The sequence below is a fragment of the Xyrauchen texanus genome, chromosome 5 (genome assembly GCF_025860055.1).
Source record: "Xyrauchen texanus isolate HMW12.3.18 chromosome 5, RBS_HiC_50CHRs, whole genome shotgun sequence".
NCBI lineage: Eukaryota > Metazoa > Chordata > Actinopteri > Cypriniformes > Catostomidae > Xyrauchen > Xyrauchen texanus.
Genome location: NC_068280.1, coordinates 25242914 through 25315002, shown reverse-complemented (window position 1 = coordinate 25315002; position 72089 = coordinate 25242914). Strand labels below are relative to the sequence as shown.

The window sequence follows — 72089 nt, the reverse complement described above, 5'->3', positions numbered from 1 at the left end:
TGGCCCTTGGAAGAAATCCCCTGGCTTTTGGCCACAACAACAACGGTCTCATGAGCAGAAGGTCCAGAGGGATCACCGTGGACGCGGTCGCCCTGAGACCTGGAAATCTTTGATACTGATAACAGTGCAACCTTGACCTAGCCTGACTTTGCTCAGGGTGATCTGAATGGACTCAATCCTAGCGGGAGACAGTTGTGCCCGCATTGTGATTGAACTCCATACGATGCCCCGATAGAGAGTGTTCTGAGTGGGAGAGCGGAAGCTTTTGAGCCTCAACCCCAGAGAAACAGATGAGCTTAGACGATGTCCTTGTGCTGAACTGCCAGTTCCTGGAACTGCGCTAGGATCAGCCAGTCGTCTACATAATTCAGAATGCAGATGCCCCGGAGTCGCAAGGAGCCAGCGCTACATCATGCATTGTGAATGTGCGGGTAAAAAGGGCTAGGCCGAGTGAAAGAACCTGACCCTGGAAGACTTTGCCCCCGGAAGCGAACCTCAGGAACTTTCCATGTTGTGGCAGAACTTCTAAATGAAGTATAGAAGTGCGTCATAAGATCGATGGTGACCAAGCCAAACGTGTTGTAGGGCTTGAGACACGACCGTCTTGACAGGCATCATCTTGGACTTGAACACCCATGGGCAGTTCACGCTTTAAGATCTAAGCCAGACGCCACCCCTCACCCTCCATGGGAAATGGGAAGTATTTAGTGTAACAACCTAACTCTCTGTCTGGAAGGGGAACACATACCATGGGCCCTTTAACCAGGAGATTTCGTTTTTTTTTTTACATAAAAAAATCCGGTTTACGGTAGTGAGAGCATGCCGTTGAAACATGGAAAAGCGGCGAGTGAATTAAATCCTGACGCCCTTATAAGACCCACAGAAAAGAATATATCTGGCAGAAGTTTCCACGCTGCCAGGATCTCTGAGATGGGTATTATATTTTAACACTTCCTGTTGAGGGGTTGTCGAGTGTTTCGCGTCCTGAATAAAATGCAGGAACAGCGAAAACACCCAATTTTGACGGAAGCCTCTGCAACCCGAAACAGCAAGAGGTGGCGGGAATGGAGGGGCTTCGAGGGGGTACCGGGAGGGGTGAAGTGAAGCATGCGCCCCGTCCCGAGGGGAGCTACCCCCTAATGTAGGTGCAAGACCATCAGGGTTTTCTCTTACTAGGAATTATAGTCCTTAGGTCTTGCTTCGGGGGCTGGCGAGGGCGGCGAGACTGTACCCAATCCCTGGGAGGAGGAGCACGACTCGCCACGGTTTGCTTTTGAGCCTCCCTTCAGACAGGACCGAGGCGGGTCTGAGGCTTGCTCGTCAAGCGCAGAACCCACACTCAGGTTGTCCAGGAGGTTGGCCTGGTACGCCTGTAAAACAGCATAGTGTGCAGTGCAGCACCAGCCTGACCTGCTGCTTGATAAGCCCTTCCCACTAAAGTGGAGGTTGTCCTACAAGGCTTTGAGGGAGAGAGGGCTTCTTAAGTGACGATGCCGAGCCCGGCGAGAGAAAGCCCACAAGCGTCTCTCCGACCGGTGGCATCACTGAATACCCCCGTGCCTCAGCACCCACGATAGTCGAATATAATGATGTCGAGGGTATGTGAACATGGGAAGAAAATAAATATATATATATGAGCAAAAAAGCTCTTCATGGAGATTATCAAAGAAGGGAAGGGACTCATGAGGCGTTCCCTTTCTTAGACTGGAAGATAAAATCTATCCCCTAATTTGGAGGGTTTGGGGTCTCTTTTTCGCGTGACCAGTCCAATCTGGCAACCGCACGAGTAACAACATTGAGCAATTCCTCCGTAGATTTTTTTTATTGCGGACGGAAAGCTCGGAGGCAGGAAGAGAATCAAGATCATGTGAAGGACCAGCTGGGTTTGGGGAGAGAGCGAGAGAAAGGGATCAACCCGTCTTTTTTTTCGTGAGTGCTGACTCCCTGAAGCAAGCGAGGCGAGCGCGAAGCACTGTGCCTGTTAAAGGAAATCGCAGAGCTCGCACCCGCCCTGCTGCAACGCGAGAGCAGCATGCTCTTACCCCCAAACAAACAGAGCAAAAACTGATGCAGTGTTTGCGGCTTTCAGTCATTCTCTCTTTTTCTTTTTTTTTAGAAAAATAAAAAATAAATATATATATATATATATATATATATATATATATATATATATATATATATATATATATAATATTTTCTATACAGAAGAGAAAAGAGAACAACGTTCACTGCACACTGCCTAACCAATTCTAACTCCTAACAGAGGAAAGAAAGTTTTGATAGGGTTTTTAAAAAACACTGAAACAGAATCGCTCTGAAAAAAGATTTTCTGGCTTCCGGTTCCGGCGACTGAGTGAATGGCAGCATAGTCCATCGTCTCCTCCGACGATTTAATTAAAACTCCACTAAATCTTGAGAAAAATATAAATATTCTTTTAAAGCAGTATATAATAGTGGGACAACAATGGAAACAAGAGAGAAGAGCAGGAAAACTAGCACAGAGGTCCTAGAAACCGAAGGTAGACAGCAAGAAGGCGCCGGCGCGACACGTGCGTCAACACAAAATCAAGATGCTAATCGTGAGCAAAATCACCCGGTTAATATGCAAATCAATCTGGAACGAATCTTGGAGGAGATTCAAAACTTTCGCAAAGAGAATAATCGTCAGCTGGATGAAATTAAGATCGAATTAAACAAGACAAATCAAAGAATCGGCCACGCAGAAGATCGCATTGAAGAAATTGAAACGCGAATGCAAAACGTGGAAGAGACAATGCAAAAAATGATAAAAATGCAGTCGCATCTGGAAAGTAAGCAGACTGACCAAGAAGGTAGATCAAGAAGAGATAATATAAGGATATACAACGTGCCAGAGGGCGCAGAGAGAAATCTCATGACTGACTACGTCGAACAACTCCTGCGAGACACTTTGGATTTTCCTCCGGAGACAGAACTGCATGTGGAGAGAGCACACCGTGCACTTGCACCCAAACCGGGAGTGAACGCGAGACCCAGGTCGATTGTAGTGAAATTCCTCAGGTACAAAATGAAAGAAGAAGTGATCCGGAAGGCGTGGATGAAAAAGGATATTTTTGTGGGTCAACAAAAAATCTACTTCGATCATGATTATCCTCCTGCGGTTCTTCAGAAAAGGAAGGAATACACGGAGGTGAAAAAAGAAAAGAAGATTCGATTCCAGACCCCTTATCCGGCAAGATTACGTGTGTTCTATGAGGATGGGACCCACATCTACCACACAGCTGAAGAAGCGTATCTGGATATGGAGGAAAGAGGGTTCAACGTGGAGAAAACATCGCTGACTGAATCACTCATTGAACAACTCGAGCGCACGTCTTGGGAGACTGTTTCACAACGAAAGGCAAGAGGTAAAAAGACTCCGAGACCGACAGACATCAGGGAACGTCTACAGGCATATAGAAGATAATGTGAGGCTGCATAAGCACTCTACAATAAAAAATTAATGAAGAAAAATACTGGAGGTTATTCATGTTTTTGGACCTTAAATCGGATAGACTTTGATTTAATCTCTCTCTTAGTATTATGGAATAACAGCACGTCGGACACGTGAGTTATGTTCTCCTATATCTCATGTAAAGACGGTGAACTGGAGGGCCCTGATCACCACTGTGGAAGAGAAGGTTCCCCCTCCATGCTGGACGCCACTACCAACCTGTTACAGGGTCGTTTGTTCGAGACCCCTATCTTGGAAGCACATTTTGTTTGTCAGGTTTTTTATTTTCTCTTTACTTGTTCGTATATTGGTTCTCCAGGGACTGTGCCTCTACTATCCTTTAGATTTCAGTGTTATATTGAACTGACATGACAAATAACGAAGTAATTTATTTTAATGTGAATGGTTTGCTTAACCCAATCAAAAGGAAACAAATCTTAAGCAAAATGAAAAAAGAAAATGCTCATATTGTATATCTACAAGAGACACATCTGGGTAATATTGAGCATGAAAAATTGAAAAGAATGGGATTCACTCAGATCTATTACTCATCGTATCATACAGGGCATAGGAGAGGAGTTATTATTTTGATATCCCATAAGGTTATTTTTGAAAAGAAATACGAGTATGCTGATAAAGAGGGTCGATTTATTTTTGTTCATGGAATGATGAATGGAACATGTGTTACTTTATTTAACATTTATGCCCCACCTGGTAGTAATGTTACCCTTTTTCAAGAAGTATTTCAGATTATGTCCTCTGAAACACAAGGTATATTGATCTGTGGAGGTGATTTAAATGTACATTTACAACCTGAGCTTGACTCCTCAAACAAAAAAACAAAATTTTCTAAACCCATTCTTCGGAAAATTAACACATTGATGAATGATATTGGCATAATTGATGTATGGAGAGACCTATATCCAAATACTAAGGACTATACACATTTTTCCCCCCCACATAATGTCTACACCAGGATAGATTATTACCTTATGTTTAATAGAGATAGGACCAGAGTGACAAGCTGCGATATTGGAACGATAGATATCAGTGATCATGCCCCAATCTACTTAACATTAAAACTAGATAACAAACCTAAGGATACCTTGTGGAAATTTAACTTGAATATTCTTAATGATCCCTCTTTTAAAATATATATAAAAAATGAAATCCATTCTTACTTAGAAATTAATGATAATGAAGAGGTCACAACCCCCATATTGTGGGATGCTGCAAAAGCAGTATTAAGAGGTAAAGTTATAGCACTAGCCTCACTTAGAAAGAAAATTCGACAACAGGAGTTAAAAAAATTACAACATCAATTACATTTATTAGAAAAAGAACATAAGGACAAGCAAACCCCAAAAATACTAGAACAAATGAAAAAAATAAGAAACGAAATTAATATGCTGTATACTCAAGAAATAGAGAAAAAAATTATGTTTTCTAGGCAAAAATATTACGAAAATGGATCTAAATTTATGAAAATATTAGCATGGAAATTAAGAAAACAACAAGCAGATCAAACAATATACAAAGTCAGGGATCCTATTACCAATACAGTTCAAACCAAACAAGAGAACATTCAAGATGTTTTTGAAAGGTTTTATAAAAAATTATATTCGAAAATGCCCGAAGATAGACACCAGGAGATTGATAGTTTTTTAGATGCATTAAAGTTACCTACCCTTACTGATGATCAAAATAAAACACTGATATCAGAAATAACCGCAAATGAAGTAAAAGGGGCTATTACTAAATTAAAATCTAATAAATCCCCAGGACCGGATGGATTTACTGGGGAGTGGTATAGAGCATTCCAAAAGGAACTAATACCTATCTTGGTCCGTACTTTTAATTGGGTTTTAAAGAATGCGATAACTCCCCCATCTTGGAAGGATGCAGTTATATCTATTATTCCAAAAGAAGGCAAAGATAAGTTAGAATGTGGATCGTATAGACCTCTATCGATATTAAATGTTGATTATAGACTGTTCACATCAATTATGGCCAGAAGAATGGAAGAATTCCTGCCCAACCTAATAAATCAAGATCAATCAGGTTTTATTCGCCAGCGCCAGACACAGGACAATATTAGGCGTACATTGCAAGTTATGAATCATATCAGGAAAAATAAATTAAAATCAATAATTCTAAGTTTAGATGCTGAAAAAGCCTTTGATTCAGTTAGCTGGACCTATCTTTATAAGGTTCTACGCAAATTTGGCTTTCATGAAGTTATAATTAAAAGTATACAGGCACTTTATGATACACCAACTGCAAAGATAAAGATTAATGGGTATTTATCAAAGTCATTTACATTGGAAAGAGGCACTAGGCAAGGATGTCCATGGTCCCCTCAATTATTTGCACTATACTTGGAACCCTTAGTACAAAGCATTAGACAGGATAAAACAATCCAAGGCATCAGTATAAAAGGAGTGGAACACAAAATAGCCTGCTATGCAGATGATATACTGATTTATCTTGGAGATCCAACCAAATCTTTACCCCAACTCATGGAAAAATTTCAGAATTCTGGCTCTCTCTCCGGATACAAATTAAATATTGATAAAACAGAAATAATTTCATATAATTATAATCCCCCTGTAAATATTAAAAATACATATTTGTTAAAATGGCATACAAAATCATTTAAATATTTAGGTATCCATTTGACGAAAAACAGAGAAAAATTACAAAGAAAGAATTTTGATCCACTAAATGTAAAAATCAAAGAAGATTTAGCCAAATGGAATCTAATTCCCTTTTTTAGTTTTAGTTCAAGGATTGAAGCAATTAAAATGAATGTATTGCCAAAATATCTTTACTTATTCCAATGTCTACCTGTAGAAATTACTGGAAAACAATTCACAGAATGGGATAAAATGCTTTCACGTTTTATTTGGCAAGGGAAAAAGCCCAGAGTACGCTTTAAAACATTGCAGCTCCCAAAGGATAAAGGAGGGTGGGCTCTTCCCTCATTAAAAGATTATTATACAGCAGCGCAAATTAGGACTGGTATATTGGTGTGACCCACATTATAACGCTCCTTGGAAGGATATGGAAATTTGTACTACAAAGAATATTCCTGTACAAACAATATTAGCAGATAATAATTTGCGACAATATATCGATAAGCTAGAGGACCCATGGACAAAGCTTACTTTAAATGTTTGGGCAACGGCGATAAAAGAATTTAATTTGTTGGAATACTCTTCCATCTTTAAATGGATTGCTTATGATTCAGACTTCACTCCAAATCAATCTGATTTAGATTGTGGACAAATAAGGGAATAACTTCTTTTTGCACAATCATTGAGAAAGGTGAAATTTTAAGCTTTCAAGTATTAAAGAAAATGTTTTTATTAGAAAATCAAGATTTCTATAGATACCTTCAGGTTCGAAGTTATTATGATAAAAAAATAAAAGGAAGATACAAAGACAATTTGAATCCACTGATAGACTTGCTTAAGAAGGCATACACATCAGGTACTAGATATAAGATAGTTTCTCAGATATACAAGAGTTTAATAAATATGAAAAAACACTCTACAAGTTACATCAAAGAGAAGTGGTTGAAAGAAAGTGGAATAATTTTCACTGATGAAGAGTGGTCGACTGTATGGATATTTCAGTGGAAATCAACTAGGTCACTAAATTGGAAGGAGTACTGCTGGAAAAACATTGTTAGATATTTTATAACACCAATGCAAACGGCCAAATACAGTAATAACTCTCCAAAATGTTGGCGAAACTGTGGATACAATGAAGCAAACCATTACCATATATTTTGGGAATGTCTACATATTCAAGAATATTGGAAAGAAATACAGGATGCTCTTGAACATATTTTTAGAGGAGACATGCCTCTAGAATGCAAATTACTGTATTTTGGTTGTGTATGTTCAGATATTGTAGCAGCAGATAATAAATACCTGATGGGCGTGCTTTTAGCAGCCAGTAAGAAGGCAATCACACGCAAATGGTTAAAACAAGAGAGACCAACACTAGATGACTGGATAGATGTGACCATTGACATTTATATGATGGAAAAGATAACTTTTGTTGTTAATTTGAAGAAAGATGTTTTTCTGGAAAAATGGAGGAAATGGGTTGAATATGTATCAGAAAGAAGGTCAGATTTTGCTGCTATACTTAAATAATGAAGATTAATATATAATGTATATGTTAATAATATATGTCTGCATGTATGTTAATAATAATTTTCACAAGTCACTTGAGATTATAATAATAAGTCATTTGAGGTTGTTAAGGATGGAATCTAACTAGGACACATGTTCTCTCCCTGGATGTATATAGTTACCCCCTTTTATTTATTTATTTTTTTCAATTTTTATTTATTTTTTTTTTTTCTTTTGGTGCCCTTCTTATTTGTATTTATTTTCTGTTGTAAAAGAAAAAAAGTTATACTTTGAAACAATTAAACAAACCTGGAGTACAATATATATTTAAAACGCATTAGGTAAATGTACATACCTGTATTTGTAAAGACACTTTGTGATTGCATTGAGCACTATATGTAACCTGAAATGATTGTACATGATTGTATATGATTGTACTCAAATGAATGATCAAAATAAACACAAAATAACAAAAAAAAGAAAATACAAAAAAAAAGAAAAAAGATTTTCTGACGACACCTGGTGACGTATCCATTTATAACCTGGCCACAGGTGCATCTAATGATTACATCAGCCGAGGCTATAAATTCCGGTCAATGTTCATTGACGTGTTACACACATTATTCGGCTCGGTCACAACTAGGATTGTTCCCCATAGCGCTTAGCAGCGCAGCATCATGGTGAAGCTTTTTGTAAAGGGAACATTAATTCCTTAATCAGAAAGTAACCACGAAAAATACTACGTCTTTTTTGTTGACAATATTCTCCAAACAGGTGCTGTAGTTCTTGATCTCCTGGAGAAAATGAATTAAATTTGGCTTGGACCCTAACCATTTCTTCTTATGTATGTGGAACTTCCCCAAAATAATAAACATTTTCACAAGAAAAATAAAATTATTATTTTCTTTGAATTAATACAGTGCATCTGGAAAGTATTCACTGCGCTTCACTTTTTCCACATTTTGTTATGTTACAGCCTTAATCAATTTTGGAATATATTCATTATTTTCCTCAAAATTCTACAAACAATACCCCATAATGACAACTTGAAAGAAGTTTGTTTGAAATGTTTGCAAATTTATTAAAAATAAGAAAATCGCATGTACGTAAGTATTCACAGCCTTTGCCATGACACTCAAAATTGAGCTCAGGTGCATCCTGTTTCCACTGATCATCCTTGAGATGTTTCTACAGCTTGAGGAATTGTCTGTAGACCTCTGAGACAGGATTGTATCAATGCACAGATCTAGGAAAGGGTACAGAAGCATTTCTGCAGCATTGAAGGTCCCAATGAGCACAGTGGCCTCCATCATCCGTAAATGGAAGAAGTTTGGAACCACCAGGACTCCTCCTAGAGCTGGCCGCACGGCCAAACTGAGCACTCAGGGGAGAAGGGCTTGCATGGGAGCCAACCGGCCAGCCATCGGGGAAGGCATCCTTTTCCATTCCTATTCTTTCATGGGGAAAAGACCCTGCGGAGACTACGACCTGCCTAGACTGGGGGGAGGTAACCTTTGGCGAATACACACAGGGGTTGTCAAGCATAGTGCAGTGGTAGATCCTGCCTGGCAAGGGAGGAGTTGCTACAGACACGGCGACCAGGGGGCAGCGAGGATTGCCCCAGGGAGACGCGGGTCCTGCCAGCGGGGGGACCGTACCGTGGAAAATACATCAAAGTGGGAACAATGCCTGTGGAGCCCAAGCCCAACACGAAGCACTCGACTCGTGGTGAGTCTGGTGGCAAATTCCTCCGCTGAATCTGCGGCCAGAGGGCTAGGGAGAAAGAGCATCCAGGAAGCATGAGCTTGCTGGCTCACCTGGGAAAGAAGGCACACTGGATCAGCTTGGTGAACGGCACAAGGTGCAAGTGGAACACCCGGTTGGTTGTTCTGTATTACCAAGTTCTACTGGCTCAGACCTGTCAAACCACGGGACAGGACCGACTCAACCCCGAGGTTGTAGAATATAGCAAAGGTGTTGTGTGTTGCCCATACCGCTGCTCTGCAGATGTCTGCTAGGGAGGTGCCATGGGCAAGTGCCCACAAGGATGCCACACTTCTCATAGAGTGTGCTCGAACTCGCAAGGGGGGGCACAGCCTGGGTGTGATAAGCTAGGGGATAGCATCAACGACCCAATGAGCTAACCTCTGTTTGGAGACGGCGTTCCCTTTCCCCCGTCTGCCAAAGCAGACAAAGAGCTGCTCAGAGCATCTAGAGCCCTGCGTGCAGTCCACATGGGTATGCAAAGCCCGTACCGGACACAGCAACGAAGAGGCTGGGTCTGCCTCCTCCCGGGGCAGCTTTCAATTGCAGGTTCATGACCTAAACCCTGAAGGGGTGTCGTAGGAACCTTGGGCATGTAGCCTGGTCATGGTCTTAGGATGAGGTGAGCATCTGCCGGACCGAACTCCAGGCAAGTGTCGCTGACAGAGAGCACTTTCAGGTCCCCAACCCTCTTTATGGAAGCAATGACTGAACTGCACATCTCTGTGGGTTTTCAGATCTGGAAGAACACCAATTTGCGAACAGACACCACTTGAGGGCGTAAAGCTACCTGGTAGAGGGAGCTCTGGGTTGGTTGATTGTGTCTACGACTGCAGGTGGTAGACCACTTAAGTCTTCTGCGTCCCATCCAGGGGTCAGACGTGGAGATTCCAGAGGTCTGGGCGCAGGTGCCAGAGGGTGCCCCGTCCCTGAGAAAGGAGGTCCTTCCTCAGGGAAATTTGCCAGGGAGGCGCTGTTGCGAGGAGCGTGAGATCCGAGAACCAGGTCTGGGTAGGCCAATAAGGAGCCATCAAGGTGACCTAATCCTCATCTTCCCTGACCTTGCACAGCACCAGTGCAAGAATGCCCACTGGGAGAAATGCGTACTTGTGCAAACCCCGGGGCCAGCTGTGTGCCAGCGCATCTGTGCCAAGAGGGGCCTCCGTTAGGGAGTACCAGTGCAGGCAGTGGGAGTTGTCTTGGGAGGCAAAGACATCTATCTGTGCCCTGCCGAAGCGGCCCCAAATCAGCTGGACCACCTGGGGGTGGAGCCTTCACTCTCTGCTGAGTGAGACCTGTAACGACATAGCGCATCCGCCGTCGTGTTGCGGTCGCCAGGAATATTAGTGGCGAGCAGTGACCTGAGTCGCTGCTGACTCCAAATGAGGAGATGGTGGGCGAGTTGTGACATGTGACAGGAGCGTATGCCGCCATGGCGATTTATGTACGCTACCATGGCGGTGCTGTCTGAATGATTAAGACGTGCTTGCCCTGAATCAGCGGGAGAAACCTCCGCAGGGCAAGGAGTCCAGCCAACGCAGGCGGGTCCTTATCAAGGAGCCAGTGGCTGCGGGCCCATAACACACGGCACCCCAACCCCAGATGTGTCTGTGGTGACCACGACACATCTGGACACCTGCTGTAGGGAAACATCTGTCCGCAGAAGAGGTCTGCCCAAGGGTTGAAAGTCTGATGGCAGGAAGGGGTGATAAACACATGGTGTGTGCCGCGGCACCATGCCCATCTCTGGACTCGAGTCTGAAGACAGTGCAGGAGCGGTCTCATATGCATCAACCCGAGCAGCACGACCGCGGCCGAGGATGCCATATGCCCCAGGAGCCTCTGGAACTGTTTGAGAGGAACCGGTTGTGAGGCGTGCTGACTTTGAGACTGAGCATAACTCCAAACCAAGAAACGAGATGCTCTGTACTGGAGAGAGCTTGCTTTTTTTCTCAGTTGATCTGAAGCCCTAAGAGGCTGAGGTGCGCGAGCACCTATTCCCTGTGGGCACATACTAACTCTCTCGCTAGGACGAGCCAGTTGTTGAGGTAGTGGTGTATGCGGATGCCCACTTCCCGTAGTGGGGCAAGGGCTGCCTCTGCGACTTTGTACTGATATGCCTGGCCGTCGAACACTAACCGTAAAAAGGTTCGGTGTCGAGGCAGAATTTAAACATGGAAGTACACGTCCTTCAGGTCTCCTGCCGCAAACCAATCTTGATGCCGAATGCAGGTTAGAATTTGCCTCTGCGTGAGCATTTTGGACGGGAGTCTGTGTGAAGTCCGGTTGAGAACTCAAAAGTCTAAGATTGGCCATAACCCACCTTCTTTTTTGGGTACGATGAAGTAAGAATATAATTCATATATTTAAAAAGCATGTTATAGAACAGCGTTTCTCAACGGGGGCGGTACCGCCCCCTAGGGGGCGTTGTGAACGAGGCAGCAGAGAGCAATAGTATCCAGCTGCAGACCCGCAGCACCACCAGTTTCAGAACCCCAGCGCCAGAACCTGAAGTGAGGGGCGGAGCTTACGTTCTAAACCGAGTAGCTCCACCTAACGTTTTGGAGCGTAGTTTGCTTTTATTACAAACGAAACATACTTTATACGTATGTTATAATGATACATTAAGGTACAATACAATAAGCATTTTAAAACATTGATCTTGTGTAATATAATTGTATATAGTTATCCGTTTCATTGTATTATGAGAGTTACTTCCTGATCATGATGGTGAAAAATAATGCTTGAAACTTATGGGCATTTTATATAAAATATACTTTAATTCACAAGAACATGTGCAGCATGCATTTTTCTTTATGTAAAATAAAACATGTCAAAAAACTAAAAAAATATATACAACAAATGACCAATTCACCCCTAGGCCCATTTTATCATGACAATCCTGTATAAATTAAACTTAAAATGTATCAAATGAGGAATTCACTCTCAGGCCCATTTTGTCCTTACATTTGTCCATTTTGTCCTTGGAATGGAGCCATTTCACAGCTTCTTTCATGTGCCGGATTATTGGGAGCTCCTTCATTACAGAATATTAAAGGAAAATATGACTTTATAAATGTGACATATAAATGTATTATATGTTAAGAGAGATATATATATATATATATATACACACCGCCTCACTGCTGCTAAGCGTAGCTTGTTCTTCACATGGAAGGGACTCTTGTAGGGTTTCTGCACTGGAATATATATATCTTGGTTAATTTAAAATTGATCAGAAGAGGGTGCAAATGTAACGGTGGGCTGGAGTAAATGTCCAGTATCTACCTTTCAGAGAAAACCCCAAAGTTCCCCAGAAGAATAAGAGCCCACCATCTCCGTATGTTTGGAAAGTCACACTGGAAGACAAAAATAGAGAAATCTTGATATTTCAACTGCTACAACATCATAAAGGTCAATTACTTGAACTGGTAATTACTTACAGATGTAAAATCAAAGGGTGCTCCCAAGACAAGATGTAGAGCATACTGGAAAACAGCAAAAATTAAGGAACATTATCTCTGTAAACGTCAAATTAAAAACATTCTTCCTTGTTCCGTATTTAACAACTTAAAAAAATTACAATAAAAACACCACCACACCAATCATTGGTTTAATTATATCAAAACAATGTCTCACCATCAACATGAAGACTCCACAGTCTAAACCACCAATCTGTTGGGGGATATCCTAAAAAATTATTAAGGGTTTGACACTTCAGCAGTCCCAACTTTAGCAGACTTCTTTATCACCGCAAGGACCATTTAAACACGCAAAAATGTATCGAACCATCCGTAGAATTTTTTTTTTAATACAATAAAGTATGACAACATATTCAAGCTTCAATAAGATGATAAAGTTATGCACAAATTAAATATTTAGCAGATAAACGCTGAACTTAATATATGCGATAATTTTTCACCACATGATGTCAAAAACGTTAGACAACGTTACACATCTCACCATGCTCTCCGCCATGCTTGTCTCATTGTCAATAACTCCGCCCCTCACTTCAGGTTCTGGCGCTGGGGTTCTGAAACTGGTGGTGCTGCGGGTCTGCAGCTGGATATATCTCGCAGAGAGGGGGCGCTCAGGCACAAATGGGGGGAGTTACTCAGAGGTACTCAACAGGCGGCCTGCACAAAAATCTTTTCAGCTCTTCTCCTTAGCCTATGTCTTCGTCTTGCTCGGATTACTGCTGCCACTTCACCAGGAGGATATGCCAGGAGAGCCGCTTCCTAAGTTACACATGCTTTTAAGAGGCGGAGAATTTTCAGCGCAAAATAGAGGCGCGCTTTCACCGGCTTTTTCTGTACATAACGCGGAATACATAATTAGGCGCATAATTAGTGCTCAGGGCTCACGCTAATGACCGTAATTAATAAAAAAAAAAGTGGCTGTTTTTGACGTCGTTTTTTCTTCGGTTCAGTTCAGGTGGCCGAGCTGTTGTCGTCTTTGTTCGTCATTTGAAATCAAATGACCGTTTGTAGGCAATTCAAATTTGAAGCCTAGTATATATTGCCTAATTGAGTGCGCGAACGACCGCTGCTTTTTCATTGGCCATTTAGGTTAGTTACGTTATTGTTCACGTGATTGGTTCATCTTAAAAAATGTGTGTGTGAGCCTGAATTTGTTTGAATTTCTAAATACATTTGCAATACCTTTCAAACAATCCATGTGTTTTTGCATTTTTTCCAAACACAATATTACTCAACTTGAGGCTTTTACATGTAGTTTAAATACAATAAGAAACTTCTGTTTCAGTTTTTTTTTTTTTACCAAAAACTCAGGCTTCAGGTATCAGTGCTGCAATTGTTTGGCTGTAATAGTATTTCTGAAGTGTTTTTTTTTTTTTTTTTTTTTTAGTGGGGCGTTAAGAGGATCATGTAGAGGTCAGGGGGGCGTTTGTTCAAAAAAGGTTGAGAACCACTGTTATAGAAGAAGATAAGGAAATTATTTTAGAAATACATTTTTGATCAAATAAATAAATATATAAAAAGATTTAAGAGTAAAAACTAAAAACAGGAAAAAATAAAGAATAAATTAAGAGCTACCATTGTCCAGGAAGTTTAAAATTCCCTGAGAAATATGAGAAATTTTTTACAATATTAAATTAAACACTATAAGTCTTGATATATAATATAAGAACCCATGATTACATGTTTTGTTTTTTGATGTGTTTAAATATATCTGGAGAACAATTTACATGTGAGTGCAAATTTATTGGTGTAAACTTGATCAACCAACTAAAATAAGACAGGTAGCATTTATTATTTTTGCTAGGGAATGTCTGAATGGAGAGATTAAGTGAAACCTGATAGTGCCCTTAATAGATACAGATCTTGCGCTCTGCAAGGAGAGTGAGCAGGAGGGGATATACCCTGTACTAAAAAATCTTGTCTCTCTTGATGTCTCCACTCAAACAAAGGGGCACCCCGAATTTAGAAAATATAGATAGCAGATTCTTTTAAGATGAGATATTTTTCTTTTATTTCTTGTTTTATATATACAGTGTAGGCATTGGTTGATCATGGGTACACTGAGAGCTGCCACTGAAACTAGAATGAAAGAAAATACATTTAAGAATGAGTTAGATAATTTCATGTTCTCTACTTTTCAAATTTGCTTAGAGAAGTTTTTTCTTGGGTTTGTTCTGTGACCAGATAAAATTGAAATAAGTCCCAATATGTGGTGTATTTGATTGTAAAAACATTGATAATGCTAAGGGAAAACTGGTAATTGGTACTAGGTGAAAACCATGGAGAAACATTATGATTAAATTGAATATCAGAAGTAACTTCATGTTCATGTGTCTATTCTGTGTGTGCCGTTGATGCTAACTATGTTTTACCCTTTCTGTTGTCAGCATTGTGTAAGTCGTTTCAATAATTCTTTCTGGAACCAGTATCTCACCATTGCAGATTGCTGGGCCAGATGATTTATTGAAGATGCTTATATTGCAGGAGAGAGTCCGGAGAAAATAAAAAAGACTGAGAAATACAGTATGTGGGCTGTTATATGACTGGCCATCCTACTATCATGAATGCTGGTAATCATTACTGAATTGACATTTCAATTGTGGATTACATTTCTCTGGATAAGTTGATTTCAGTCACATATGACTAACTGGATGTTTGATTCTCCAACTGCCATCCATGGGTTCAATACCCATGTCTAAATTGTTCTGAGGGTCTAAATTTAAATCCAGCATCTCATCGCTAATTTGTTGATGTGAAGGTTAAATATTAAAATTGAATGGCAATGTAAGAGTTACATATTGGATTGGTTACTCCCCTAAATTTTCCAAAGACTACCCTCACTTTAAAGAAAAAGATTAATGAGTGCTACAAGGAGTTAATTAAGTGTCTATTTCTAGTAAGCTATTTCTATTTTGAGATAAATCCATGAAAATAAAACTTTAGAGGTATACAGATTCTGCACATTGACATCTGTCTCTGCTATTTAACTAAATGATTTGTCAGGAAATGCTGATAAGTATAAGAGGATAATAACTGAAAAATCATATTGTTAAATGATGAAAACATTAGGATATTGAAGAATAAGACTCGTGAGAAATTAAAGGGATTTAATGTGATTTACTGATCAATTATTGCAAAACACAAGAGATTTGTCTGAACTTCCAATGTGCCTCTTTACTATTTTATTTTGTTTAAAATCTTTAATTTCTTTTCTGTTAGTTTAAAAAGGTGATTTAGGTTGGTTTATTAGACATAATGAAAGTTCCTTCTCCTGAGTGTCACACTTGAGGAATGGGAAGACAAGAGGTGCGGATCCAAATGCGGTTTTTATTTAACATATAATAAATAAAAGGGTAAACACAAAGCAAAGTCCACTATGGGAAAAACAGGCAACTGAAAACACAATGAAACTGATCAAACACGAGGGAATAAACACTGGAGCAAATAAGAAGTCCACGAGGGGAAAAGTAAACCAACACAAACTAACACAGAGCGGAACACGAGACGACAGGGCATCCACGACGGGCTGGGAAAACCTGGAGAAAGCACGAGAGGTTACACATAGGCATAAACATGAAACGGTAACGATCGACAACGGAGAGAGGAAATGACGGGGTTAAGTAGACAGACACAGTGATAACAAAATAAGCGACAGGTGCGGACAATAACGCTGTGACAGCGGTGATGAGGAGTGAGGAAGAAGGGAAGTGTAGTTTTAACAGAGACAGTGAAACACAGGCGGACAACAAGGAAGAAATGACAGGGAGCGTGTTAGGTGAAACAGAAAACACGGGACGGATAACAAGGACGAGTGACATGGAACGTGACTGGCGAGGGTGAAACAGAAAACATGGGACGGACCACATGGAAACGTGACAAGAGAAACAGAGAACACAGTGAGGACAACGGGGAATCGTGACAGAATCCCCCCTCAAAAGGACCGGATTCCAGACGGACTTAAGACACAGACAAGAAACAATAGCAGGGATAAACAGATGTTCAAGGCGAGAGGGGCTAGACAAGGGGAAAAAAAGATGGACCAAAGGGGGCACAAGGGACACAGACCAAGGGGGCACCAGGGACATGGAGACAGACTACGGGGGCACAAGGGGAAATTAGGCAGTCCAAGGAGGCAAAAGGGGCAAATAGGCAGTCCACGGGGGCACAAAGGGCAGACGGGCAGACCAGGGAGGCCGAGAGGGCAGGTGAGCAGTCTCTGGGGGTGTGTGCAGGGAACCAGGTCGGGTGGCCTGGGGAACGTCCCCCGGGTAGGGACAGGTTTAGAGGGCCTGGGAGCTGGCCACTGGGCAAGGGCCGGTTCAGGGGACCCGGGAGGTGGCCACAGGACTGGGACAGTTCGAGGAGGCCTGGGAGGTGGCCACAAGACAGGGACAGGTCTAGGGGGCCTGGGAGGTGGCCATCGGACAGGGACAGGTCCAGGAGGCTTGGGAGGCGGCCTCAGGACAGGGACAGGTCTAGGAGGTCTGGGAGATGGCCGCAGAACAGGGGCCGGTTCAGGGGACCCGGGAGGTGGCCACAGGACCGGGCAGTTCGAAGAGGCCTGGGAGGAAGAGTGGCCACTAGGGGAGCTGGCGGAGCCAAGGAGGACTTCTGAGATGGCGCAGTCGAAGACCTGGGTGGTGGTGCCGAAGGAGGCGCAGGCAAGGCCGCAGGAGACCCTGGGGGCTGAGCTGCGAGGGGCTCTGGAGATGAAGCTGAGGGAGGCTCTGGGGGCTCAGGAGGCGGAGCCGAGGGAGGCTCTGGGGCCTCAGGAGGCGGAGCTGAGGGAGGCTCTTGGGGCTCAGGAGGTGGAGCTGAGGGAGGCTCTGGGGCCTCAAGAGGCAGAGCAGTGAGAGGCTCAGGAGGCAGAGCCGTGGGAGGCTCAGGAGGCAGGGCCGTGGGAGGCTCAGGAGGCAGGGCCGAGGATGGTGGCGCCGTAGGAGGCTCTAGAGGCGGAGACCTGGAAGGCTCTGTAGGCGGAGCCGAGGGAGGTGGTGCCGTAGGAGGCTCTAGAGGCGGAGACCTGGAAGGCGGTGGGAGGCTCTGGGGCCTCAGGAGGCGGAGCCGAGGGAGGCTCTGGGGCCTCAAGAGGCAGAGCAGTGAGAGGCTCAGGAGGCAGGGCCGAGGATGGTGGCGCCGTAGGAGGCTCGAGAGGCGGAGCCCTGGGAGGCTCGAGAGGCGGCGCCCTGGAAGGCTCGAGAGGCAGAGGCTTGGGAGGCGCTGGCTCTTGGACGGTCATGGCTACAGGCTCTGGGACAGTCGAGGCTACAGGCGCTGGCTCTTGGACGGTCATGGCTACAGGCTCTGGCTCTGGGATGGTCGAGGCTACAGGCGCTGGCTCTGGGACGGTCGACCGTGGCTGGCGTAGGTGCCGGCTCGCTGACCGTGGCTGGCGTAAGCCGAGGGAGGCTCTGGGGCCTCAGGAGGCGGAGCTGAGGGAGGCTCTGGGGGCTCAGGAGGCGGAGCCGAGGGAGGCTCTGGGGCCTCAAGAGGCAGAGTAGTGAGAGGCTCAGGAGGCAGAGCCATGGGAGGCTCAGGAGGCAGAGCCGTGGGAGGCTCAGGAGGCAGGGCCGAGGATGGTGGCGCCGTAGGAGGCTCTAGAGGCGGAGACCTGGAAGGCTCTGTAGGCGGAGCCGAGGGAGGTGGCGCCGTAGGAGGCTCTAGAGGCGGAGACCTGGAAGGCGGTGGCGAGGGAGGTGGCGCTGTAGGCGGCTCTGGAGGTGGAGCCGTAGGATGCGCTAGAGGCAGAGCCGTAGGAGGCTCGGGAGGCGGAGCCATAGGCGGCTTGGCAGGCGGAGCCCTGGAAGGCTCGGGAGGCTCTGGAGGAGGAGCTGTAGGAGGCTCGAGAGGCGGAGCCCTGGGAGGCTCGGGTGGCTTGAGAGGCGGAGCCCTGGGAGGCTCGCGAGATGGAGCCCAGGAAGGCTCGAGAGGCGGAGCCCTGGGAGGTTCGAGAGGCGGAGCCCTGGGAGGCTCGGGTGGCTGGAGAGGCAGAGCCCTGGGAGGCTCGAGAGACGGAGCCCTGGGAGGCTCGAGAGGCGGAGCCCAGTAAGGCTCAAGAGGCGGAGCCCTGGGAGGTTCGAGAGGCGGAGCCCTGAGAGGCTCGGGTGGCTCGAGAGGCGGAGCCCTGGGAGGCTTGGGTGGCTGGAGAGGCGGAGCCCTGGGAGGCTCGAGAGGCGGAGCCCTGGGAGGCCCGTGTGGCTGGAGAGGCGGAGCCCTGGGAGGCTCGAGAGACAGAGCCCTGGGAGGCTCGGGTGGCTGGAGAGGTGGAGCCCTGGGAGGCTCGTGAGACGGAGCCCTGGGAGGCTCGAGAGGCGGAGCCCTGGGAGGCTCGGGTGGCTGGAGAGGCAGAGCCCTGGGAGGCTCGTGAGACGGAGCCCTGGGAGGCTCGGGAGGCGGAGCCGTGGGAGGCCCGGGTTGCTCGAGAGGTGGAGCCCTGGGAGGCTCGGGTGGCTGGAGAGGTGGAGCCCTGGGAGGCTCGAGAGACGGAGCCCTGGGAGGCTCGGGAGGCAGAGCCTTGGGAGGCCCGGGTGGCTCGAGAGGCGGAGCCCTGGGAGGCTCGAGAGGCGGAGCCCTGGAAGGCTCGAGAGGCAGAGGCTCGGGAGGCGCTGGCTCTTGGACGGTCATGGCTACAGGCTCTGGGACGGTCGAGGCTACAGGCGCTGGCTCTTGGACGGTCATGGCTTCAGGCTCTGGCTCTGGGACGGTCGAGGCTACAGGCGCTGGCTCTGGGACGCTCGAGGCTACAGGCGCTGGCTCTGGGACGGTCAAGGCTACAGGCGCTGGCTCTGGGACGGTCGACCGTGGCTGGCGTAGGTGCCGGCTCGCTGACCGTGGCTGGCGTAAGCTGGGAAGCAGAAGCCTTTCTTCTCCTCCTCCTCCTCTTCCGGGCGGACGAAGTTGGCAGCGCTGGCTCGTTGATCAAGGCAGGCATGGGGGTTGGCTTGCTGGCAGGTGGGGCAGGCGAAACAGGATGAGCCATGGACGACTGGAGGGTCACCATTGTGGGAGGAGAGGCAGGATCCTCCTCATCAACACCCACAGTGAACGGCGAGCCGCATGCCAGAAGCGTCTCTTCCACAAAATCACGGAGCGTCCAGCTGCGCGTCGCCGGTGGCAACCGCTCCTTGAGCGAATCGGTCAGGTTAGCCTGGAAGAACACCACCAGGGAGGAGTCAGGGAAGTCGGTGGCACTCGTTAGGTCCAGGAAGTCTCTAACATGGTCCTCCACTGGGCGGCTTCCTTGTCTCAAATTCAGGAGGCGGCAGCTTGCCAAAAACTTATTCTAAAAATCTTAATTTGTGTTCAGATCAACAACGAAAGTCATACACATCTAGGATGGAATGGATGGGATGGAATTTTGGGGAGGAATAATCCTTTAAGAATGCGATCAGCTGGTAGTACATTGTACTAACTATGCACCAAACAGCCGAGAATGTGAGTGATGTAATATAAACATTACTCAAAACATTTTCTACCTTCTTTCTACTAGGACCACTCCTATGCATTGCCTGCATATCCCACTGGTCTAAAGGCCAGACTCCATGAATGGATGAGGAATATGAAGGACTGAGAATGGAGTGCAAAGAACACAGTACATGATCTTCTTGAGGCTCTAAAGGTTAAGAATATCATAAATGAAGAGGCAAAAGAGAGGCTCAATTTCTACTCTGGTAAAATGAAAATAAAATTTTTAACATTATATATCTTATGTTTACACTTTCCCAACTATTTAGACTTTCTAGTTATTATTGCAAGAGCATTTACTAGTTAGTGCTAACTGAATTTCAGATCTCCCGATAGAGCTCCTGTCAATACGGGGCCATGAGTACACAAAAGACCAGAGGGAGTTTGCCCTCACTCTCCACTAACATGGTTAAAAAAGCATATAACTCTCCATCTTGACCTCCCACATCTACATATATTACAAAGGTATTCTTCAAGTCATTTTATTGCACTTTTACAAAATACTGATTCTAATACGTTAAGCTACTTTTTCATTTTACAAAGGTGGATGATTTCTGTAGATCAATTGTCTGAAAAGAGCAAATATCAGTATTAAAGGAATAGTTCACCCAAAAATGAACATTTGCTGATAATGCACTCACCTTAAGGCCATCCAAGATATATGATTTTCTTTCTTCATCAGAGCAAAAACAATTTCATCTTCATTAGATGAAGAAAGTCAGTCATATATATCTTGGATGGCCTAACAGTGCATTATCAGCTAATTTTAATTTTTGGGTGAACTATTCCTTTAAGTGTTGTGTGTCTCTGTGTGTGTGTTTTTTTTTTTTAGGGGGCTGGAACAACAACCCATCTGCAGGCCAGTTCCAGGGCATTTTCTGCCATCTCATGATGCGATGTCTCTCCAAGCACTTCAGGAAATGTGGCAGCACAGAATGAGACCCTGTCTGCTGTTGAGATGTCCTCTGCTCTAGCAGTAGAAGAAATTGAAAAGCTTCCATCCCCTTTTGTTAACATCCCTGCAATTGCGTGTGGCCATAGCTACCTGACAATTCACTTTGGTAGCCTTGTGGATATGTACACAAGGGCATTATCAGGGTTTGTGGTTCGACAGATTTTGAGAAATTATTATATATTATACTATATTATTGTACTATTCAGTACTCACTGTTTTATTTACTATTTCTATTTTGTTATTGACTATATTTATATAGTTTATTCTACATATATAATTTGCTATTATCAATCTATTATTATTATATTATACTACTTATATTATTGTAGCCTACTATTTACTACTTACTATTTTATTTACTGTATATTCTACAATTTATTTTATTGCTATAAAAATATAGAAAGCAGACTGACTGTGTTACGAATGTAGGTGAAGGCAGACGAGGATCTATTTGCGGTGATCTTTATTGCAACAAAAATGGAAACAAAAAACAGGAACAAAGGAAATACCCGCAATGGGGAAAAGAAAGCAAAAACACACAGTGGGTTCACAGGTAGGATAAACATAGACGGAGAGCACGGAAACACGCATCCACAAACATTAACAACCGACAGGGGAATGGAGAAACAGTAGGGTTTAAATACACAAAGGAACAAACAAGGGAATGAGGGACACCTGGGGCAACAATCAGGGAAGGAGAAACAATCAGGGGAAAACCAATCATAAAAAGAAACTACAAAGGACTACAAAAACCAAACAGGAAACAGGAACTAAACTAAACTTCAACATAAAAGCACAAAAACAAAAGACAACAGCGAACGTGACAGACTGCCAGTGGCTCACTATTTGATTTGTATTTGCCGATTTTGTTTAATCGTTCTCAATTATTAGTACATAAAGATGCACTATATATATATATATATATATATATATATATATATATATATATATATATATATATATATATATATATATATTTCAAAGAAGGGCTCAAATGATTGGATTCAAGACAAAAAAAAAAAAAGCCATTTCCACAATGAAAAACTTTATTCACATTTCATGTAGATTATATTATTAGGCACGTCTCCACAATTATTAACCAAAACAAATAAGCTAAATCTATCGACGTTCTAAGTAACTGGAGACAGAACTTTTTTGTACACGTAGATTATAAACCGTTGAAATCGGTTGAGAAATGTAAACGTTATTGTGCCTTTTATCCAGAAAAACCGCAGCTCCTCCGTTTACTTGTATTTATTTATAGTGCAGTCTTGCCTGGTCCAATATGGGGGACGCGTTGACGTATCACAGCAACGGGCGAGAGCGGCCAATGAGGCGTCTAGTCTGCGTGTTACGACAGTAAATCACCGTTTGCGAATACCATACAAATTAATGGGGAGAGCCGTAAACTGAGACTTACCTGTCGTAAATTGTCCGTGTCGTCTCTGGTGACTTTTCTTATCGTAGTAAACACCACACAGTTCATTCCAAAATGATTGTTTATTGTAAAATATGTTGAAGATTATCGGGCATTAAGTAATAAGATGTTTCATCAGAAAAGTGGTGTTTAGTCATTACACTGAAGCATCTTCTCCATGGACATCCATTTTAAAAAACGCCTCATGAATTCCCAGTGTACCGCCCAAAGAATGCCTATGCATTTTGTTGCAAAGCTATTTTACTCGATAGAAGTGCTCTGGCTAACATTGGCACTTTTTTTTCCTAATTTTCATCACGTTTCTCCTCACTTTCGCCTCCTATTGATACGGCTTTATGATTGTATTAAAATTTTAAGTTGAGGTATATTTACTAATATTACAAACTTTTAATCGTTTAATCTTTGTGGTTGGGTATAGGGAGATGGTTAAGATGATGTGTAGGAACAGCAGGGGCCTGTACCATGAAGCCGGTTTAGGTGGCTAGCCAGCTATGTTCCAGTTTAGCTTCCGCCAACCCTGGGTTTTAGGTACTATGAAAGTAGCTCGGCTTTAATCGGTGTTCGTTGCCATGGTATCTTACGCTGCACGGCTAACCTGCTCCGGGGCAGGTTATGTTCTGGATTCAAGATCTCAGACTGAAGTTTGCCCAATCAGCTGTGAGCAAAGAAACATATAGGTGACGCAACTAATTCCCAGCGTCTGTTCTCTGCTGCAATGGCTTCACCTTTTCTCCCAAATCCTGTGGACATCTCCGCGCAAATTGTTAGACGAGCACTTCGTAGAGAAAGAGTTTTTAGGGACAGACAAAATCCATTTGACTTTCCCGATACTTACTTGTATGAAAGAGACAGATTTTCCGCGGAAGGAATGTCTTATCTTTGTGAACTTCTTGAGCCGCACATCAAATGTGACTCGTCGAAGCCATGCCCTTACTGTACCGCAAATGGTATGTATTGCGTTGCGTTTTTTGGCAAGTGGTACATACTTGTATGCGGTCGGTGATGCAGAGAATCTAGGGGAAAACACGGTCTGTCGGACCATTCGCAAGGTGGTCCTCGCTCTGCAGTGGTACATAAATAGCTTCATTGTTTTCCCTGGACATTTATCGACCATGTCCATAAAAGAGGGATTTTATAAAATTGCCGGTAAGATATCTTGATTGGGTGACATATGAACAAATTTAACCTTTCACGTTCGTTTTTTTTTCTTCTGCAAAAAAGCACATTTCATACTTAGAAATATATAATGCAATTGTCTACAGTAGCTGTTAAGAATGATTTTAAATATATATATATTTTTAATTCCTATGATAGGATTCCCTAGAGTCATAGGAGCAATAGACTGCACACATGTTGCAATCTCCACAGCTCTAGGAGAACATGAGGCAGATTATATGAACAGAAAGTCCTTTCACAGCCTTAATGTTTAGGTATTTGAAAAATGTTAAGTTATTTTTATTTGCATTGAGATCAATCTTTAAATAAGTAACTAACAGATAGGACAATTATTTACTGTACATTTCATCTGCAGATGACTTGTGATCATGAATGCATGATCACAAGTTTGGATCACTCAGTGCATGACTCATGAATTTTCCGTGAGTCTATTTTGTGTCAGCGCTTTGAGGAAGGCAAGTTAAAATTGGTACAGTACACTTTAAAGTTTTAATTTGAAAAGCTTACACAATTTTTCCCTTTTCTGTTCTATGACAGGGCTTTTTGATGGCCTGTTGGTAGGAGATCGAGGTTATGCATGCCAGAGGTTTTTGCTAACCCCCTATCCTGACCCTCAGACAGGGCCACAAAACCGCTTCGATGTGGCCCTCAGTAAAACCAGGGTCAAGATCGAGATGACCTTTGGCATCCTAAAGGCACGTTTCAACTGCCTTAGGCGTTTAAGAGTGTCACCAGAACGGGCATCACAGATAGTGGCTGCATGTGCCATTCTGCACAATATAGCCACTATCAGAAAGGAGCGAGTACCACCACAAAACCAGCTTCTCCCTGATGAAATTGACCCCATCACAATTGACCCCATCACAATTGACCACCCAGCTGGCACAGCTGTCAGAGATGCAATCACAACACAATATTTTACTTAATAAAAGCACACTGACACTGCTAATAGGTCTCAAACTGTTGTATTGGTCATGTGGCTAGGGAGGAAAGCGAAAGAAAAATGACATTAATAAACATTCATAGTGTTCATACAGGGTAACTTGGTTAAAAAAAATAAAAATAAAGTTCACATACTGAGATCTGTTTTTTCCAGCTGTTTGATCTCCAATTTAATTTTTTTAATTTGGAGCCTCCTCAGCTCACAGTCCAGCTCCTTCAGTGAACAGTCTAGTTCTAGACTCCTTTTGTAAAGGGCCCTGACTGAGTCTGTTTCCACCTGAAACAATTCCACCACAAACAATCATTACACGTTTTCTGGAGGTTGATCAAATCACAAAAAGTGGCATGACTTTCTACAAACATAGGACTGACTGTAATTAAGGGTTTAAAGCATTACCTTGTTCACATTCCTTTTGAAGCCCATTGAGGTAGAGGCTTCAGTTTCTGGGGCAGGTTGTGAAAAATCCTACAATAAAAGAGATGTGTAAGAGCCAGTCATTTAATTATGACATTCAAATGTGTGCTATAATAAAAAGCCCAGTGCATTCACCTCAGCAACTGTCTCTGAAGACACAGACAGAGTGTCTTCATCATTTGGTTCACCCTATAAATTGAAGGCCAATTTAAATCAAAATTGTTATAAAGCAGGTTATGTTCATTGTGTTCTGTCTGGTGTACTGACCTCTGTGCAGGAGACTCTGTGCATGTGTGCTGGCTTCAACAGGGACACTGTATTTCCCTCTACTGTGCAGAACATAGAGTCAGCCATATTTAACTTTTTTTTAAAACATTAGTAATGCATTGCACACACATACCCAGTGTCACTTGCTTAGAGGAGCCAGCACCAGGGTCAGACTGTACAGCACTTGCAATCCCATCCATAATCGGCCGCCCCTTGTTGTTACTCAGTGCCAACTCCTCCGCCACAGTGTATTCTGGAGGAGGTGGCCCTCCCCCAGTTTTCCTTATGTCACACTTTTTTCTGTTTGCTGCAAACAAGTGTTTGTGATTAAATGTTCACAAAAGTAATAAAAGGTTTTGGTAAATACTTACCACTTTGAATTATATTTTTATATTTTGTTTTGATCTGCTGCCAAGAATGTTTGGAGTTGGGGTTGCATCTAAAAATCAATGAATATCAATCTTTCTTAGGATGTAATAGCCTATACATTCACACTTTACATACATCTACACACACACACACACACACACACACTTATGTATGCATGTATATATCAGCACGAATACACATTTTAATTTTAGCATTTAATACATTTTTAATATGATTATCCTACATAAATTTACATTAATTGTTTAACTTAGCCTCACGATTAACGCTAATCAGCAATCTTCCTCCAAGATTGTTCTCTTGCTTTGGCAGCAGATACAGTGTTACTGCGTGCTTGAAAAACACTCCTATATTCTTCATATTTCTGAATAATAATCTCTTGCTCCTGCGCGGAAAAATATATAGCTCTCGCTCTATCCATATCGAACGCGATTGGTTGTTCAGTGTCGACGTCACTCTTTTATGTGCACGCGCGTGTGGAGTAATCATAGCTTAAGGATCAAAGCCTGAGTTGACAGAGAAAGTTGATGAGCTGCGTCATGGTACCAATTAGGGCTGGACGATATGGCCAAATTTGATATCACGATATATTTCTTAATTTCGGTCGATACGATATAATTCCGATATCGATATGAACAATATAAAAAGCCTCAGAAAAACTGCCAAGAATGCCCACAACAGATGTCTGTACCTACAATCTTCTGAAAAATGAATTTGTCAAGTCTATGAAACCACCTCCTATAAAACTACATAATATTTTAGAAATAAAAACGGTATAAATAAATTAACGTTCAGCTTTTATTTCCATTTAACCTTTATACAAACAAAAAGTCAAATAAACATAAGACTCTCAGACTGACCTTATTAATATATTTAAATTTAAACAATAACATAGGCTGATTATATTATCATTTACACAAAACTTCTTGTAACAAAACTTGTTCTTATAAACCAAAGTGCTTCAGCCAGGATAAAAAATTTGAAAAGTGCTCAGCTGCAGGAAAAAGAGAGAGCAACAACAAAAACACATGTTGCTGGGGGAGGGGACATTGAGTGTTGATGACACCCTATAACAGGCTCTAGAGGATTCTGGCAAGAAATACAAACTGGTCTACATTATCTGGCTTCAGAGATGCCCTTTTACATGTGACAATGTTGCCACCTGTACTAAAAACCCTCTCAGACGGGGAGCTTATGGCCTGAATGCACAAGTAATGTTGTGCCAGTTGGCTTACTCTAGGGAAGTTCTTTTGTTAGACTTTCCACCAATCCAGAGGATTTGAGTCATTGTCAGCATTTGGAGACAGAAGGTAGTTGCCGGCTCCCTCTCAACTGCCTGCTGTGCACTCAAGTCTTCTGTGCTTGTAGTAGTGGTGGGCCCGTTTGAAAAAAAGCTAGCCAGAGACCGCTTTGTTTTCTTGGCTGGTACAGAAGTGTCTCCCATGGCTTCTTCTCTGGACTCCTCTTCCCTGACCACAACAGATCTCTCTCCCTTCAGCATCTCCAACACAGCTTTCTCTTTGATGTATTCTCTCTTCTCCTCCTGAGTGTACTGAAGCTTGAATCTTGGGTCAACGAGGCATGCCATGTTAAGTAGATCATCCATGGTTGGGTCATCATACTTTTGGTTGAGGTATCCCATCACTGTTGTCTTTATGGTCCTGGTGAGCTCGGTGTCATCCGCTACTTCCTTCAAGAAGGAGGTATTGAAGAGATGCATCACTGGTTTTAGAAATGATACACTGACATAGGACTCACCAGACAAGGCATCAGTGAATTCCAGGAGTGGGCTTAGAGCTGCATCTATAGACTCTAAAACATCCACATCTTGCCAGGTAGGAACCAGTGGTCTGGTCTTCTTGTCCTTTGAGAGGACTTCAGTGATGGCCCTTTTCTGCTCCAGAACCCTCTTCACCATTTGTTGACGGGAGCCCCATCTTGTTGGTGTTTCACTGATGAGCTTGTGCTTTGGCAAGTGATACTCCTCCTGAGCAGCTGCGAGGTCCCGTTTCTTCTTCCAGGAGTAGGAGAAGGCAGCCACCACCTTTTTACAGATCCCAATTGCTCTGTCCACCCACTTGTCTTGGTTAACTTTCTCTGTAGACAGATAAAGAGAAAAATTGCAAATTGCAATATATATATTTATAATTTGTATTTATATTTGAACTACAATTTGTTGTTTATTCATATTATTCTTACTGCAAAATTCTTCTACATGCATATTTTTTTTTGTTTTAACTTCACAACTGATTTGGCAAAGTAAACTTATGTTCCAATGCCAGTAAAACACCTTTGAATTAATTGAAATAATTGCTGTATCCATACAAATATGCATGTCTTGAGAAAAGATTACATTTATAGCCTATAAAATCACTTAAATAGGGTGAATAAAATCACCTAATCAAAACTACAGGCTAAGTACTACAGTTACAACTAAGTACTAATTAAGTACAATGATTTTAGTTATATATCCTCATACCATAAACAAAATCAATTAAAGCTGCTGCAATTAGTAGCTTTTGGCGCTCTGCATGCATCTTGCGGAAGAACATTGTTGCTGGAACTACTTCTCTCCGTTTATGTCTATGACGAATCACGCAGGTACTGTAACTGGGCTACTCTGCAGCGGAGCCGAGCCGAAGTAGTTTAAAATAGTCCGAATATAAACGCTTATTATAAGTGTACCGAAGTGATCCAGGATAAGACAAAAACACGGGTTGGATATTGGATTCATGATGTACTGGCTCATTATATAAATTTTGCTAATTTTTAACTAAAAAGCTTTAACGTAACACTACCATTTATATTAACTGTGTATAACTTACCAATAGCAGAGTTCAGTCGATGCCCGAAGCATTTAGTCTTGTCCATCTGTTCAACTCAGCGGCTTTGATGATATTGGTCCCGCTATCTGTGGTGATACAGACCTGTCGGTCCTCGCGGAGTCCCCAGGAGGCGAGCGCATCTGCAAGTCCGTCTGCAATTGCTTCGCCCGTGTGATCCTCAGGAAAATAGACCGTCTGCAGGCATAAGCTGACGAGCTTCCAGTCTTGGTCAATAAAGTGGACTGTCAGGCTCAAGTATGGTTCTGAGGTTCGGCTTGACCACAGGTCAGCTGTGGTCGCAAAATATGACACTGACTTCAGTTGTTCCTCCACCCTTTCCCTTACTTCACCATAAAGTGCAGGGATAGCTGTGCGTGAAAAATATTTTCGCCCAGGGAGCTCGTATCTGGGGTCTATGACTGAAATCATTTTCCTGAATCCTACGTTTTCCACCGTACTAAACGACATCATGTCCTTAGCCAACAAGTTTGTAACAGCCTTTGTAATGTCTTTATGACGTTTAGACTGTTTGTCATAAGGCATGAATGCAGCCATCTGTGTTTGCTGCATGGGTTTCTCTATTGACACAGCTGGTTTTGGGGATGAGGATGGTGGTATTGTTTCAGGTTGGCTTAAACTTTTATGGTGCCTCATCTTTTGACTCTCACAATGTTCTATCGGGTGGAACTGCTTCAAATGGTGGAACAGATTTGATGTGTTACCGCTGCTAGTCGGCACCACTCTCCGGCACATTTTGCAGCACGCTGAAACCTGAAGTTTATCCGATGTCCGATAGCCGAACCACTTCCATACTACTGAATTTGTCTTCCCTCTCTTATCAACTATTTCGTCGGAACGAGCTTCCACAAGTGAGGAGAAAGCAGTCACATTTGAATTGCGGTCAGGGGCGCTCATTTTGTAGTTAAAACTTGCCGCGGTGGAGATCAGCCTACTACTGCTGAGCAGTGAGCACTGGCTGCGTGTCTGTGGTGTACGTCATCACGAAAGTAGCCTATTGTGTTCTGCTCTCTCTGACAACTGTGCGCCTAACGCCAGTCAGTGACAAATGCTGTTATGTATATTGAAATATCGAAAATGTGTTTAAAAATCATATCACCGTTATCGAAAAAAAAAAATATTGCGATATATATTTATATTGAATTATTGTCCAGCCCTAGTACCAATAAAGCCTGATTGCATCGGTTTGGTTTTGTCGACTCAAAACCAATCCTGTAACCCCGAGTTTGTTCAACTACCATCATGGTACAGGCCCCAGGTGTGTTTCTGCCGTACTCCAAGTAAACACAACAAAATGTTGCAAGACTCCAGTTATTTGAATCGGGCGTAACTTTTAGTGGGCGTGCTTTGTATTAGTGTGGCAGGACACACCATATAGACGGTGGGCCGAGGGCCCGTATCTGCTTTACTTATCGAAATGGATGATCCCCATGGAGGGAGAACCTGAATTTGTAAAGTTGGGACGGTTGTTTTATTCTCAACGATATGAAAAGTGTTGCCACTCCCATTTATTGCACATTTTCCCCCGAAATCATAATGCACGACGGTAAGTATGCAGGCAAACGCGGTTGCCTACTATATCAGTCGAGATACTGACATAGGATTATTATTAACCAATCAGATGTAGCTTATTTAGAACAGCTGTTACACGGATGATTCAGCTGTCAGACACGAGCAGCATCTGCGGCGGCAGCGCAGTGACTATCGCCAAGGACATTGTTTTTGTGATTGTAAGTATTCATTTAATTAGAATATGATATCTATAAAAAGAAAGTTTGTTTTGTACACTGTGTTGTTCAAACGTATGTAAGCGTCTCGTTAGTGTCGTTTTAAGTAGGGTAGTTTCAGCTGGCTAACTAGCAGTAGCTAGCATCATGCGATTACATATTTGATTTGGTGTAAAGTTTAAATGCTTGATTCTAACGCTAACACTTCGTCCAACTCACATAGGCTACTGCTCCACTGTATGTCCGCGGATAATTACCTCCGACTGTTTTGCAAACGTTCGCCAAAAACTTAAGGTAAACATGAACCTCTTGATGGTTAAGACATATTTAATTATCAGTTACATCTGACATAACATTAAAGGGTCAGCAAGCAGCCAATATTATAACCGGCGAGTTAAGAGCTCAAGAAGAACGGCATGTAATAGAAATTAGATTATACTATCAAAGAACATGGGCTATCAAACAGAGCAAAGTTATAATGTACATAAACATCGTACAGATTTACTTCTGCAGGAGTAGCCAACACACAAACACACACACCCCTCCCCACATGTGTATTTACAAAACCACATGTGCCCTAGTCATCTTCAAGTGACTTATTGTCACAGTTTACACACTGACAGAGGTTTGTACATGGCAGCTCATGCAGTTTACATGTGCATCTACCCTTAACACAATTTGTTTTTTTACATGAGCAGTGCACAAGTTCCAGTATGGCCTCTGGAGCTGGCGGAAGTGTCATCCAGTCCACTCCGTAGAAATCTCCTACCATCTTCTTTTATTATATTACTGTTAATACACTGTATATAACTATATTATTTGTACTATTATACTGTTACTGCTACTACACTGCACATAACTGTATGTGTTTGTTCATACTGCATATCCATTTCTCTTATGCACATTTATGTAATTTATATTACTGTAAAACATACTACTATCTTAAATGTATACTACACTGTACCGAATGTCTTAAACTGCACCACCTATCGATACAATATAATACTGCACTGTATGTCTTTTACTGCACCTCCTGTCTATACAATATAATACCAACCTTCATTTGCAGTTTCTTCAACTAATACTGCCTTCTCTCTTCTCCTTTGTGCTCGTTCTATCTTCGTGATATTTGTGAAATGGCTGTAGCACTCCATGTGGTAGCCAATTTTAGCTGGTTTGACTAACCGGTTTGTCGGTTCCTGGCTTTGTAACTTGTATGCCTGTACTGCCTCTTCTGCTGTAAGACTTTCTCTGCATTCAAGGTCTTTCCACAGAAACACCGATTTAATAAATTTCTCCCAACTTATGTCTGTGAAGGGAATGGTGGGTCCATTTCCCTCACATATATGCATGCAGCACTTCATGTTTTTGCCATTTCTTCCACAGTAAAAATGTGCGGGAAAAAGAGTATTGTCTGGCTCGTTTTTATCATAGACGTAATAAATACATAGACGCCCAATTGCCCACTGGAGCGTACGTCAAAGTTGCCGCCACATTGCGGAGGGCAACTTTCCCATAACTTTCATACCGGGAATTGAGAAAAATGTGTTTCGTGTGCTGCTTGGGGCTGTACAAATCGCCACACAATTGAAAACAGGTCTCGAGGAATTACCTTTCACAAGCAAGACTGAACATTTGTTTCTGGTTGTATTTGGCCATTATATCCTTGTGAGACCCCGCGTCCACATATGTGGACATTAAATTTTGGCTTTGCTATAGGCAATGCATAATTATTAAACTTTTAAAACAACTGACCTCACTTCAGCAGACTCGAGGCTGTCATTAACGGGTTAAAATTTCAATGCACCAGGTCATTTGACAAAACAACATGGTTCCAATCTCAGCCAAGTTTGTCTTTCAGAGAAACACCAATAAAACTACATCTGGTAAGAAACCAGCTTATGTTTTCATATTAAAACTTGTTTGAGTCAAAAGATTAGAGTCTCTAGTTTCATTCGATATGCCATTTTAGAAAAATTGCATCGATTTATTGTGAAATGGCACACTGTTAAACACAATGCAATAGGACTAATGTTCCTTAAAAATCCTACATTCACTGTGCATTATCACAATGAGAACCAATGGACGTATCCAAATGCTGGAAAGTGTTGCTTTCAGAGGCTTTATATTGGGTTAGGAAGAAAATAAGGTACATTTCAAACTGTTCCGAGACCAGTGCAAACAGACTGCACCCTGGAGGTTACATCATTCTCTAGATAGGGAGCAAGAGTGCGATCTAGTTTTTGTTGTGTTTTTGGCTTGTTTATTAGTTGCTACTATTACAATTCAAAAAGAGAAATGGAAAATGCACACAGCATTCATGTGAGGGTCTACTGTTATTGTGTCACGAATGTAGTTTTAATAGTTTTTCAGTCGACAATGTAGTTGTCTAAAGCTCAAATCTATGGTTTATTCATAAAGATAGAGCCTATTTAAAATTTTGATCTGACGTTTTCGGAGTGAGAGATCCAGGCGCTCAGCGCTCATGTACCCCACCTGGAACAGCCTTACCTCGGCTAGTGCTTCTGACGTTTGCCGCTGGCTCTGATGTCTAGTGGTTAAACATGAGATATAATTCGTCTTGTGTATATCTAACGGGCGATCTTTGGTCTCATTAATCTATAATTTGTTCCTTGGCAAATCGTTTTGGCTGAGGGCAAAGTGAAGTTTCATAACTTTATATTTAGGCTATTTTAACGTTGTATCCTATGGTTTTTATAATGTTGTGTTTCCAAGCAATACCATGGATCAAATGTGTGAAATCAGAACGGTATATGTATTAAAGATTACAACGAAATGACAGGACATCGTATGACAAAAGATGGTTACATTAAATAAAAACAGTGAAAATGCATAACGTTACCTCTACATTCACATTTTGTGTCAAACTGAATATGTAGCATAAGTGGGCAAAATGAGTTAACAAGTTCAATCTTTCCTGGGCTAAAATCACTTCTCGAAAAGATGTGCACAGACAGCAACTTCATACCAGCGCGCCAGTGTGTTGACAAACGCGTCACCAACACCGACACTTTCCCACGCACGCTATTGGATGAAGGCAACAAATACGTCATGCATGTCGGACCCCACACATAGCCGCCTGCTCTATTCGCCGGGAAAATAACCTGGAGAAAGTTACCGATATTATAGTAATGTGCAAAGTATGTGAGTGGCAACAATTTTTATTTGCTTTGTTGAGAATTGTAGTGGTTATATATAAAAAACTGGGTAATCCAGTTCGTCTGAGATCGTCTGAAAACACGAAATCTCCCCTCGGCCCAAATAGACATTATGATCGATGTACACAGTCGACAAAAGCGCCAACAGTAGAGGGAGCTAGGCAAGAGCTCTTTAGAGAAACGTTGTCAAACTTTTCGAAATGAAAGCAACGACTAAAGTTTCGCCTTTGTCATCAGCAGGAGAGGTAGCTATCAATGTGTAGTATAATCTTTTTCATGGAATACAAGGTTGTTGTTAAGAAGTTAGTTATTATATACATTTCTTTTTAACAAAAGCTTGTGTTCAAGTGTTTATCTAGCTAATAAGCTAATTAATAATTCGTTTGGCGTTTCTATACTACTGTAAAGATGTAAAGCCTTTTTTTTATTATTATTATTGTCTAACAAATCTGTTAATAGCAGCCCAGGACAAATTTTCTGTTGTAACGACCTACCTGTCTTGAGTGTGATAGTTTAAGGATAAGAATAAACGCAAACCATCATTAACACACGATGTCACTGTTTTACAAGGAGTTGAAAATCTAGACGTCCTTATTCAAAGTCATGTTAAGTTGATCCACTTTTAACAGTAAAAAAACTGTTTTTGTAGGATGGTGAGACAGATTGCTTTGTACGAGTCAGAAAGCGAGACTTGGAGAAATTGGTGGCAGAGGTCAGGACGCTGCGAGAATTTTTGCCAAAAGTAATCAATGGTGACTTTATTGATATTCTCCATAAAGGGCAATCTCTGGATGCATGTAAGCCTGTCACTTTAAAACCTCTTTTTTAGTAATAGTGCTCAATTTACACACAAAAGAATAACCAGAATGCACTTTGTATATGCTAAAGACATTTATATGTAAAGTAATCGCTGTTATAATGTAAATACACCAAATAGTGTATTTAATATAAACATTTGCTAATTCTGCACACACTGTTATTGCAAATACATCTTACAGTATACACTGGTGGCCAAAAGTTTGGAAAAATGAACAGATTTTGCTCTTATTGAAAGAAATTGGATCTTTTATTTACCAAAGTGGCATTCAACTGATCACAATGTATAGTCAGGACATTAATAACGTGAAAAATTACTATTACAATTTGATTTTTTTTGTTTTTTTTTAAACTTAAACTACTTCAAATATTTCTCATAAAAAAAAAATTCTCCACGTGCAGCAATGACAGCTTTGCATATCCTTGGCATTCTACCTGTCAGTTTTTCCAGATACTTAGGTAGCACTTGCCATAGTTGTGGCTGTCTTGTCGGGCAATTCTCACGCACCTTAAAGTCTAGATGATCTAGCGACTAAAGCTCAGTGGTTTACTTATTTGTATTTAAATGGTTTGCACTTAAATAGCACTTTTTTTAACCTTAGAGGTTACAAAGCACTTTACACTGTGTCACAATCACCCATCCACACTCCTGCCATTGGGAGCAACTTGGAATTCAGTGTCTTGCCCATGGACACTTCAGCATGTGGAGTCATGTGGGCTGGGATTCAAACCACCAACCCTGCGATTGGTAGCCAACCCACTCTACCACCTGAGCCACAGTCGACCCTTATTTGTATTTAAGTTAATTCCAATTATCTGTTGTCCAATGTCTGTGTTTCTTTGCCCACTCTAACGTTATCTTTTGTTTTTCTGTTTCAAAAGTGGCTTTTACTTTGCAATTCTCCACATGAGGCCTGCACCCATGGTTCTTCTCCTTGCTGTTGTACATGAAACTGGTGTTGAGTGGGTAGAATTCAATGAAGCTGTCAGCTGAGGACATGTGAGGCATCTATTTCTCAAACTAGAGTCTCTGATGTACTTATCCTTTTGTTTAGTTGTACATCTGGCCTTCCACATCGCTTTCTGTCCTTGTTAGAGCCAGTTGTCCTTTGTTTTTGAAGACTGTAGTGTACACCTTTGTATAAAATCTTCAGTTTTTTTGGCAATTTCAAGCATCGAATAGCCTTCATTCCTCAAAACAATGATTGATTGACGAGTTTATAGAGAAAGCGGTTTCTTTTTTGCAATTTTTGACCTAATATTGACCTTAAGACATGCCAGTCCATTGCGTACTGTGGCAATTCAAAAACAAACACAAACACAATGTTAAGCTTCATTTAACGAACCAAATAGCTTTCAGTTGTGTTTGACATAATGGCAAGTGATTTTCTATTACCAAATTAGGAATTTAGCATGATTACTCAAGGATAAGGTGTTGGAGTGATGGCTGCTGGAAATGGGGCCTGTCTAGATAAAAAAATACTTTTTTCAAATAGTGATGGTGCTGTTTTTACATCAGTAATGTCCTGACTATACTTTTTGATCAATTGAATGCAATTTTGTTTTATTAAAGAACCAATTTCCTTCCAAAACAGCAAAAACTTTTGGTGGTCAATGTCTATATATATATATATATATATATATATATATATATATATATATATATATATACATATATATATACATACATACACCAATATAATATTGTGTAGGTCCCCCTCGTGCTGCCAAAACAGCGCCAACCCGCATCTCAGAATAGCACTCTGAGATGCTATTTTCTCACCATAGTTGTCAGAGTGGTTATCAGAGTTACCTTAGACTTTGTCAGTTCAAACCAGTCTGGCCATTCTCTGTTGACCTATCTAATCAACAAGGCATTTCTGTCCACAGAACTGCCACTCACTGGATGTTTTTTGTGTTTGGCACCATTCAGAGTAAATTCTAGAGACTGTTGTGTGTGAAAAGCCCAGGAGACCAGCAGTTATAGAAATATTCAAACTAGCAAATCTGGCACCAACAATCAATCATGCGATTATCTAATCAGCCAATCAAGTGGCAGCATTGCAGTGCATATAATCATGCATATACAGGTCTGGAGCATCAGTTAATGTTCACATCAAACATCAGAATGGGGAAAAAAATTTGATCTCAGTGAATTGGACTGTGGCATGATTGTTGGTGCCAGATAGGATGGTTTGAGTACCGTATTTCTGTAACTGCTAATCTCCTGGGATTTTCAGGCACAACGGTCTCTAGAATTTACTAAGAATTGTCCAATCCAATGTGCGGCAGTTCTGTGGATGGAAATGCCTTGTTGATGGGTCAGAGTCTACGGTCACACAGATAACCACTCTGTACAATTGTGGTGAGAAGAATAGCATCTCACAGTGCTATTTTGAGATGCGGGTTGGCGCTGTTTTGGTGGCAAGAGGGGGACCTACACAATATTAGGCAGATTATTTTAATGTTGTGTCTGATTGGTGTGTGTGTGTGTATATATATATATATATATATATATATTTATATTTGTATGGAATGCTGACTGACTAAAATATTCTTACATAGTTAAAGAACACCGTGACCATGAGCAGCAGCAACTAAGACAGGATTGTCTGCACATCCACTCCAGACTAGATGCAGCTAAAATCGAGTGTCAGAATGAGAGACAGGTACGAAGATAGAGGGGAGAAGGAGGGTGAAACTGAAACACATTAAAAAGAGATCTATGCTGCATCTGCAAAAGTAGTTATTATTAATATTTTTGGGTGAAATTTTCAACTCCCTTGGAATGGAGAAGGCAATTCTTGGTATCCGTCATGGAACTGTGTTTCTATCTTATTATGTGTATGTATGTATCTCCACAGGAGAAGTTGGGTTTAAGGGAGCAGTTATGGGAGTGCACAGAGCAGTTGCAGCAGCAAAAAGAGTTTTGTACACGGCTGGGGGTTGCCTCTTGCACCCTGCTGTGGAGTGCATCACAAAGGGAGGAAGCAATCAGATACATGTTGGCTGATGTGAGTTTGTACCATTTTGAGAGGGGACACCATAAAGGACTGAGTTGCAATTAATTGTTTTGAAACACTGTTTTCATAAATTTTGTACAGAGGACATGCAGTGTTTCACAGTGAGTACCAGATAATAATACTCTGCATGCATGTGTTATATCCACAGGGTAAGCTGGAGCCCTTTCTGAGCATAGCAGGTCAAGCCTTGGAGAGTTTCATTAAGTTTCTGGATGACGAGGCAAAGCCACAGCATGGTTACAACTTGCATGAGCATCAATTTGTTCTGGCACTGGCTGGCATTGTTACCAGTGAGGGTTTAGCCTTGGCTTTAACTGCTACTTTATAGTTGACGTATGTAATTTCTTCAACACTAGCGCCACCAAATGGAATTGCAAAAATAAACTATTTTCAAAACAGTTTTCTGAATACGCCCCCCATCTGCCATTGATCAAACAAAGAGATAGTCCTGCCCCCAACTCACACCACTGGTTGAGGTACATTGTTGGGGTGGCCTCACAAAAATAAACAAAGCAATTTTCAGAGTGCCACAGAAACATTGATAACAGTTTTTGATAAAATGAACCTATGAATGGCTTCTTTATAGTTGTCTCTGCAAATTAAAGGGATAGTTCACACAATAAAAATGATCTTGTAATTCCCCCATCTCATGCCATTCCAGATGTGTATTACTTTTTTCTTCAGCTAAACACAAATAAGAGAAAGTAATTTAACACAGAAAACGTTACATACTCCAGCTTTAATATAACTCTCATGACATATTTACAGTATTGTCTTAAGAACATGAAAAGGGTAAGATGTGGTCATTCAATCTTTGGTCTACTAGATATAGCTGCTGTGTCTTGTGGACGAGACTTCCTTTCTTCTTCTGCCCACATCCTGTTGGACACTCTAATGCAGCTGCTGGGACTAATGAAGCCAGGAGTCTTTCCAAAATTAAAAGTGTATGTCACAACTTAAACATCCAAAACATCCACATTCTGTTGAAGGAACAGCAAATTTAACACTATCTTGGGAATACGTAGTCTGACTTTCACACCTAGGTTGCTTAGAAGACACAAGGTTTTTGTCATTATACAGTGAGTTGATTTTTATGTTATTCCTTCTGCAGGAAGTGTGTGACTGTGTATTTGTGTGTGCAGATTAATGCTGAAGGCTCTATATAACATCACTATCAGTGTGAAGGGACTGAAGTACATAAGCGAGAGCCCTGGACTTCTGCCTCTTCTCTGCACCCTTCTGCAAGGTGTGTGAATGTATGCGTGTTTGACAAGTTTCCTCTGGCCTCCCGAAGCTTTAGAGTTGATCTTATCCCAGTCAGATGCCATAACAACAAGTTTGCATGTAGAGGATTACAGCTAATTCTCTTGACACAAACACACACTCTCTCCCACAGACCGTGACCCAGAGGTATGTCTGCAGGCCTTGAGGCTTCTTCAGTCTCTACTGCTGGAGAGAGAAGTCATGTCACACATGGCCTCTGATCTTCTGAGCTCTCTGCCACTGAATCGTATCCGCCAGCTAGCTTCAAGTTGCCACCCAGCTCTCAATCAAACAGCCCAGGAGATATTGGAAGACCAGGGTAGCATAACCCAGACTAAAGTCACAGAGAAGGATCAGTGAAGCCCTGCCCTTGATTCCTACATTGCCCTGTTGAAAGGATTTTAATGTGGATAATGCAGCTCTAGGTTTAATCTGGGTCCAGTAGATTCAAGAATTGTTCATGATCTGCACGTAATCACCTAAGAAATTTAAGAAGATATTTGCAGTTTTAAGTTACACAAACCACATTAACCTTTTTCTGTGTGAAGAATTGACTGGGTTATTTTGTTTTTGTTTGTTTGTTTTCAATATGTCAATAGGTGTGCTGCCCCTTCTAACACATTATCTGTTTTTGTAGTCCTTGTTAAAAACCAATTATTTTTTCTCCAATTAAATTAATTGCTGAAATCAGCAGATAGAGTTCAGATATCATAGAACCAATTGAGGCATGGCCCTATTGGAGTCAGCTGTTTGAAAATTTATTATAATAAAAGTTTTTATGTTTTTTTGTTTGTTTTTTCAAATGTGAATGAAAAATAGACTATTTGAATGTTCTTATTTTGATTGGGGTTGCCCCCTTTCCATTACACTGTTCATGTGTTTATCATTTTCATGGGCAAAGAAATGTTTCCAGTTATCCAATTAAACAGTTTTAAAGTTTCATGATTTGTGATGATTTATTAGCATGTGTGATGTAGTAAGTGAAAAAAACATATAAGAGTACTCCCACATGAAACAATATTCTACTTTAAGTTTTTAATAACAAGTTAGCATTTAAAGAACATTTATCAGTGTAGCCAATTAGTGAGATTTTAGAGATATTTTCTCATTCATCTCAGAGAAATGCAACATTAATTTCAAGGTCATCAGCTTTTGCCATTCTTACTATTTTATTAAATTTCCATAATACCCTACATATGACTTTTCTTTTTACAAACCACATATTTTTTTTGTGCATACCATTTTGGGACCAATTTTTAAAGCTTAAGTTTGATCAGACTAATGCATGAGGTCAGAGCATTTTTATTGATTGTGGTGGGACTGAGTTGTTCCCTGTGGTTATTACACAGATCTTAAAGGAACAGTTCACCAAAAAAAAAGACAACTCTGTCATTATTCACTCACCCTAATGTCATTCCAAAACCTGTATGACTTTATTCTGTGGAACACATAAGCAGAAATGTTAACAAATTTCAACTTTTTTTTGTTATATCATGAAAGTGAATAGGACACAGGACTTTCAAGCTCCAAAATGGACAAAAATAATTATAATAAAACGTAGTCGACCTGAGTCGTGCCAAATCATCTGAAGCAATACAGTCACTTTGTGTGATGAAAAGGAAAACAAAATTTACAATTTATCTGCCGTTGACTCAAATCATCAGGCCAAGGATGGTGTAACAGCGAAGGAGTGTCCAAATGAGGAATCGGGAGTAATTCCAAGATTATATCGGTAACTTAATAATGGCATTAATTTATTCTGCACACATACAGATGGATATAAACTTTATCTGTCTCAACTCTCTTTTAATCATAGTAGGCATAATCTTAAATAATTAAATAAGCAGTAAATAATTTTTACACAATTCTTAACATTAACATACACCTAATTTTTTAACATTATGCATGCTATTTTATAATTTCAACAATTAAAAACACCGGGGTCTTATGGGCGCCATGTGAGGGTTGGATGTGTGAACAGCGAGCTCTGTGCACTTTGCTAGTTTTATTTGTGTCACAAGCCGGTGAGATTTGATGCACCCTGATCCTTAATTGTTTTGGCAGGACAGTATGTCAGGGAGTTCAAAGTCCTCAGGCTGTGGAGATATTAAAGGACACTTACATGCTCATCAGCGGCAGGCTGGACTCAATTCAGATGGTGAACTGAAAGAAATTTGGCGTGAATTGATGAATGTCTCGGCAATGCTCACGAAGGTCGTTGCAGACTTGGAGGGTCTTGCTGTAGTGTGTCGATCGATCACTTCCATGGAGACGAAGTTCACTGAGTTGGTTGCAGCAGTTGTGGATGTTGAGAAACGGATTGATTATCTGGAGTCATCAGAGAGGGAATTGGCTGCTGGTTCGCTAGTGACCAAGGTGGACTTACAACGCGTCTTGGAGAGACAGAGAGATTTGGAGAATCGTAATCGACGAAACAATATCCGAATTGTTGGAATTCCTGAGCATGAAAAAGGCAGAGATATGGTGAAATTCCTAGACAAGCTCTTTCCGAGTCTGCTTGATGTGGCGGGCTGGAGGTCGAGCGAGCTCACAGAGTTCCAGCTCAGGGCCCAAGGAGGGAGACAGGCCCCTATCGATTCTGCCCAAATTTCTGAGATCAGTGAAGGAAGGCTTTCTTGGAAGAGCCACAGCATTTTCTTGTTCCCGGACTTTGTGTATTCGATAGGAGACAGAGATGTGATTGATTCAAGGAATGCAAGAAATACTTGCATCAATGGAAGGATGCTTTTGCTTTGATGTTTCATGTTGCTGCCTATTTGGCCTGACTCGCTGTTCATACACTTGACTGTCCGAGGAAAATGGGCGCTTTTTTCATTCTTTTTGCATTGGTTCTTCCTAGTGGCTGGAGGTTGTTTTGTGGAATAACACTCCCTTGGGACAGTTGTGGATGAATCTGCACGTTCTTGGTGCTTATGCCACCTATCAGCTGGAGTTTGTTTTGTGGAATATTTCTTGCAGGACATTGGAGTGAATTGGCATGTGTTGCACTTGTGTATTGACTGAATGGACTAGCTCACTGAACATTCGTTTGACTGCCCGAGGAACTGAACGGACCCCTTCTCTTTTTGTTTTTTTGTGTGTCGGTTCGGGCTGGAGTTTGTATTGTGGAGGAACACACCTTCTGGGCAATCTACAATTTTTTTGTGTTTTTTACGCTTATTGGCTGGAGTTTGTTTTATGAAATATTTTCTGTCTCACAAACTTTGTATAGAAACACTGGACTTGCAGTCCGATGGCAAGGTTGCTGTGGGGCCTCTCGTAGGAGTACATGGACTGTTTGAGTTATCAGGGATGGATGGCAGTTGGTGCTGTCGTGTGCATGTTTTTTTTTCTGGGGGAAGTTCATTTGTTTGTTGCTCTAATGTTGGAATGTGGTCTTTATAATTGTATTTTTGTTATACAATAATTATTTTCTAATATGTAAAAATATCATATGTTAATATGAGTGGATTATCTCTCTCCACGTGGAATGTGAATGGATTGGGGCTCCCCATACAAAGAAGGAAGGTTATTTCTTATCTTAAACGTAAGAAATAGGATATAGTGTTTCCTCAAGAAATGCATTTTTTCTCATAGGAAGTTGAACATTTTGGGAAGATATAGGGTGTCATGTTTTCTTTAGGGCAGGCCCAAGTAAGAGCAGGGGAGTCATTACATTGATAAGTAAACATCTACAATTCAAATATCTTAAACAGAATAAAGATAAATTAGTAAGAGCTATTATTGTTTTAGCAGAAATTCAGGGGCAAAGTCTTATTATGGCTAAAATGTATATACCTAACATTGATGATCAGGGCTTTTTTATAGATCTTGAAGGGATGTTGCAAGCCGCTGGCACCCCTCATGATATAATATTGGGAGGGAACTTTAATCATTTGATTGACTCAGTCCTTGATCATAGTGAAGCAAAAATGTGTAAGCCCACTAGAACAACAGTGACGCTTCACAGGATGTGTAAAAATCTTGGTCTTAAAGATATTTGGAGACCTTTGAACCCATCTGGGAGGGACTATACATTAATTTCATCAGTCCATAAGATTTATTCTAGAATAGATGATGTTGTTTGAAAGTATATCTTTTTTATACATTTTTTTAATTTATTTATTAGGGCCCAAGCACAAAGTGCGTAGGACCCTATTGTTTTCGTTAGGATTATTATTATTATTATTATTTATTTTTTTTTTACGACTATTGGGGCACTTTTGGGGCTCTTAACGTGCTCAAAAACTCTTGAAACTTTGCACACGGATCAGAACCCGCGGCTGTCAGGGCCGGGCTGAAGCTGGTACCGGGCGTGGCAGGGGGCTCGACAGCGCCCCTGGAACAGGGTCCGAAAACTTGGTCTATAACTCAAACACGCTTGCATGTAATAATATGAAACTCGATGCACGTATAGATCTCATCATTTCATATATCCTTCATACTTTTACTTTTTACCCCAGACCAACAGGAAACCGTCTATTTAGGGTTGTTTGAAAAGCGTACGCAATGGAATTTGGAATACTCCTCCCAGAGAATTCCACCAATCGCCACCAAACTCGGTCAGCATGATGTCAAGACATTGAGCATGAAAAATTGCCGGCAGATTTTTGATATCTCTAACGGTTTGGCCGTGGCGAGGAAACGAAATGATGGCGCTAAAAGAGAAACAGGAAGTGTGTTATAACTTCTGCATACATTAATTGATCTCCATGAAACCGCAGCAGCGTGATCGCTGGAAGAAGCCGATCGCATGGATGTGACTATTGTCAGTCAAAGTTATAAGCGCCACCAACTGGCAGAAGGAAGTGTGTCACTTTTAAAATGCTTTGAAATCACCCACTTATTTTTACCCGATTTACTTAACACTTTAGGTGTATAATGTAAACACACGGCAGATGTAGACATGTGAAAGGATTATTGATATCTTCGATACTGTCGCCGCGGCAACGCTTCAAACTCGAATATTCTTTTTGATGCTTTTGAGACTCTTAGCATACTTGAAATTGCATGAAACTCGACAGACTCATCACATTTATTAGCCAGTACACATGTGCAAAGTTTCAGAAACGGGCGTGGTGCAGGGGCTCAGTAGCGCCACCTTTTGACAAAAGTGGGGGTTGCTTTACACTTTGACCCACAGTCACAAAACTCAGGAATTATATTGTTCTCATCGAGCCGGACAACTTTCTAATTTACAGTCATTAGCTCAGACCAACAGAAAGTCAGATATCGTGGTTTGAATGTGGATGTTTTGGAGAATTTTCTCTCCCTCTCTCACTGACCCTACGTCTCTCTGTGTCTGGGGGAGGGTGCTGATTTTGCTGAGGAGTGAAAATGCTTTTATTTTTGTTTTTCAAGGTTTTGGGGCCCTTAACGTGCTCGAAAACTCTTGAAACTTTGCACACGGGTCGGAACCCGCGGCCATCAGGGTCGGACCGAAGATGGTACCGGGCGTGGCAGGGGGCTCGACAGCGCCCCTGGAATGGGATTCGAACACTTGTCCATATATCAAACATGCTTTCATGTAATGATATGAAACTCGGTACACTTGTAGGTCTCGTCGGGCCGAACAACTTTCGTGCTCTAAGTTTTACGCCAGCCCAACAGGAAGTCGGCTATTATGGGTTGTTTGGAAACACGTGCTCTGGAATTATATATATTCCTCCTAGAGAATGAATCCAATCGCCACCAAACTCGGTCGGCATGAAGTCAAGACATTGAGGATGCTACATTCGGACGGATTTTTGATATCTCGAACGGTTTGGCCGTGGCGAGGAAATTGATTTATGACTAAAAATGGACACATGAAGTGTGTTATAACTTAGTTAGTTCTATCTACAGTTACAAAACTTGGCGTGTATATTGTTCTCGTCGAGCCGAACAACTTTCTAATTTACAGTCATTAGCTCCGACCAACAGAAAGTCAGATATTGTGGTTTGAATGTGGATTTCTTAAAATTTTTCTCTTTCTGAGTGACCCCTCCTCCTCCCTTTCTGTGTTTTTTCTCTCAGTGTCTCTCTGTCTGACAGACAGAATGGGCCTGCCAAATTTTTTTTTGTGTGTGTGTGTGTGTGTGTGGGGAGGGGGGGGGGTTCTCTGTTGGGTTTACATTTGCTTTTTGATTGTTTGATTGTTTTTCAAGGTTTCTGGGACTTTTGGGGCCCTTAACATGCTCGAAAACTCTTGAAACTTTGCACACAGGTCAGAACCCGCGGCCATCAGGGCCGGGCTGAATCTGGTACCCGGGCGTGGCAGGGGCTCGACAGCGACACCTGGAATGGGATTCAAACACTTGTCCATATATCAAACATGCTTGCATGTAATAATATGAAACTCGGAACACTTCTAGATCTCGTCGGGCCGAACAACTTTCTAATTTACAGTCATTAGCTCAGACCAACAGAAAGTCAGATATTTTGGTTTGAATGTGGAACACATTTCAAATTAACTTTGAAGCTCCAAAAGCACATCAAAAGTAACATAAAAGAAGGGAGTGTGTTATAACTTCTGCATACATTAACTGATCTCGATGAAACTTCAGCAGTGTGTTTGCGGGAAGAGGCCGGTCGCATGGATGTGACTACTGTGAGTCAAAGTTATAGCGCCACCAACTGGCAGAAGGAAGTGTGTCACTTTCAAAATGCTTTGAAATCACCCTCTTATGTCTCAAGTGAACAAACAGACCAACAGAAAATCAGATATTTTGGTTTGAATGTGGAACACATTTCAAATTAACATTGAAGCTCCAAAAGCACATCAAAAGTAACATAAAAGAAGGGAGTGTGTTATAACTTCTGCATACATTAACTGATCTCGATGAAACTTCAGCAGTGTGTTTGCGGGAAGAGGCCGGTCGCATGGATGTGACTACTGTGAGTCAAAGTTATAGCGCCACCAACTGGCAGAAGGAAGTGTGTCACTTTCAAAATGCTTTGAAATCACCCTCTTATGTCTCAAGTGAACAAACAGACCAACAGAAAATCAGATATTTTGGTTTGAATGTGGAACACATTGCAAATGAACTTTGAAGCTCCAAAAAGCACATAAAGGCAGCATAAAAGCAAGGAAGTGTGTTATAACTTCTGCATACATTAACTGATCTCGATGAAACTTCAGCAGTGTGTCACATGGATGTGACTATTGTGAGACAAAGTTATAGCGCCACCAACTGGCAGAAGGGAGTGTGTCACTTTCAAAATGCTTTTAAATCACCCTCTTATGTCTCAAGTGAACAAACAGACCAACAGAAAGTCAGATATTTTGGTTTGAATGTGGAACACATTGCAAATGAACTTTGAAGCTCCAAAAAGCACATAAAGGCAGCTTAAAAGCAAGGAAGTGTGTTATAACTTCTGCATACATTAACTGATCTCGATGAAACTTCAGCAGTGCGTAAATTATAATTACATTAATAAACCTGAACAGAGACCTCCGGATAAATACTGGCCTTCTGGATTAACACGTTTAAGTGCTGCAAAAGATATTGACCTATGACATCAAAAATTAATCTACATTTGAATTACCTCATAGATGTGACTATTGTGGTTCACGGTCCTAGGCACTGTCCCTGTCTCAAATGGCACACTTCATATGAATTTTCAGTCTTGTGTACTTATTTCGTGTGTCCATTAACTCCATGAGACCGTAGGGTGTCTCATTTTTCATTTTAGGTATCGGAAGGGTGCTCACGCATACTTTGTGGTTGATATGTGCCCTCCATGCGAACTTTTGCAGAGCCCACGCTGATCGCGAGCTCTACAGCACACGTCTTCTCGACGGTCAAAGCGAGGTTACGTTATTGCCCATCGTGCACAGCTGACCCTAAAGGCACGGGGTGGCGGTGCCACCGGCTTGGGCTCGCCATCGCTGCTCGCAGCTATATTTATTATTATTATTTTTATTTTGTTTATGTTCTAATTGTTGGTGACCACTGTAGTACATGTTTGTTTCGGGAGGGGGGTTTAATGTATAATTATATTATTACATTAAATTAATGTATATAATTTATTACGGTTCCCCTTCTGTAGCTCTCTCCACGTTGTGTCGGAGAAGCGACACTAGGGGTCTCTCTTGAGCACCGAATATACCTCTGATCTATGAAAAAAAACCAATGAGAAGTTGGCAGCTAGTATTTGCACACCCCGCCCCCGGATATACGGGTACAAAGGCGAGTCAAATACTAGAGTCCATTCAGTAAATTTCTTCGGAGCCGATGGTCGTGTATGCAGTCTGCTGTGAGTTACACACACACCAAGTTCCCGTGTATTCCTCTGACGATCTGCAAGCTGTTGGATAACAGCGGCTTTCTCCTTTCCTGTGCATGGCTGTGCATTGTTGCCCCTGCGCGCTTCGACAGCACAGACAAAACTCGAAAGAGTTTTCTTAAAAGAGTGATTTTATTTAAAAGAGTAATTTCCTCTAAAAGAGCAAACACAGCGAGCGTTGAACGTCTTTTTCAGGACGCGACTTTATAAAGATGCTGTTCCGCCGCTGTGTAGTTCCTGGATGCGGTAGAGTGCTCTCCGCTTCAGACGGTCACAGGCGTTGTCTCGTGTGTCTGGGTAGCGATCACACCGAGGCTGCGTTTGTGGATGGCTCATGTTCTCACTGCGAGAACATGACCATGACAACGTTGCGGTCGCGGCTCGTTTTCAACCGAGAACGAGCCACTCCAGCCGCCCCTCGCATTGCTCATTCTTCCCACGAGATTGAGGACGGTGCGAGTGGCGCTGGAAGCGATTTGGGGATGGCAGCGGGTGCGGCTCCCTTGGGTACCAGAGACCCGTGGACCACCCGTTCCCCGGCATGCTCGTTGACTCCCGTCTGTGCTCGAGGCAACAGCGGCTCGCCTCACAGCCAGCCTGCCTATCCTCTAGAGCTCGAAGCAGATGAGCTCGCCACTGCATTGGAGAGCGCGGCGTCTGACGCAGATGACTCCCCTGGGCTGCCGCCTTCGGGCCAGCACCCCCAGGCTCACTCCGTCCTCCCCACAGCCATCGTGGTTGGATGACTGGTCCTGGGGTCTGGGCGGCGCTCACGGCCAAGAGGTGCATGATGAGCTGACATCGCTGTGTAGAGCGCCTTTCACCTCTCATCACAAAGCCACTCGCTCATCCGCTCTCGCTACCCTCGGTGGCGGAGCGGTCCACGGATACATGGCGATTCCCCTGATGGATAGGGCTGTTGCGCTTCACCTATGCCACGGAAACCCTACCACCTGGTGGGGTCGCCCTGTACTCCCCTCCAAGGCCTGTAGGACAACATCCTTGCTGACAGCGAAGGCCTACAGCACCGCCGGACAGGCCGCTTCCACCCTGCACACCATGGCCCTCCTGCAAGTCCACCAGGACAAGGCGCTCAAAGAATTGCACGTGGGAAGCCCTGATCCCAACGTGCTGCAGGAACTGCGCTCAGCGACCGACCTCGCCCTCAGAGCCACGAAGGTCACAGCCCAGTCACTCAGGCAGGCAATGGCCACCCTCGTGGTCCAGGAACGACACCTGTGGCTGAACTTGGTCGAGATGCATGAGACCGACAATACTCGCTTTCTCGACGCCCCAGTCTCCCAGTTCGGCCTCTTCGGCGACACCGTCGAGGACGTTACCCAGCAGTTCTCCACGGTAAAGAAACAGACGGAGGCAATCTCTCAGATCATGCCCCGCCGCAAACCTGCCGCCTCGGGCCATGCCCCGTCTGCTCAACAACAGGCTGCTCCGCCTCAACCTGGGCCCAGCTCTCAGCCCACGCGTCGAGCGTCCCACAGGAAGAAGATGCCCCCCGTCTCACGGACCCCCTCGAGGACCCGGAAGGCTCCCAGGCGCTCCTGAGACGGACGACCCAGAGCCCAAGACGTTAGCTTCGGAGATGGTAAGACCGCTCTGTCCCTCGGTGGAGGGCCGGGAGGAGAATTTTGTTTTGAATATATTTCATTTGCCGCTCCCCTTAACCGGGGCAGTGGTACCCAAATTCTCAATAAAAGAGCTATTTCCTTTGCCTCTGGGTCATCTGGCCCGCAAATGCCATTCTCACGACACTCTGTCCCCAGATCTCAACAGTCCCGGCATGTTGGACGCGGCCACAGGTCCGCCTTCAGCCCCATGACTGATCCCTGGTCTGACGAGTCCAGAGGACGCCACAATAGGACCTCCTCCTCAGTCACTAACCTATTATTCTATTATTATATAACTATTATAACTATTATTCTTTGTGATTTACACCATGAGTTTAAGTGACTTTAGGATCTCATCACACTTTAGAAGAGCAGAACCACCTGACTAAGTGAGTCACCAATGTGTGGATCTATAAATCATCACAATGATGACTGAAATGCTGTAATATCGCAGTTTAATAACCAGATTTAAGAACCTGCAGGGGTGATTGCACATAAGAATGAAATCAAATGGAATTCATTCACAGCTAAGAGGTTTCATATTCATAAATGATTTTTCAAATATATCTATAGTAAGTAGTCCGGTCCTGAATGCTGATTGTTAAATAAAGCCTTCCAGCTGTGCTAAAATAGGCCTACACAATATAGCAACAGCTTTGACACCAAATACCTGTTCACCTATTTACTGTGTATATCACTGATTTGTGTGTCGTGCCGGACAATGCCTTTAAATCATTCCAATATTCACAATGTAGTGAGGTGTCTCATATTTTATTCCTACAGATATTCTTGGGGAAATTATTAGCCATTTTTGTAGCCTGAAGGAATTCTTACAGGCTGTGTAATCTGCCACTAGACTGACAATCATACACTCCAAAAGGTCACCCTGATTTACAATCTTGCACAAGTGGATAGAGACATACAAAAGGACACACTGTTAAAAGTGGTAACCTATTGCTATTGTTAAACTCAAGCATCTATTTCAACTCGATGTAACCATTAAAAATGTGTTTTGTTGGTGCAACCTAATGTAGTCAGGTTGATTCAGCCATGTTAAGTAAATGGAAGTACAACGCAGTGCAGCGTAGTTCTAGCGGGAAGACTAGCAGCTGTACACCATCACTTCATTAGCGGGGTAATTCCTAGCCAATCGCATGTAAGCCATTGCTTTATAAGTCTGCTCACAATCTATCACATTGCTGTTTCAGAGCGCTAAAACACAGGCAACTAGATGCGCTTCAACGTCTCAAGGCCACATATAACCAGTGCACAGCACTTCTCCGGAAGCGTGCCTTCCCTTTCCAACGACGTCGTCACTTCATCTCAACTTCTGCCAACATCAAACCCATGGGGAGTAAACAACCAGCAAACATATCTCATTCACTCAGGAGATCTCTCTCAATCGCACTGCACGACCCAGGTGTGGAAGGAGCGCGCACCCCGCGATTCCTGCAAAATCGTCGGCTCAGGCAGCAGCCGGCTTCCATCAGAAATAAGCTAAGTCATTTTCATATCCATCAAATGCATTCAGATCTAGTCATGGGTCTAGGCCTTCCGTTGCCATGCTACCTGTTCATCACCAAGTTGCAACGCTGCATGTTCATCATAACGCATTCGCATCAATATCAAAAGCCAGTATTTCATGTCAACATCGCATCCACTCTCATAGTATGGCAGGCAATCGCGCAATCTCATGAGGGCAACCCGATCAAGGTTCATTCACTTGTCATTGAAAGTCTGCATGCCCGAGCGTTCCCCATCAGGGAATTAAGATAATTATTCAGGCATTTCATCATGTACAGTCAACGCTTATCATACGGGCTCTCATTACTTCATTCAGTAAGATTCCCCCAATTTGCGGCCGTCTTCGCCCAAATCATGTAGCGCGTTCCAATCCAATTAATCTTCCCTATGCCCTACTCACTAGGAAGACCTAGCCCACGATGTGAGTATTCCGAGGGAGCATGACATCACAGTTTCACCCGTCGAAGTGTGCCCCCCCTTCCCGAGCACAAACCATGCAAATTACATATCCAACTTAAATGGCTGTATCTACTGGCTCCCCTGGAGTATGGACACAGTTGTAGTATCTTTTGAAAGAAGACACTTTGGGCTTCACTTGTCAAGTTTCAGAATTAATATATGCTGTTATTTTTAAAGCAAAAAACTACAATCTCAAAAAAAAAAAAAAACTGTTTAGAAGACTTCATATAAGATAATATACAGTTTTACAACAGGAACGCTGCTCAGATTGCATAGTCCGTCGAAGAATGACAAAGTGTAATTCTTCCAGGCGAGATCTCATGTAAACATGGAGAACATATCAAGATTTATATTTGCGTACAAAAGTGCTACTGGACGTTATAGAATGAACTCCGTCACGGACAATTGACCCAAGCAGGCTGAACTGGATTCATCTGGCGATCGCTAATTCATAATAAGGTATGAAGTACCATTTTTGATATTGCATGTTGTCATCCGCACTTCCGGCACAAATAAACAAATTGCTGTTTCTGGAGGACTGTTATCATGCAACAGAGATCGGATATCAACGTCGAACACTTAGACCTTCGAAAAGACGTATAATCTGTTATCGTTAATCGCACATCCATGCATGCATATATCAGAATGCAAATATATTAAACGTAAGCAGAGTGACCTCACTCCTGAGTGCAAACAAATACGTATCAATGGGTTAATATAGCCTTCACCAAGCCTTGTGAAAGAATTTACTTCGTTCAGTATAACATTCGATGAGGTTCCCAGAGCACCTCCAAGGGCGCATTTACGCGATCCATAAAACGCAGCATTTTCTTACTCCAGACATACTTCCATGTCCTCATCGCTAGCAACACTGTTGCGGCGTGCCTCTGACACCTAGGCTCCGCACCGCTTCCCCTATTCACCAGATTATCTACCACCAGCGTAAGGCAATTCAGCCATACATGTTTAGGCGTACGTGTATCTGGTCTCCGAAATATGTCAGAGACAATGGTAACTTAGCACATCAGCCGTCGAATCAGCTATCAAGCACATTCGGAAGGAGATTTGCAAATATTCACAAAATATAAAGTGCGATTCTGCATCTTCAGGTCGTAAAGGTGGGACATGAACAGCCGGAACTGATCCATGCTCGAGAACCACATTCTTGAAGATCCCGATTCGTATAAACGCACATTCACAAAGCAGTCTCGTGCAAGATGATTTGCATAAACATGCGCACATTCTCGTATGTTTTGGGGCACACCCCCTTCAAAAACGAAACCGTCCACTGCATCTTCAGGGCTCTATGCCGGGAGTACATGAAGACTCCTGTTCCTTTTACAGCCAACAACTTAACTCTCATGAAGCTGAGACATTATTCTTCTCACCGTATTTTGCTCCAGCTCGAGGAATAAGAGGGAGGACAGAGAGAGAGAGCGAGCGAGGGGGGCGTCTCTAGAATTCTAGACATCACACACATTCTCTAACCATGCAAGCTTCCCCCCCTAAAGAAACATGACAGGATCAGGTCTATTTTCACGTCATCCCCTGGTCAGTTTGGGTCTCCTAACGCAATCTCCAGCCCCATCAGGCCACCTCAATTTTGCCATGCATATCATTCCTCAAGGCCACTCTGCCGTTTTTTCCGCCTCCTCACACCAGCTCATTCCATAGACAGCCTCTCCTACCCACCAATTGATGATGACTTGCAAGCATTTCCGGACGACACACCCCTATTTCTCGGACATGGCTCCCTCCATAGGATTCAGGGGTTGCCGTCTAGGACCATGGTTCACAGGGGAATGGCCAGAATGATACTTTCTTCAATATAGCTTCCTACGCTCCAGACGCTCTCTTCGTAAGTAATCCCATTGCTAGATATTTCATAACTTTATGTATTTAACAAATGTTAACGATCTACAATCCCAGTCTCGATGCGGCTCAGCGGAGGGAAGAAAGAAATGACACCGAGACCCAAGCTTCAAATCCTTCCTTGCCATGTGTACAGCACTTCATCATATGGTCCAGCAAACAACCTTCCCCTCTACCCTCCAATGAAATGGTTCTTTACCCTATATGGGGTAAAATATATGTTTGAGTTCAGAAATAGGAAATACAATCGCAGAACCACCGCAGCCTCATTCTGCGATGACATCTACAAAAGAAGCTTAAAATAGGCCTTTCTTATTCTACACCCATCATCACGGCCAGCGTCATATGGGTTCCCTCCAGAAACTCAAACGCATCGTAGTCATACAACAATTCTGCAGTCGTTACTACAATCAATAAAGTCTGGCCCTCCTCGAACCATCATGTCCCCTATGAGACGTCTGACATGACAGAGCATTCCCATAACTTCATCATCCCAGCCAGACACATTCCCGGGTTTTTCAACTTCCCTCCCTCGCTTTGCAGGAGTTCCACAGACCAGCTCGACCTGCACCCTTTGAGGTTACAGGAATCTACTATGAAGATGCTCGGCCGCTGCTCTCCCCAATCGTACCTGAAATGGTCAACTTGACCCAAATCATCAAACAAGCTCCACTCCCCATCAGCCATAATTTCTCATGCATATCTGGTGGTGGTTGGTGGCTCTTCCCCAGCTTATCCTTATCTACACAATAATTCAATTCAAGCAAGCTCACCGTTTGCAAGGACAGCACATAACTATGTCCTCCCCCTCGCCAGGCTCCCATAATCTCAAGCACAGTTCCGTCGCATAGGGATTGCTCAAACCAGCCGCCCTCACCGGAAACTTTCACTATAACGAGATGGCTTTCAACAAGGTATGGCACGTCAACATCGCCATTATCGTATGGTGTTATGTATGCGTTCACTCTGGCAAAGATAACCATCAAACAACTTTCCCTCGTTGGAGGGTTTTTCATATCAAATGTTTTCTTTCAACAAAGGGATTGCACACAACGTCGCCATAACCGTATGGATTCACGCATGTTGCTCACCTTTCGGCAAAGATACCTCAAACAGCTTTCCCTCGTCGGAGGGTTTTCACATCAAATGTCTTTCAACGAAGGGACTGCACGCAACGTTGCCATTATCGTATGGCTTTACACACGTTGCCCACCTTCGGCAAAGATACCCCAAACAACTTTCCCTCGCTGGAGGGTTTTCATATCAAATGTCTTCAACGAAGGGACTGCACACCAACGCCGGCCTAACGTAGGCCTAATCCTGAGGCAGAATTCTGCACAACCAGGGGCCTCAACGGAGAGCCCAAAAACACACCAAAAAAAAAAAAAAACCTTCTCATTGCAAAGGCTTCACACAACCATACCAGAGATATCACAAATTTTATGTAAATTCTGATGCTCGCATCCCTATTTTTCTTCTCCAGAATGAACGCCCAACACAAGACCCGGTTCGTGCCAAACAGGATCATCTCTTTTGGGGGTAGTATACTACTTTCTCTCTTCCACCACCAGCTGAGCCCTGTCCCGCACGGGGGTAGGCTCCTCGCCCCTGCCTCCTATCTCCGGCAGGATATGACGGTTCCGGGCACAACTCCCTCGGACCGCCGGACGGGGCCTATGCCATTTATCAAATAAATGGCATCTTAAACTTCACTCAAGCCTGCGTGTCTTCCCGATAGAAATGGAAGTGCAACGTAGTGCAGTTGTACACCATCACTTCATTAGCGGGGTAATTCCTAGCCAATCGCATGTAAGCCATTGCTTTATAAGTCTGCTCACGATCTATCACATTGCTGTTTCAGTGCTCTAAAACACAGGCAACCTCCACCACCCCACCACCACCAGCTGAGCCCTGTCCCGCACGGGGGTAGGCTCCTCGTCCCTGCCTCCTATCTGCGGCAGGATATGACGGTTCCGGGCACAACTCCCTCGGACCGCTGGACCGGGCCTACGCCAAAGAGAGAGACATTACTTTCTATTTTACATTTATCAAATAAATGGCATCTTAAACTTCTCTCAAGCCTGCGTGTCTTCCCGATAGAATATTTTTTTACTTGAATAAAATCTGTTAATTTAGATGTTGGCTACCACTTTAAGCACGTTTTTAGGTTATGTACCTAACAAAACAGTGCAGTTTAAAACAGGCGTGGCAACAATTATTACTGTGGAGAAAGGTCTCACTAGCCTTTATATGACTGCTCTGAACTGGTAATTATTAATATTTAAACAACATCCTAATTGAATTAAATATTGTCGCACAGTTAAAAAGAAAATAAATATAAAAACCAAGGTTTTGTTTTATAGAAAAGGCACAACATCCAAGACCATCTTGAAAGATTTAGTTTCAGCAGAAAGGAGCTAAACTGAGATGCCCTTTGGCTTTGAACCGAATCTTTTTTTCTTTCTTTTTTTTTTTTTTTTTTTGTTTAATTGGTCTATGTCCAATATTGGTTTTGGTTACTACTGATTTCACAATTAATGTGTAAGTACACTGTTTTATTCAGGCGTTTGGTAATGTAACTTCTGCATCTTTTTTTAGTAATTTCTATTATTTGTATCGGACAAAATGTAGAGATTACAATCAAAAAAGCAATAGTTTACATGTCTTGCACGTTGTTTATACCATTAAGACTGTTAAGCTGTGACTAAATTATTTAGCAGTGCATCGTTAACGAATTTAAATGTTTACATGTTAAAGATTGCAAAAAAAAAAAAATACGCATCGGAAATACCATGACAATAAAATGAAACAAACGTTTGTCCTCAACTTTTGGTCGTGTGGGTTGGAATTTCTGAATTATTGACGCATTGCTACAGGTGGCGTTAAATTCCACGCTTACTGCAGAGCTGTTCATGCTGGAATTGACAGGAGTTCTTATGCATTCCCACAACAGCATCGGAGTTCATTTTCTGTAAATCAAAATATTCAGGCCGACTAGTCAGAGTGTAAGTTACTGAGTCAAGTACATTAAATTATATATCCTATTACATTTAACGTTGATTTAAAAAAATAAAATTTAATTATCCAACTTAAAGCTTACACTGTATGCTAAACGCCGAAATATGCTGTGCACACATGTGCCACACACGCGGCGTCAGACGATTTTGCCAGGGCTTCAGCCCCGAATGTTTTGAGTGAAGCCCCGAATGGATTTTGAAAAGTTGACTGACAAATATGAAACCGGACAATAGCCTATGTAAACCCCCGAAACCATAAGTTGCCTTAATTCATTGTGCTTTGGCTTTGCACATACTGCATACAGCCTGTAAAAATAGACATAGGAATAATCTAGCCTATAGAATAAGTTCCTTTGCTGTCGGTAGCCTATGGGCTAGTCTGTTTCTTCCTCTCTGTTGAATATTGTCACGTTCCTGTGTTGTCTGCCCTATGTTCTCTGTTTCACCCATCACGTTTATGTCATGTTTCCGTGTTGTCTGCTCCGTGTTTTCCGTTTCACCCATCACCGATACCGTTCCATGTCACGTTTTCCCTGTTGTCCGCCCTGAGTCTCACTGTCCATGTGTAAAACTACAATTCCCACAATTCCTGGCCTCTCTCTCACTGCCTGCACTCTTCATTGTTCTCACCTGTGTCTCGTTTAGTCTTCATTGTGTTTGTGTATTTAACCCTGTTTGTTTCTCCTTTCCCCTGTCGGTCTTTGATGTATGTGGATGCCTGTTACCCGTGCTTTCTGTCTTGGTTTATTCCCCGGTACCCCCTCTGTAAGCCTTCCGTGTTTGGTTAACCCTTTGTATACCTCCGTGTTTTGTTTTACCTTTTCCCCTCGTGGATGTTTCCTTTGTTCGTGTTTTTTCGTGTTGCCTTTCCCCACTCCTCGTCTGCCTTCGTCTGATTTGTGACAAATATGCAGCAGGTAGGGGAGGAGCTAGCATAGTCGTTGACATCAACTAACGTTACTTAGTGGCGAGTAACAGCAGTTAGAAGAAAAGACAGCAAAAATTTGGCTTTGGGGATGTTTCTGAAAGAAGTCAGTGGGTAAGAATTAAAAAAAAAATGTTTGGTCCTTAAAGTCTGAAGATCATCATCAGGCTGGCTTTCACCCCCAGTAGTAGGGTGACCATACGTCCTCTTTTTCCCGGACATGTCCTCTTTTTCGGACCTTAAAAATGCGTCCGGCCGGGATTTCTAAAATTTCCGAGATTCGGCTGTAGTTGCATTATGATGTGTATCTGGTCTAATACTTTATTGAGAGTGATTGCATTGCTTTAACCCCTCTTTGTAAGTCCCTCCTTCTCGCACACCAATTGGTCGATTATAAGACGCTTGCAGCAACTATTGGCCAAATTCCTGCCTGTCAATCTCTCTGCGAACGCACGAAGCGCTGTTGTGTTCAGCATCAAAGAGTTCCTTGTCAGTAGCGGCAAATGACAGATGAGTGACAGAAAATTGCAAACTTACAGAAGATTTGCACAAAAATTCCCATGCTTTCATCCAGGTGGAGATCAGTGGGAAGCAGAATGTATGACATGTAAAGATGGCACTTATGTGTCAGTTGCTAATAAATGTGCAAGTGATTTAGAAGCACACATTAGCTCTGCAGCATAAAGGGTCAGCAAAAGGTGAAAGTTCATCAGGTAAATTAACGAACTACTTTTTCTGACCAGGTAAAATTGTTATCACATTGCTTGATTTTCCATGGCCATTCAAAATAATAGTAATAGTAAATGAAGGTACACTCATGGCATCAAATATTTTATTTTAGTACATGGACATTCAAAAGAATGTTGGAAATTGTTATTAATTTATATACATGTTACATGTTAAGTTGTGCTAACTGAGTGTCTTTTTGACTGTATTAAATTTTGCATTCATTGTAACACTGTTTATCAGGTGTTGTATTCTCTAAGGATAACACATAAGCATTAACATAAAATGTACGTGTGACTTGTTTTGTGATATTAGTTTGTAGTATATATACACTTTGATTTGATTAAATGGTTTTGTAGAGGGTAGCAAAGATGAGCTACAGACTGAGCAGCAGCTGTGCCAGAATCAGGCATGGAAACTGGTAACAATTAATCAGTCACTTTACTTTAGAGAAAGTTAAACATTGTTTATCCCAATGCTCCCAATTAAAGGATTTTGACAGATGAACATGGAGAATTATATACAGTTCGATGCCATGGTGTGTCAATGAACTTAGACTAAAGTAATTCATGTATTGCTTAACTTAGGGTCTTATACATAATTTTGACTATGTCAAAAAATATAAATTATTTATATTAAATATATATTTTTTACCTCACTTTACTCACTATAATATAACTCTTTTGTGATGACTTTATGGTAATGTACATGACAATCCAAGAATCGTGATAGATCTTAGGGCAGTCCCACTGATCTGCTCTTCCCAATACATTTTCTTCAATGGTATTTGTCTACGCTTTGAAATATGTAGCACTTGATGAATTAGTTGTTTGAAGCTGATTTGCAATTAGTTATGTGCTGTATCTGTTATTTTGCATCACAGATGATTCGGGGAGGAGAGAGGATGAGTTGAAGATTTAGGAACTGTTGAAACAGGCCCAGCCATAGCAAAACTCAAAGAAAACCCTCTCACCAGCTTTGGACTACAGAGAAGTGGTTGCTAGTGTGAAAATAAAATGGTCTGGGCTAAGCCCCGGATGTCCTTCAATGCTGGAAACGACTCTGCATGCTAGCACTGTGCGTGCGTTATCCGTAGAAAGCGCACTGTAGCTCTGATGAACGGGCAGCGTGGGTAGACTGTTCTTTAGTGTTAGCGCATAGGATGGGTGTGTTTATAGGAAGGAAGGGAGAATGACAACGGTTACAGACTATCACAGGAGAAAGGCAGACTCTGGCTGTGTCTCATTTGGAAGGCTGCGTCATCCGGAGATCGCATTTGTCGGCCGCGTAATTCATCGAGGCTTTCACGATGAATTACGCGTGAAAGCCTCGCGTAATTCATGTTGTATTCTCTAAGGATAACACATAAGCATTAACATAAAATGTATGTGTGACTTGTTTTGTGATATTAGTTTGTAGTATATATACACTTTGATTTGATTAAATGGTTTTGTAGAGGGTAGCAAAGATGAGCTACAGACTGAGCAGCAGCTGTGCCAGAATCAGGCATGGAAACTGGTAACAATTAATCAGTCACTTTACTTTAGAGAAAGTTAAACATTGTTTATGCCAATGCTCCCAATTAAAGGATTTTGACAGATGAACATGGAGAATTATATACAGTTCGATGCCATGGTGTGTCAATGAACTTAGACTAAAGTAATTCATGTATTGCTTAACTTAGGGTCTTATACATAATTTTGACTATGTCAAAAAATATAAATTATTTATATTAAATATATATTTTTTACCTCACTTTACTCACTATAATATAACTCTTTTGTGATGACTTTATGGTAATGTACATGACAATCCAAGAATCGTGATAGATCTTAGGGCAGTCCCACTGATCTGCTCTTCCCAATACATTTTCTTCAATGGTATTTGTCTACGCTTTGAAATATGTAGCACTTGATGAATTAGTTGTTTGAAGCTGATTTGCAATTAGTTATGTGCTGTATCTGTTCTTTTGCATCACAGATGATTCGGGGAGGAGAGAGGATGAGTTGAAGATTTAGGAACTGTTGAAACAGGCCCAGCCATAGCAAAACTCAAAGAAAACCCTCTCACCAGCTTTGGACTACAGAGAAGTGGTTGCTACATGTGAAAATAAAATGGTCTGGGCTAAGCCCCGGATGTCCTTCAATGCTGGAAACGCCTCTGCATGCTAGCACTGTGCGTGCGTTATCCGTAGAAAGCGCACTGTAGCTCTGATGAACGGGCAGCGTGGGTAGACTGTTCTTTAGTGTTAGCGCATAGGATGGGTGTGTTTATAGGAAGGAAGGGAGAATGACAACGGTTACAGACTATCACAGGAGAAAGGCAGACTCTGGCTGTGTCTCATTTGGAAGGCTGCGTCATCCGGAGATCGCATTTGTCGGCCGCGTAATTCATCGAGGCTTTCACGTTTCCTTTTTTTTTTTTTTTTAATCTATTGTCAATGCCTTTTATGTATATGCACTTACATGTATAGAATTGTTTACCTTTTTTGCATTCCCATTAAAAAAATAAAATAAACAAAAAATAAATGAGACAGCCTCGATGACGTATGCAGCCGACAAACGCGACCATCGGAGGACGCATCCTTCCAAACGAGATACAGCTGCAGTCACAGTGCGCCTCAAAAAACGGCTAATGGATAGTTGTAAGGTCCCTAGTCGCCCTCTAGTGGATGTCTAGTGTTATTGTTTTATGAAAATTAACGAGAAAGAAGGAATTACTTTAATTGGCGTACGAGCATCAAACAGAAAACATCGCACCTTAACAGCTGACTCCTCAAGAATATGGGTAAAAGAAACAGTTCACCAAAAATTTTAAATTCTCTCAACATTTACTCTCATGCCACATCAGATGTGTCAAGTAATTTTTATTTGTATAGCGCTTTTCACAACACACACCATTTACATATTCGAGACATAATAGAAATTAAAAACATGATTGTAAATTGCATATTAAAATAATAAGAAAATATGTGTATGACTTTCTTTCTTTTGCAGAACACAAACATAGATTCTTAGAAGAATATCTCAGCTCTGTAGGTCCATAAAATGCAAGTAAATGGTGACCATAATTTTAAAGCTCCAAAAAGCACATAAAGGCAGCATAAAATTGATCCATAGTTGTTTAATCCATGTATTCTGAAGCAGTCCAGTTGGTTTTGGGTGAGAACAGAGCACTAGGAAGAAAGAAGCACTGAAGTGTAGGAACTTTATTACATGATTGTGCCTTAAGATGGCAATGGGAAAATGTACAGTGAAAAAGGAGTTGCATTTTGGTCTGTTCTCACTGAAAATTGATTAGATCGTTTCAGATGACATGGATTGAACAGTTTTATGGCTTACTTTTATGCTGCCTTTATGTACTTTTTGGTGCATCAAAAAGTTGGTCACAATTAACTTGCACTATATGGACATACATAGTTGATGATACATTCTTCTAAAAGTCTTCATTTGTGTTCTGCAGAAGAAAGTCATATACATCTGGGATGGCAAGAGGTTGAGTGAGTAAGAGATGAGAAAATTTTCATTTTTGGGTGAACTATTCATTTAAGTCAGAGGTTCAGCCTTTGTGTTTTTTCTCATAAGTATAGTCTGAACCACAGAGCTTTCATTAGATGAACATCAGATGAACACTTCTTTTGCCATATACACTCACTGAGCACTTTATTAGGAACATCTGTACCTACGTATGCATGTGATTATCTGATAAGCCAAACATGTAGAAGCAGTGAAATGCATAAAATCACGGTTGATACGGGTCAGGAGCTTCCATTACTGTTCACATTAACCATCAGATTGGGGAAACATAATCTCAGCGATTTTGATATTGGCATGAATTTTGGTGCCAGGCGGGCTGGATTAAATAATTCTATAACTGCTGTTCTCCTGGAATTTTCACACACATTTCACACAAATTTTGTTGAAAGAGGTGAATGGAGAACAGCCAGACTAGTTGAGCTGACAGAAAGGCTACGTTACTCAGATAATCCCTCTGTACAATTTAAGTGAGAAGAATAGGATCACAGAATGCACAACACAACAAATAAATAGGCAGATGAGCTACAACAGCAGAAGACCACATTGGTCACTTTATTAGGGCCATAGAGTTTCTAATAAAGTGCTCAGTGAGTGTATATACTGTATGTACACTCATATATATATGAATTCGAATCCAGCTCTGGAGTATGAACCTTTATATGATTTTATCAGTTGAAAAATCGTTAAGTGATTTTAATATTGTTCAATTTTGTGCCTGGCGATACACACTTAAGAACTATTTGTACAGTTCTTATTGTTTGTGTCACTATTAAAACGATTGTTACAAATAATGATACATGGACTGGAATAAATTGTGTAACAATTCTTCTGATGTGTGTTGGAAAATGTAATTTTTTTATCAGTACTATTTAATTGATGTATGATATCAGTGGTGTAACAATACTTTTGGTTTATTAATAATAATACTGGAAAATGCTATTTTTAATCTGTACTATAAATATATGATTTTATGTTTTAAAATGTCTTGTCTAAGAGCAAACATGTGATTAGTGTTTTATTGTACAAGTTGTTTTTTTGTCACCACCATTAAAATGCTTGCTTTACTATAAATATACAGTAAGTGCAAATATATCTCAATAATAATAATAAGGTGAGGACAAATACTTTCAAACCTGTTTGAATTAAAATGTGTAATAAAAATAAATACAAATAAAAGTTTTTTTTCTAGTAAGAGATATTAGGGCAAACATTTTATTCTTGATGATAATTTTTGTATTGTTTTCCTGTAAAAATATCTAAAAATCCTTAAAACAAGATCAATTTGATTGATCTTGTTTTAGAAACAACACTGCATAAGATATTTAGGTTTTTCAGAGAAAGTATTTTTAATGTGTGTATTTTGTCTTACTGTACTGGCAGATTTTTTATTGTCAAAACAAGTGAAATAATCTACCAGTAATGAAGAAGTATTCCAAAGTATTTAGAATACATTACTGACCTTGAGTAATCTAATGGAATACATTACATATTACATTCTACAGCATGTATTCTGTAATCTGTAGTGGAATACATTTCAAAAGTAACCCTCCCAACCTTATATATATATATATATATATATATATATATATATATATATATATATATATATATATATATATATATATATATATATATATTTATTTATTTTTTATTTGGCCTGTAACCAAAAAAAAATTATGCGTTAAAAAAATTAACGCAATTAATCACAATGCTTTCCTGAGAAATTCCTGAGAAACACAAGCTTGTAGTACCACCTGTTTACTCCAGAGGGAAGTAAGTGAAATTTCAGCTGTGTGAGCAACGTGCAGTTTATACAGTGAACAATACATTAACAACCCTTCAGCAGACACACAACATAAACATGCATTACGTTCTTGCATTCAAAACACTTGAAGGAGCGCAAATGCGAACTAAGGGATCTCAAGATGTGTTTAAAGATCAATAGATAGAGTATTAAACTATATTTAACTTGACACAGTGACCAAAACATTTTATTTTTATGACGCAACATACCCAAGACGCGACACAAGCATGTCTGACACAGGTTGTATGGTCAGGTTAAGGAGGTATCCTTTAAACTGTAACACCGTTTTTGCAGTCAATCTTTATTTAAGAAACATGCTCCCTGAAATAGATCCACTTTGCTCCTTCTGTAATGCAGATGTGTCCACGCTGTAGTATTTTGGAAAACATTTTGTTTGTTTGTTTGTACGTACCTCTATTTTAACTAGTTTTTCTTTGCTTTATAAAGACATTTTATTTGGTTTTCACAGTTTTGATAACTTAAGTTAATATTTTCTGATTAATCTGTTTATTTTTCTTGCCAAGTTTTTTATACATAAGTGTAAATTTATGTCTATAATGCCCCTATTTGCAATTTTTTGTAAAGACTTGAAATATTATTTAAATAATCTTTGTACCTCCAACAACTCCAAAGCATTGAAAACCATTGCACTATGTAATGAATATAATGTCTTGGCATTATTGTAAAATATATCTGTAGTATTGTGTAATATGTATACCCCTGGCTTGTTTAAAAAAAAAAAAAAAAAAAAATGTCTGACGCAGGTGTACATTGACGCGTCCTTAAACAAGCCCTCAAATTCACTTATGAAATGGATTTCTCTGAACTTTATGCCAATGATATATATATATATATATATATATATATATATATATATATATATATATACAGTCAGGTCCATAAATATTGGGACATTGACACAATTCTATACTTTTTGGCTCTATAAATGGATTTGAAATGAAACTAACAAGATGTGCTTTAACTGCAGACTTTCAGCTTTAATTTGAGGGTATTTACATCCAAATCAGGTGAACGGTGTAGGAATTACAACAGTTTGTATATGTGGCTCCCACTTTTTAAGGGACCAAAAGTAATGGAACACATTAACGATCATAAATCAAACTTTCACTTTTTAATACTTGGTTGCAAATCCTTTGCAGTCAATTACAGCCTGAAGTCTGGAACGCATAGACATCACCAGACGCTTGGTTTCATCCCTGGTGATGCTCTGCCAGGCCTTTACTGCAACTGTCTTCAGTTCCTGCTTGTTCTTGGGGCATTTTCCCTTCAGTTTTGTCTTTAGCAAGTGAAATGCATGCTCAATCGGATTCAGGTCAGGTGATTGACTTGACCATTGCCTAACATTCCACTTCTTTCCCTTAAAAAACTCTTTGGTTGCTTTCGCAGTATGCTTCGGGTCATTGTCCATCTGTACTGTGAAGCACCGTCCAATGAGTTCTGAAGCATTTGGCTCAATATGAGCAGATAATATTGCCCGAAACACTTCAAAATTCATCCAGCTGCTTTTGTCAGCAGTCACATCATCAATAAATACAAGAAAACCAGTTCCATTGGCAGCCATACATGCCCACGCCATGACACTACCACCACCATGCTTCACTGATGAGGTGGTATGCTTTGGATCATGAGTTCCTTTCCTTCTCCATACTCTTCTCTTCCCATCACTCTGGTACAAGTTGATCTTTGTCTCATCTGTCCATAGGATGTTGTCCCAGAACTGTGAAGGCTTTTTTAGATGTTGTTTGGCAAACTCTAATCTGGCCTTCCTGTTTTTGAGGCTCACCAATGGTTTACATCTTGTGGTGAACCCCCTGTATTCACTCTGGTGAAGTCTTCTCTTGATTGTTGACTTTGACACACATACACCTACCTCCTGGAGAGTGTTCTTGATCTGGCCAACTGTTGTGAAGGGTGTTTTCTTCACCAGGGAAAGAATTCTTCAGTCATCCACCACAGTTGTTTTCCGTGGTCTTCCGGGTCTTTTGGTGTTGCTGAGCTCACCGGTGCGTTCTTTCTTTTTAAGAATGTTTCAAACAGTTGATTTGGCCACACCTAATGTTTTTTCTATCTCTCTGATGGGTTTATTTTGATTTTTCAGCCTAATGATGGCTTGCTTCACTGATAGTGACAGCTCTTCGGATCTCATATTGAGAGTTGACAGCAACAGATTCCAAATGCAAATAGCACACTTGAAATGAACTCTGGACCTTTTATCTGCTCCTTGTAAATGGAATAATGAGGGAATAACACACACCTGGCCATGGAACAGCTGAGCAGCCAATTGTCCCATTACTTTTGGTCCCTTAAAAAGTGGGAGGCACATATACAAACTGTTGTAATTCCTACACCGTTCACCTGATTTGGATGTAAATACCCTCAAATTAAAGCTGAAAGTCTGCAGTTAAAGCACATCTTGTTCATTTAATTTCAAATCCATTGTGGTGGTGTATAGAGCCAAAAAGATTAGAATTGTGTCGATGTCCCAATATTTATGGACCTGACTGTATATATATATATATATATATATATATATATATATATATATATATATATATATATATATTATATCATATATAAATATTTAAGTAATATCACAATAGCAAGAGTGCGATATGGCCCTACATCATCACTGCTGTGATTCGGCCACAGGCACAAGGCCACAAGCCGAGTGCCATATGTAATCACAGCAGTGCTGATTTAGGTCCATTTAGCATGATTGCGAGTGTGATATTGCAAATATAAAACAGTTCAATGAACAAGTCAATTTAAAAAAAATTGGAAAAATTGAGTATGGTCATAAAAACGCATTTGTGCATGGAACTACTTACTCACGCGACCGATCAGAATCTGCCGTTGCTTGTTCAAAACAAAGGATGCGTCCAAGCCTTCATTAGTAATTCAAAAATGTCACTTCAGAAATCGAAACACGGCTTGTGCTGTTTCGAACAAGTTATTGGATAAACAAGGATGGATGGGTGTGTGTGTGTGTGCGTGTGCGCGTGTGTGCTTGTGTATGTGCATGTACGTGCACGTGTGTGTGCGTGAGAGACGGAGCATGTGCAATCACCTGTTGCCTCACGCAAGCAGAGATGCTGTAAGCTTTCTGAAGGTCAGCATTCTCAGTGGTAATATAGCCGTCCAAGCAGGGGTATTCCTCTCTATTTCGCGGTAGCCGGTGCACAAGAGTCATTCCCTATAGAAACCCCAATGTATCTAATGTGGAAACTCCGGAAAGAGGTAAGCACCTTGAGTTCTGTAATCAATCAGTCTGTTGTGTCTTTCAGCTGTAACAAGCCTTAATGCTGAAGTTGTTTGTTTAAAGCCGTTTAAAGCTATTTCCTAGCTTTAGTATTGTATTAGTAATACGAGCGATCATGGAGCGCCGTTCTATGTAAACAATGACTAACGGATTCTAATGGTTGGATCACATCACGTCGCCTACTGGCCCATATTACACACAAAAATGATCTTTTCCACCACCTGCTGGCTAACATATGTAGTGTCAAAAGAAAATATATGTAAAAAGAGACACATAGCCTACATTAGTTTTTAACGCATATGCACTGCTCTTACACTTTAGTTTAGGATGACGAACACAAGCGGAGTGATACACACAGTGAAGCATAAGAGTGCTGATAGTGTCAGACCATCAGTGCTCATGGAAAGTCTCTCGTCCAAACAGATTCGAGGACCGGAACCAATTGTTTTGTGTGTGTGTGTGTATATATATGAATATATATATACAGTATATATGTTTATTTGGCCTGCGCCAGTCTTTGAACGAAGAAAATAGCTTGCTGTTATATTACTATGTAAAGCCAAGGCAACTTGCACTACAGTATTCCTAAGAGTAAGCTGTACCACTCACCCATATATTTAGCTTACTGTACATAACCCCTAATTGTAAATGTTATGAATTTATTGTTGCTGTGAATAGTTCTATTGCTATGTGTCCTTATACCTACTGTATGTCTACATGTACTGTATGTCATGTTTATGTTTATGTTGTACATTTATGTTTCTGCATAGTGGTTCAGGAGACACTGTGCTTCATTTTCTCCACTGCCACGTATAGAAAAATGACAATAAACAAAAGACAAAATTTGAGACAAGATTGTCCTCACAAGTGACAACAACAAAAAATCTCTTTGTGAACCATTCTACCTCTTCAGATTGTGAAAGTAATAATTAAAATGGATAAATAATTTTTTTTACATATAAATAAAGAAATAAATCTCTATGGTTAGGGTGTGGTTTAGATTTAGTCAATACATATTATGATTAGCTGTATATAAAAACCATAGTACTCTATAGTATGTCCTCATTTAGACTGGTGGACTGCAAGTTTTGCCTACAGTGTGGAGCCAAAATCAGCTACACTGTTCAGCCAACCGTCCCCTCAAGGATAATGGCTTTGTAAACATGGTAAATAATGTCTTAATTTAAATGTAAAAATTCAAAAAAAGATTTCTGTGAGATTTAGGTTAAGGAGTAGGTTAGGGAAATGTTTGAAAGAGATGTCATAGTAATTTATAATGCTTTTAGTGCAGTAGCATTAACTATAGTAGTTATGGTATTTTGGTAGAAACTATAATTACCATGGTAATAGTTTGTAAGGGTATATAATATTAATAATTATTATTATTGCTGTGGAGTTTTCATGTTCTCCCCATGCTGGTGTGGGTTTCCTCCTGGTGCTTTGGTTTCCCCCACAGTCCAAAAACATACAGGTTAGGTTAAATGGCAACTCTAATTTGGCTGTAAGTGAGAGTGTGAATGTGACTATTTGTGTATATTAGCCCTCTCTGATGGAATGGCCACCTGTTCAGGGTGTTTCCCTACCTTAGGCCCAATGAAAATGGGATAGGCTCCAGTCAGTCAGTCATTATTATTATCATTATCATTATAATTATTATTATACAAAAGATTTTCTTTTAGAGGAAGGATTGGTTGTGGATTATAGTTAGTTTTTAATTATAATGAGAATAAAAAAAAAAAAGAATATATATATATATATATATATATATATATATATATATATATATATATATATATATATATATATATATATATATATATATATATATATATAAAAACTGTGCACACACGGACAAGTGGGAAGGAATTCTTGTGTTTATTATTTTTATTTTCAAATTTAGATTAAAAACAAATACCAGCTAGGTTAAAAAATATTTAGGCTACATTTGATTGGTTACATGAAATTATATAGTTAGTAAAATGTAATGATAAAAATTCTGATTTATTTTTCTTATCTCTGGATGCCACCAAAGCAGTCTCCTATTTTGAACATGGTTTTCTGATTTTTTTTGTTTGTAGTTTTGGTGCTGTTTTGATCAGGGTTCATTATATGTTACCAGGCAGTTTCATGCTACAGTGTCTATGTAAAAACCCTGTCGGGTTGGGTGTTGAACCCCCTGCCATCTCCGTCTGCATTCTTTGAACTTCATGTTTTTGATGCTATAACAGGGAGTGTCCATTTGGCTCAACTTGATCTGAGCAGCAGGGATGGAAAAGATGAAAAAAAAAAAAAAAAAACAACACAGTTACCCACCCACTGCAATATCAATAACATCAGAAACGCTTAGTACAAATAAGCAACCACTTTTCAGGTAACATTTAAAGAATCTGTAGCCAAATTATAGGCCTACATAAATTCAGAAAAGCTACATAATGTTAGTTAACATGAACTTACAATGAACAAAACTAATATAGCACTTATTGATAATTTCAACATATACTTAATTATTTTTCAAATAAAATGTACCCTGTGAAACGTTACTAATTATACTGCAGTAATAAACGCACTGATTATTAACAATAAGTGTATAGCTCATATAGTGATAATCAGTGTTTCGTTACTAAAAAATAGTGTCACACCACTGCCATCTAACTAGCATTAAAACATATGTGATCATGTTAGTCATAGCCTGAAAGTACAGTATTATATGTTTTTTTTTTCTATCCAAATGACGGTGTTATAACAGCAGCGCCTGCGATCTCTCAGGAATGACGCCAGAGATCGTCATCTCCTAAGGACTAACTCCTCACAAACTACATTTCCCATAATCCTCATCTATATTTGATTACTCTCCCTCCTGCTTCATATAAACTCTGTCTATTTAAGTTCCCGGTTCTCTCATATTCAATGCGAAGTCTTGTTTACTCTGTGTTTTGACTCATGCATGATTATTTGGATTTCCTAGCTTATTTGTGAGTATTTGGAACTAGTGCCTTTTTTAAGGATTACCCCTCATCGGATTAACTTGGTTTGCCTTTCTGGACTGTCTCCCTGTGTACCGAACTATTGCTTGCCTTTTGTTTACCCTTTTATTTGCTACTTTGTTTTACTGTTTTTGCTGTTAATAAAGCTGCATATGTATTTTAACACTTCTGTCCCAGCATCTTTGCTACAGGCGGCATCAAAAATAAATGCATTGACTTATATGTGAAACATTCTGTGGTGATTGACCATTTATATAAATGAAAACTTAGGTATTCACCCGGAGCATGAGGACAATGCAAGTCATTACCAACCCATACATGGTCATGCCTCCAAGCACTACCCATAGAACCAGGTGATTGGCATGTTGACAGAGAGAATGCTGCTTACGTGGACTCTCTGTTGACACAAACACACAAATGTAATTTGAAATGTGATGCTTTTATACAGATCATGGCTTCTGAATATGTAACATCCTACTGCTATCAAAGTAGTGATATAAAAACTTTGTGGGTATATTGTAATAGAAATATTATGTTTCATCAAAGATTTATACATTGAATGAAGTTTGTTCATTAACCCATACACAAAAGTAAAGTCTTTATACAGTATTTAAAGAAAATTTGCCAATCATATGGCCAATTCAACATGTCGTTCCAGTCCTTTAACCCTGTTGTACATACCTTTAACAAACACAATCGTTTGTGGCATCTCGTCAACGTTCACGAGCGGAGGAGGATAAGTTTTCACTGCCTCACAGGTGTACAGGGCTGTGGTATTCATTGTCGCACTGAGTAGGATGAAGCTGGTACTGTTATCTGTCAAATTAACACTGAAATGGGCAGGGAAATCTGCCTCTGGGCTGTCAGATATTCTGACAGGTGTGCTTTGTGTGTTGATATAACTGGAGATGACCTGAACTGAGCCCTTGAATAATTTGAAGTCCATTTCCGGTGCACTGAGTATGGGGCAAGATACAGTAGCATTGCTGTTTACTGCCACATGCTTTACCAGTGGGAGATTGCCTACAGTGAAGAGGAGACATGACTATTAGGAAAAATTTCCCAATACTCAGTTAACATTGTCAGGGCTGATTTATACACCGTTTTCAGGCTTCTTCTTTCAGAACTGCTGACAAAATGGTTCCCTCAGGGTTCAGAAAAAATTTCTGCAATCAAGTTTTAGCAACTTAAGTGAGTATCTTAACTCACTTAAGATATAATTGAACATTAATTATACTTTTGTCCACTCGGTTCTTCACTAAACGTTTTGTTTAAATGAACCCAACAAACCAAGAATAGCCTCTGAAGACATATTGTAAATCATAAACTAAATCAGAATAATAATACATTTGATATGCCATTGAGTAAGGATTCCTTTCCAAACATTAAAATCAAAACCCAGTTCTACGTGGTCTTTTAAAAAATTTCTCAAATCTTTCATCACACATTGTGAGAGTGGACAAATGTTGTCACAGAAGCAAAATTGCTTTGAATGACATAATAAAAAAGGAAAGGAAAGACTGAATCATCCTGATGCAGAATGATTAATGCACAGCATTGCTATTTTATACTGTCAGAATATCAGTGACACAAACAGCAAATTGTTGCAAAAAAAAATTTGGAAAAATTGTTGCAAATTGTCTAGAGACAACATGCTTACTCCACTGAAAGGTAAAATATGACAATTTCTGACTTTTTGTAACTGAAATCTTTTTATTAAAACTAATTTAATTAAATACTGTCCTTTCTTGCTTCACCATTTAAATTGTAGTGGGAAATTGGATTTCAAATGAGTCTGATGCACAAAATTTCAGCTCCCCAAGCCTCCTTCAATAGGTTAGAGATTATTTGGGCATTCAGAGATTTAGAACTCAAACACTGGCACCAATTTGCTATTTTTGACAAATGCGAGTGGAGGCTACATGTGAAAGTGTGTTTCCAGTATTGGTGACACAGTGGTGAAAGTTAGAAACAATGTTTTGTTTTAAGGACCATTGTTTCTAATGTAACATTATATTTTAATATTTTGGTTGGCCACACTATTACATGTTTAAAGTTGCAAAGTTCACAAGAATTAAGATTTTGATCTTACCTTTGCACATGCTCTGTGTTTCAATTAGTGTACTATGGAAGAGACAGAGACTGAAGATTGTCACAGATCTTCTGAAAATCTCCATCTGTTGCATTCAAAGTCTTCACACAATGGAGGTGTTGCTGAAAATGGTAGATCCGCTGTCTTGCGTTTTGGCACACTTTTGAAAGTATAGTGCACCTTTATATTGAGCTGTACTATTTGCCTATGTGTCTTAAAAAGAAACTAAAACTCCGCCTTCGTCAAAGTGACATAAATGTTCAACAAGCTGTTAAACACTCTCCACAAACTACAAAAAAAGGATAAGGCACCAATTGTGACAATAATTTATGGCTAATAACCCCTTTCCCTGTTGAATGGATGCACTGTCTTCAGTGTAACAGAGGAACAGAAACATCCTCACATGCCAAACAGGAAGTTTCCATTTTCTCCTTGCACACTTTGTGGTTTATGTTATTTGCAAGTTATGGTTTCATATAGTATGTATTTTGTACATATTCTCCTGTCATCATGTTTCCTCGCTGGGGGGATGATAGTAAAGGAGACCCAAAGGGGCTTTCTAGTGTACTGTCTATTTGGGGCAATTGAAACTGGGTTATTTTGGATGATTGTGGGTCTGTACTTAAGAGCAACAGAGGCAGAACATGAAAGAGAGAGAGAGGAGAAAAAAGAAAGACAGCAGCTGAGAGGACTTTTTAATGTTAAAATGCCAGAAACGGATGGACACTTAATTGGAAACAAAAATGTGCACTTTTTTTAAGTAAGGTGCAAAAAAAAGTGCATTTTTATTGTCAGTGACTCATGGTCTTACACCCGTGGTAGAGCGGAAAATGCATTTACGCTGATTTAGTAACTCTTCGTGTTTCCTGTTTTTAATCTAAAATGGGGTGCACGTCAGTGCACTGCACTGTGCAATCTTTGTGGCAGATGGTTCACAGAACACTGAAAACAGCTCCAACCCACGGTGCTGACGTATAATTTCTGTGTGCTCTCCTTCTGATGGAAAAAAAAAGACTTGAATCAATGAAGTTTCCTCTTATATTATTCACGAGGACACATGTAGATACTGAGGTTTTGTGGCTCTCTTTATATTTAGATCTAAAACTGCAACTGGTTTCAGACCCTTATATGCACTAGAACCCCCTAAAATCTACTTCCTGTGTGAACCACAAAACGTGATCACTGATGAGCCTCCCATTCATGCATACATGATTCTAAAAAA

The 72089-nt window shown here is 41.1% G+C and overlaps 2 protein-coding genes and 1 pseudogene across 2 annotated transcripts; 2 read left to right on the top strand and 1 right to left on the bottom strand.

Annotated features, from left to right (window-relative positions):
* The first annotated feature begins 23432 nt into the window (after positions 1–23432).
* LOC127643514 (putative nuclease HARBI1) lies at positions 23433–24819 on the top strand (annotated as a pseudogene).
* An 8966-nt stretch (positions 24820–33785) lies between these two features.
* hsf2bp (heat shock transcription factor 2 binding protein) lies at positions 33786–39789 on the top strand. Its single transcript, XM_052127266.1, has 8 exons — positions 33786–33898; positions 34303–34450; positions 37035–37138; positions 37334–37483; positions 37641–37782; positions 38319–38436; positions 38635–38738; positions 38889–39789. The coding sequence occupies exons 1-8, from the start codon at positions 33854–33856 to the stop codon at positions 39113–39115; spliced, it is 1038 nt and encodes a 345-aa protein (XP_051983226.1). The 5' UTR covers positions 33786–33853; the 3' UTR covers positions 39116–39789.
* Positions 39790–67653: 27864 nt separating this feature from the next.
* Positions 67654–71257, bottom strand: si:dkey-1h24.6 (uncharacterized). The gene is made up of 4 exons (XM_052127427.1): positions 70868–71257; positions 69457–69798; positions 69054–69172; positions 67654–68045 (listed from the first exon to the last, which is right to left on the bottom strand). Exons 1-4 carry the CDS (start codon positions 70959–70961, stop codon positions 67917–67919), a joined length of 684 nt encoding a protein of 227 aa, XP_051983387.1. The 5' UTR covers positions 70962–71257; the 3' UTR covers positions 67654–67916.
* Between the last annotated feature and the right edge of the window lie 832 nt (positions 71258–72089).

Excerpts from the sequence above, each read along its gene's own strand:
- hsf2bp (XM_052127266.1), top strand. The coding sequence starts at position 33,854 with ATGAAAGCAACGACTAAAGTTTCGCCTTTGTCATCAGCAGGAGAG. Across the intron at positions 34,451-37,034 it reads AGGGCAATCTCTGGATGCAT|TTAAAGAACACCGTGACCAT; the intron begins GTAAGCCTGTCA and ends ATTCTTACATAG. Across the intron at positions 37,139-37,333 it reads AGTGTCAGAATGAGAGACAG|GAGAAGTTGGGTTTAAGGGA; the intron begins GTACGAAGATAG and ends GTATCTCCACAG.
- si:dkey-1h24.6 (XM_052127427.1), bottom strand. The coding sequence starts at position 70,961 with ATGCAACAGATGGAGATTTTCAGAAGATCTGTGACAATCTTCAGTCTC. Across the intron at positions 69,173-69,456 it reads AACGATTGTGTTTGTTAAAG|AGAGTCCACGTAAGCAGCAT; the intron begins GTATGTACAACA and ends TTGTGTCAACAG. Across the intron at positions 68,046-69,053 it reads GCATTGTCCTCATGCTCCGG|ATCAAGTTGAGCCAAATGGA; the intron begins GTGAATACCTAA and ends CCTGCTGCTCAG.